General features: G+C 23.5%; 2 protein-coding genes across 5 annotated transcripts; both read right to left on the minus strand.

Moving 5' to 3' along the window:
• Positions 1-7,425: 7,425 nt before the first annotated feature.
• On the minus strand, positions 7,426-20,710 carry LOC145840703 (protocadherin gamma-A3-like). Of its 2 annotated transcripts, none has more exons than XM_082948030.1 (17): positions 20,599-20,710; positions 20,203-20,411; positions 19,863-20,049; positions 18,023-18,118; positions 17,681-17,817; positions 17,306-17,496; positions 17,052-17,206; positions 15,568-15,829; positions 14,486-14,663; positions 13,596-13,733; positions 12,745-12,918; positions 11,218-11,400; positions 10,660-10,875; positions 10,225-10,373; positions 9,917-9,998; positions 9,576-9,663; positions 7,426-8,373 (listed from the first exon to the last, which is right to left on the minus strand). In XM_082948030.1, the coding sequence occupies exons 1-17, from the start codon at positions 20,693-20,695 to the stop codon at positions 7,721-7,723; spliced, it is 3,195 nt and encodes a 1,064-aa protein (XP_082804156.1). In that variant the 5' UTR covers positions 20,696-20,710; the 3' UTR covers positions 7,426-7,720. The 2 variants fall into 2 exon arrangements, with proteins under 2 accessions (XP_082804156.1, XP_082804155.1); XM_082948029.1 differs by having other exon boundaries at positions 9,917-10,001.
• A 12,377-nt stretch (positions 20,711-33,087) lies between these two features.
• On the minus strand, positions 33,088-49,096 carry LOC145840319 (protein patched homolog 1-like). 3 transcript variants are annotated; one of them, XM_082947537.1, is made up of 25 exons: positions 48,904-49,096; positions 48,515-48,707; positions 46,655-46,877; positions 45,797-45,887; positions 45,201-45,292; positions 44,996-45,128; positions 44,847-44,939; positions 44,232-44,344; positions 43,607-43,745; positions 43,376-43,534; positions 43,149-43,304; positions 42,643-42,741; positions 42,317-42,442; positions 42,063-42,181; positions 40,551-40,593; positions 39,600-39,791; positions 39,368-39,542; positions 39,024-39,158; positions 38,723-38,836; positions 37,332-37,505; positions 35,766-35,998; positions 35,366-35,529; positions 34,877-34,993; positions 33,999-34,137; positions 33,088-33,720 (listed from the first exon to the last, which is right to left on the minus strand). In XM_082947537.1, the coding sequence occupies exons 1-25, from the start codon at positions 49,054-49,056 to the stop codon at positions 33,706-33,708; spliced, it is 3,390 nt and encodes a 1,129-aa protein (XP_082803663.1). In that variant the 5' UTR covers positions 49,057-49,096; the 3' UTR covers positions 33,088-33,705. The 3 variants fall into 3 exon arrangements, with proteins under 3 accessions (XP_082803663.1, XP_082803662.1, XP_082803664.1); XM_082947536.1 differs by having other exon boundaries at positions 37,332-37,542; positions 38,655-38,836; XM_082947538.1 differs by lacking the exons at positions 33,088-33,720; positions 33,999-34,137; positions 34,877-34,993; positions 35,366-35,529; positions 35,766-35,998 and having other exon boundaries at positions 37,352-37,505; positions 38,655-38,836.
• Positions 49,097-72,089: the final 22,993 nt, after the last annotated feature.

Raw genomic sequence — 72,089 nt, forward strand, 5'->3', positions numbered from 1 at the left:
TGATACTAAGTATATTTGCTTATCTGTTTTAATGTCTACAACTTTTTTTTTCATTTTTAAATGACTTTAGTACTAAAAATCGTAATTTTATTTACTGTACTTAAATTAAATTTTATACTTAGTCTTTCTATGCTGTAATCTTTATTTAATTGTTCTTGAATACGTGTGTAAAGAAATATTTAAAATATATTAAAGTTTAAAAGTTTTTAAAAAAGAACGTGTAAAGTTATTTTTACATGAAGAAAAACTAAACTACTAAAATTTTTGTTAAACTTTTTACTTGTTAACACTACATTAGCCTTAAAATTAACAAAATAGGTAAAACTTCGAATCTGCTACCATATTATAGTAAATGTAGTTTATTAGAATTTCTCTAAATATATTCTATAGTACAGGTTGTAATAACTTTTTTAGTTTTCCTAGGTAACCAAAAAGAAAGTACGTCATTAAGTTTTTTTGAAAAATTAGAAATACAAAGCATTAGTACAACTATTATTCTAATAATTTTAATTTTGTATAACTTTAATTAATTTTCAAGCTTAAAAATGTATTTTATCAATTAATAAAAAAAGAACATTTTAACAATCTGAGAGTACTTAAACATGTATACTTATATTCAAATATTGTCATTACAGTAAAAAAAAATAATGTTGTTGTCAATGTAAAAAAATTGATAATTCAAGTGTAATAAACAAAAAAGCTAAAACAATCGTTAAAAGAAAACGAGATGTTTTTTTCTGGCGTCTAGAACTTTTGGCGCATGTTCAATTAACAAATGCGTAAGTTTATTTAACAACTGTGGTGAATTTTCAAACAAACAAACATTTTCAATCAGTATTTTACTAACATACTTCAACTGTTACAATCGATTAAGTATTTTTTTTATATCTTATCCAAAACAATTACATACTTTTTATGGTTTAAACTTTCTTAAATTTTATACTGAAAACTTTTATTCAAAAACGTATAAATGTTTAGCACTAACAAAAACTACTTTCGCCTTTTTTTTTCTCGTGACCTTTTGATTTGGAAATGAAACGTTTTTCTTCTTTCGCTGTTTCCGAACTCATTCCGACTTTTTTTTCGATCGATTTGAAATTTTTGTTTCCATATTAAAGTATTATATGTTAAATTATTGCTACCTATATAACTAATGATGCACTTATTTTCATAAAGAAGTGTTTTAAAATCTGACGATGTTGTTTTTTAAATTTTATACTAAAAAAGAATTTTGGCATTTTAAATACTCACAAAATAAGTCGGAATAGTAAGCAACGTTTAATTTTTAATTTTCTCTTGAAAGATCAAAAACTTGAGCAAAAAATGTATACTGCATTGTTGTAAACTTTCATGTAGTATGAAAACTCATACCATGAAAAGTTACATATAAATGAAATTACTAACAAAAATACACTTTTTATTTCGTACACAACATAATTTGCTTAAAAAGCTTAAAATATTTTGTACTAGGACCTGGTGCACAAATAACTTTTGTTATTGAGTCGAACACTACAGATACCTATTAACGTCTTGTCCAGAACAGATATGTTTTTATTTTTCATTTTACAGTATTTTGTTTCAAATCTAAAAATAAAAAGGTAAAATAATCTAAATTCGTCTTTACTTTTATAAAACCTGCTTTTTTATAACAAATACCTTAAAAATAAACCAAGTACAAACACTACAGTTTATAGAATTCTGTTAACCTTTTAATTAAGAAATCGATCTATTTGATCGAAATTATTTTTATTTTAGTCATTATGTAAAAGTGTTACACGTAGATACAGAATCTGGCTTGTCTTAAGTTGTAAATAAAGTTAGTAGTTAATAGCTGAAAACAATATATAACAGCAGAAAATTTGTAACATTACTTGATATTTAACTTTTATCGAGTTCTAGTAACGTACTGTGAAAAATTTATAATTGTAAAAGTTTTTGTTTTATACCAAAGGATTTTTTGTATATTCAAACCTTCATTAAAATATTTTAGAATATATATGTTTAATAGTTTCAGAAGAATATCAAAGATATTCAAAATAAATTATAACGTATATATTTTTTTAAATAAACTTAATACAAGGTTATAGTTTTTGTTTTGTATTTACTCAAATATTCTTGTGTTTTAGTTTTCCTCATTTTTCTTTTCATATTAAAAATTTACGAATAGTTAGCTTAAAATTTTCTTGTTCAAAACGTTACTGAATTTTTCGGTCAATTGTATACAGTTTTTTAGCAATACATGTAGATGTAATTTATTTAGCTCATATATTATTTAGATTGTTGTTAAGTTTTCTTTCTATTTTCAAACAATTACTTATGTATTACATTTCCCTACATCCTAAGTTAATGATTTATTTAACGTATAAAGTATTTTTAGTGTAATAATAACGCTACAACATATTTGATATACTTTTACTAATTTCGTAATCGTAAACTTTGTTTTAATATTACTTATTAAAAAACAAAAACTATTTTTTTAGTTTTCAAACTGCTAGTATGTTTACAAACTGTATCAAATTAAAATTTGACGGATATTTTTTTTTTTAAAGTTAATTTAGTGGGTATTTTTACTTAATAACCTACAACAAAATTTTTAGTAAGTTCTAAAACTAATAAAAAACAGTGTTTATTTTACTAGTTACTCTAAAAGTTTTATTTTTGAAGTATAATATCAAACAAAAAATCAAAATAAAATTGTTATCTTTTAATTGTCTTTAACCTTTAAATATATTTGGAATGTAGATAGTTAAAAATATAACACAAGACTGCAAATTTTATAAATTAGAAACTATTGTAACTTTTTTAAAGCAAAATTTATAGTTAGATAAAATAAGCAAATGAGAATGCTTTAACTACAGCTGCAAATAAGTAAAGTAATTTTTGAAAGATAAAAGTTTTTTTTTTTCAAAATAAAAAAGTTCTATGATTACAGCTTTTTTATTATACAATTAATGTTAGCTGCGTTTTAAATGTGATATATTTATTATTAACGACATTTTTAGAAGTTTTTATTTATTTATGATTAATAAGTTATTGCTCAGACTGCATTTATTTCACCTATTAATGACAAATTTCTTAGTTGAATTTCACTAAAACATTACGTTGAAAATAAAAAAAAGCTAACCATTTTAATTTTATTAGACTTTTGTTATTCGTAAAAAATGATTAGAGTTTTAAGACAAAGAAACATAACCAGGATTCAATAAAAAAATAAATAAATTAGTTCTAGTTTTTAGTTTGAAGTTTTAGGTTAGTTCTTCCAAGTAAAACTGACATGTTTATTGATTTGTTCAATATGAATGCATCAGTTGAGATATTAACGATTAATTATATTATGTATGTACTTTTAAAAAAGTACTTAACTTGTTTCTAGAAACTTTTTAATTAAAATTTTTGATACGAATTTTTGCAAAAAATGTAGTTGTATAAGTTTATGAATAGATATTAAATCAAAGTACATAAAAAAAATATATATATAAACATTCAGAAAAACAATTCTTACTTTCATCGCATAAAGTTACAAAAACTAGACAAATATTTGGCGGTTTTAATTGTTAAGTACAGCATAAATGAACTTAAAGTATAAATATTGTAAATAAGATAATACGTAATTGAAGTTATATGTTCATACTAATTATGTTTTAAACATTGTATTACTATTTATAGCAATAACTTAAGTTTTACAAAAATTAAGACATATAAAAACTCTATTATATATAAGTTTTTTTTTGGATTTAAAAACATAAATTATAAATTAAAACACAAAGAAAATATTTAGTTTAAATCCATTATTTTTTCAAACTTCTTATACACCTTACTAGTCTCCTGTTTTTTAAATTGATAGTGTTTAAAAAAAATATTGACAATAGTATAACTAAAATAATTTTATATTTACCTAAAGTTTTTAAGGCTAATCAAGTTACTATACTAATAGTGTGGTCTTTTGTTTTGAGATTACATAAAATTCGTTTTAATGTTTTTAATGTAAATTATAAAACTATCAGACTGTCCTTTTCAACTTTTATAAAATTTATCATGAAGCATGTTTTAACGTTTTTTTTTTCATAAAACTTTTTATAGATCTACTTAATATATATATATATATATATATATTTATTTATTTAATTATATAAAAACTATAATTCATACAGCTGTTTCACACATTGAAATGTAAAATTTCATGTGATCTTCAGTGAGTTGTAGTTTATTATAATAGTGACTACACTATTATAATATATATAATCACTATTATAATAAACTACAACTCACTGAAGATCACATGAAATTTTACATTTCAATGTGTGAAACAGCTGTATGAATTATAGTTTTTATATAATTAAATAAATAAATATTAAGCTCCAATTTGATTTGTCGAGCACTATCGATCAGAACTTTGTATAAAACCTTTAATATATATATATATATATATATATGCATATATATGTATATATATATAAGCTGCTAGTACCTTAATAATACATGTGTTTGAGGTTTAAAAATGTTAGCAAAAGTTAAAGTTAATATTTCTTTTATAACCATATATTTACAATCTAAAGTAATATATTTATAATTTTTATAACTTATTTTTTAGAATAAGTAGTTATAAGTTAAAACTAGGATGCTGTTGTTGTTGGTCGTGTGGTGAAGCTCATTATTTATTGTTGATGGCGCGAACATCTCAACTTTGTTGATGATCGCAGAAATAAATATAACTTCAAACATAAAAGGCACTTATTTAAAATAATTCAACTGATCATGTTTAAAAAACTCTGACTAACTTAAATGGTTTAAACTGATAGTATTTAAGTTAACTTGTATGTTGTTTTTCTTGTATAAAACTATCTAAAAAATATTACTAAAATTAGTACTAGCATACAGTTAATAGAATGTATAGCAAATTGAATTTTTTCTCTTTGTATTTTTTTTAGTTTAAATACATAAAAATAAAACATAACTAAACAAAATAAGTTTTTTTATGAAGATAATTTGAAAAAGTAATTTATCTAACACTAAAATCATATTTTTTTAGAAATAAAAACTATACAGTAATAAGACTAGTATATTATCAAGTACAATGCATTGCACTGTATAAAAAGCATTGATTGACATCTGGCTTTATTTTGGCTTATCAAATGTTTAAATAAAGCAGGGCAAAAATGAAAGTACTTTTAACAATAAAAATTTTCAACAATGCAATTTGAGCCGGCGCGTCGAATCAGTTCTCTACATTAGATTTTTTATAAGTTGAACTAAACTTTTGCTAAAACTTTTCTATTTTAGACTTTAAAACTTTTAATATTTAGATTAACCTTCATACACAGAATTGATCAAGAAACTAATTTTTATCATATTATGTTATGTTTTCTTTTTGTACTTTTTGTTATATAAGATAATTTGAAAATAAAACAATTCTGTAAACTTTTATAACTAGTTGAAAAAAAATCAGCCATTCAATATTTTCTCAACTAAGCAACTGGTTTGAGATTTTTATTAATTAGTAAATGAACCAAAAACTTGTTATATTTTAAGCACTAAGCAGCTATGTATTATAATTGAAAGCAATCTTTATTAACTTTAATATAAAACTAAATTTAAAACGTAGTATTTATATTTTAAAACATTCACAACTAAAAATTTTCAGAAAAACAGTTTTTTGTTTTTCTGTTTCAAAGATTTTTCTAAAATAACTTTTCAAAATGTCTACAGTATTACAAAAACCGTAAAAGTAGATTTTGTCAATTTAATAAAACTATACCTAATTGAACTTAATATACTAACATGTTAAATCATATAAAACACAATAATTATTAAAACATCACGTTATAAATACACAAATTTCATATAATTTTAGATATATTACAAAATATTTGTTTAAAAACATTAAAAGTAAGCTTATTGATATTGATTTTATCTCTACGCTGCTCTAATATTAGCTTAAAACTTAAACATAAAAAATATAATGTTCAGTAAAGTTTAGCTTTTTTGAAAAAGTTTTATATGTGAAGTATGTTTATTATAATGATAATTAGAAAGTTAATTCAAGTACGTTTTATGATTCTATTGAAATACACTTTTTTATTTATTGAATGAAAAATACTTATATTCTAATAATTTTTTATTTGTAATTAAAAACCTAAATATTATATACTAGTTTTGTTTCATTTATTAAAACAATTAAGTAGTAGATTTTAAACACCCAGAAAAAATTAAGCTTTTGAATAAATAAATTATATAATATTCATTTGTGTCTCTTTCGTGTCTACTTTTAAAATACATTTTTTTAAATAATAAATATCAAAGCAGATGTAAACACCAACTCCAGATTTGTTTTAACAAATTTGACAAAAAAAAGTTATTTACAATTTAATCTCTAAGCATTAAGTTGCGATTTATTACAATTAAAATCATTTGCAGTAGATGTAGTTATCAATGCATATTAGCTTACACTTCTTTTAGAAGAATAAAAATTACTTTTAATTTAAAAATGCTGAAATATTTTTGTATAAATGTCAATTGCAAACAGTTTAATTTTTTTATCTAAACTTAAGATACTATTTTGTAAAATGACAAGCTGACAAAAAACTTATTATGTTATGGTTAATTTATATTTTTCGTAGATAATATTTAAATAATTTTATTAGTTAACTGTTAACTTTTTTGAGAGCAATTTTTTTTAATAGATACAATAATCGTAAAATTATGTGTAATTTATTGTTTCTAGACGATTTATATTTAAAAAAATAACTAAGTAATTTGTGAATAAAAACAACTCTAATTTAAATTTTAGAATTCATTAATTCTTTTGTTTCATTTTATATAAACTCATATTTTGTTTATCAGTGGTTATATATGAAATTAAGTGTTGAAAATTAAACAAAATTTTAAACAAAACAAAAACTTCAAACAAATAGTTTAACATTTTACGTAAGTTACACTTTTGTGTTCAGGTATTAAATCTTTAGTATGCAAATTATATGTACTGTTTGTAGCTTAAAAAAACATAAACGAGAATTAGAACCTATATAAATACATGTAATTGATATAAAATGGTTTCAAATTGACTCAAATTTTTTTTTTTACTTTAATTAATTTCTTTCTTTAAAAATCTTGAAACAAAAATAGCCTAAGAATAAAAATATATCCACGATATTATTAAAATAAAAACGCTTGCAATATTTTTCCAAGAAAAATTATATTTTATGTTTTTTCTTGTTTCTTTACATTTTTAATATAAAACGATTTTAAAATTCAAATATCAGGTACTAAAGAGTTGGAATTTTCAAGAAACAATAAACAGGAACTTGTGTGAAGAACTAAAGTAATTAGTACTAAATACAAAATTGTTTCTTTTTATTGTGAAAGAAAAGATCAATATATTAATTTCTTAAAGAAAACTTATAATGTTTTAAATTGTTCAATAAAGTTTTTTGTTTAAAATTTCAAATTTTAAGTCGAAGTGTTATTAATGTTAAAAAATAGTCAAAAAAACAATAACTAAAGCTTTTAAGTACTAATGACTGCAAATTATCTTCTAAAACTTAAAAAAAAAAAAAATTTTTGTTTATAAATAGTTTGTGATCAACTATCTTAAATGGAAAACAAAATGTTAAAAATATTTTTAAAGGTCATTTAAAATATACCTAAAGCACAAAGTAAAACGATGACAGAAATTTATATTTGATTTTATAAGAAGGCTCATAACAACAACATACAGTTATAGTCATATAAAAGATTTTTTATAGTTTTTTGTTTTTAGTGTTTGTTGAATTTGCATAATTGCATCCATCGACGAACTACGGCAAACGTTTTTGTAACCTTTTTGTACTACTTCAGTTTTTATCTCACTGTTGTGTGAGTGTTTCGGAGAACCAACAGCTGATGTTGCGTACAATTTTGAATGAAAAGGTACTTCGGTTTTTCCGTAATGAAACTGATGATTACTTATTGGTAATGCGCTGCTCGGTCTTTGTTGGTGCTGAATCGGAGAAGTCATTACTAAAGGTCTTTGGTGACGGAAATTATCCATTAAGTACATATCAACACCACTGCTTTGCATTGCTTTAAAAGGGGTAGCTATGTTTGAATAGATAGACGTGAGTGTAGATTGCTGTGGGTGTTGGTAGTAGCAACGTTGTACAGGTAAAGGTGCGTTGTAAGCAAAGTAATGGTCATCTTGAAGCGGATACAAATCTACGTAGTGAGATTCGTCAGCGTAAAACTCTTTTGGCTTTTCAAATTGGTCTGTAAAGTGATCAAGGTTCATCCAACAGCCATCGTGGTGTCCTTGTATAAGACAGGTTTCATTGCATTTAGGTCCCAGCTTTTCTTGATCTTTGCTTTTTTTAGAAAGTGTGTTATTTTCAACTTTGTTGCCTGTTGATATGATTTTGGTTAAAGTCAGGGTTATAAAGAGTTATAAGGAAGAAAAGAATGTCACTTTTTGATAGTTTTTTAGATTGATAGATTTTGAGCTTATACGAAGTTAAAATTTAATTGATGTGATAATCACTTTAAATTAGATATACTTAAAGCTTAGTTGAATGAACATCTGAAAAATATATTTCTAAAACAAGTTAATATATTTCTACGTGAGTAACATTCAGTTAACTGATCTAACAATTATCAAGCTAAACCTTTAACATAGTTTTAAATTAGGTTTTCAACAGCTATTTAAAAAAAATATTGAATGTAATATTTTCATAGTGTGACTGAATAAGTTTTTTATCGTCTCTAAAACTGTTTTAATCACATAAAGTAGAATAAATTATTAGTATATAGTAAAAAGTTATAAAATTTAACAATTGATTATAATCGAATCATTTACTAATCGAACTTAATAATTTTGAAGTTAAGAAAAACTGAAAAAATTATATGTTTCTTAATTGGTTAAAATAAGTTAAAAAACTTTTCTTTTTTCAATGAATAAATTTATATGGTACTATTTTTATAGGTAGTATATTTTTTCGATACACCATACATACGTAAAGATTTGTCATTAAACACTTTACTTTTTAAATATTCGCATAATAAATAAAAAAAGATGTACTAATTTTAAATGAAAGTAGTTTACTTAAAAACAGTCACGCACACAAAGGAAAACAGTCTTAAGTTTTAAACTTTTGTGTATGTTTGACCCTTGCTTTTTTCAATGCATTTTTAAAATTTCTGTCACAGCTTGACACATTTTAAGTCATGACATGTTGACAAAAGTTTTTGTGAAAAAACATATGCCACGTAGCATGTGTTAGTTGTATTAATTATATGAAAAACAAAATAGCAAGTTGCTATCAAGTTCTTGTTTTTATTAAGTTTAATTTCCGTTTGAAAACACTAGTTCTATTTAACTTTTAAAGAGTAGTCCTTAATTTATTTACTTTAAAAAGTGTAGTATAAATTTAAAACTATCGGTGTGGTATCATAAGTAATTACTTTCATCGAAACTTTGTTATTTCAAGTTGTTTCTTTCAAATAGTTGTTATTTCAACAAAAATTACGAATACAGTTTAATGACTTCATGAAAAATACAGTGTTAATGAACAAATGATTACTAATTTAAATATAAAAGGGTTGTAAACTTTTTAGACTTGAAACAACTTCTAAGTTTGTTGAAGTTGCATCTGGTGAGCTGTCTCCTCTCCCACTGTCAGAACATCCATGCTTTTTCTTTTAAAAGATAAATTTAATAATTGATTTTTCTTTATCAGGAAAACTTAATCATAATATATTTTTTATTCAAAAACAATTTTGATGCTTAGATATGATTAACTATATTAGATTGAGTTTTATTAATAATTGTTTTACAAAGTATACAATAGTTTTAACTGATAAAATAAGAAAATATTCAAAACTTTTTAAAACTTAAACTAGTAAAACTATGAGATGTTGTTATTATGGTTAACTAAATAAAACATTTAACTTTTTGTAATTCTTGTTGCTTTAAAGTATTTGACTGTTTTGAGCTCAACGTTTCAGCACAAACTTCGTATAGTGTATCGTACCTGCTAATTTTTATTATTTTTTTAGTAAGAAATAAGTATCACATTAAAAAAAATCAATCTTTAAATTTAGGTTAGAAAAATTGTAAATGTAACTTTTTAAAAACAGTTCTACAAGTATTAGACCTCAAAAAAGCTTTGTTTTACAAAATAGAAAGTTTTGTTTTATATGTTAAAGCAATGCTCTAGTGATATATTTAACTTTTTGAAACTTTCAAAAATAATGAACCTTGAGTTGTGCAAAGCTTTGTAGTTTTCAATGTCACTAGAATTAAAATCTATTTGTACATCGCTTTTACTTATTGAGTTTTCATCAACATCTATAAGCTCACAGTTTTCGTGGCCTTTCTTTTTTGTACTTTGTGAGCAGCTTTTGTTCTATAAAACACACAAGTAATAACCAAAAGGTATACCATTCTTATTTTTACAAACCTTTATAAGAAATATAAATAGTAATTTATGGCAAAAAAATCAAATTATCAATATAGCATGATATACCATATACTAAAGTTTTGATTACGTTATTTAGCCAAATATTTCTATGATTACTAATTTAAACTTTGATTTTAATTCTTTGATTAAATGTTTATCTTAATAATTAAAGTTATGTACAATCTTAAAAGATTTTGACTTTAGTATTTATAACAAATAAAAAATTGTTAACCTGTTTGTTTTTGTAGTAAAAGTATCCGAAAACTACGCAAACAATACTAAGAAAAACAGCTGATGAAGTTAAAAGAATGGTTACAAAGTTTAATGATGTTGCTTGATAATTTATTTTGCCCTGATCGAGTTTTTGCTGAGTTGGAATATCTACATCTATAAGTTTGATATAAAATGTGCGAGTTGAAAAATTCGGTACGTACCCTTGATCAGAAGCCTAAATAGAAATAAATAACTAAAATAAACTTTTTAAATCTTTGTTTTAAAATTGTTAGTTTTATTCTATACTTTTCACTTTAAGTAATAACAAAAAAATTTAAACCAAGTTTAAATAAACACAATTATTTTATTACAAAGATTTTCGTCCTAAATCAATGTTTCATTTCGTGAGAGATAACTAGTTATAATCAATTTCCTATTCAAGTAGTTTCTATTTGAATAAAAATTATATTGTTTTTGATTATATATAATAAAGTTATTTTTTATAATTCAATTCTTGGAAATAAACTATTATTTATAAAATAACAATTTAAATTTATACTAAGCAGTAAACGTTTACCTTAACGGTTATTTTATAAGTTCCTAATTTTTTATCGAGATTTTGATGTTCGAAATTGACGTTCATATTTCCGTTTGTTCGATCAATTTTAAACAAATCAAGTTCTGAACTGTTTGTTTTTTTGTTTGTGTCTAGGAACGAATATACTATTTTTCCGTTTAAAGAAACATCATCATCTTTCGCCTGTAAATTTCAGTTTAAGTTGCTTGTATTTAAGTGATAGTTAAAGTAATTAAAAAAGACACAGTATAACGATAGAAAACAATAGTTTTCTGTACCTGTTGCGTTGTAAATAATCGTGATAAACGAAATTAATCCAAAAAATGTTCTAAAACTATATATATATATATATTAAAATGAAATAATCGTAACTAAATTATTTCTACAGCAAAATTTGTTGAAACCAAAAATTTGAAACTAAGTAAGCGATCAAAAGACAAAGTAACTCATTTAACTTTATGTTTGAAAGATTTAATTAATAAAAGAAGTATATAAAATCGAATAACAGTAACACAAACAAACTTCAAATATTAAGCATTTAGTTTAAAATAGTAAGTGATCATTTTAAAAATTATAAATTACCTTTAACACAAATAATTTTTTATGTTAGTAGTAAAATCAAAAAACAGTTTTAAAACAAGATGTTGTATTGTTCTTTACTATTTCTTTTAATACTTATAAAGTTTTTAAAATGTAACAAGTACACTCGAAACGATTGTCTTTTGAAAGGGTTTGTACTGTACATTATTTTTCTCAACAGTAAGATGTTTTTTCGAACTTTATAAAACCACTGTATTGTTGATTTTTCCTCATAAAACTTGTAATTTGTTTATATTATTTTTTTCACAAAGTTGAAACTTTAAAAAGAAAAAATATAGCTGTTTGTTTATAAAAAGGAAAAAATAAATATTAAAATTTAGTTTTATAGTATAAAGTGGTTTTAAAGTTCCATTCATGTTTTAAAGTATTTTATATATAAGTATATGTACTAATACTGTGATACCAATTAAAAACTACTAGAAACTAAAACAAAATCTAGTTTAATTACTTACTTTTGATAAATTTTTACTAAATAGATTAACTTTTAAAATGAACAAACTAACAATTTCTATTTATACATAAATAGTTATCAATTTATAACTATTTTAGTATAAATCAAGGTTTTCTAAAGAGGCTATTTTGAAATTACAGAGAGTAATAAAATTTTATTTTTGGGTTTACTATTTTATTTACTTTTTTTTTTCAATGTATTATCCTGAATTGAGATTTAAATCAAGGTTTTTCAAAGTGGCCAAAGAGGAAATAACTAATAAAGGGTGAAAAAATAAATGAGTATTTAATTAAGAAAGGGAGTGATGTCTAACAAAAGCTGGTATTAACTTTTTTTGAAAATTCTGGTATAAAGTATACTTATGAGCTACTTAAAAAACAACTTACTCTTAATTTTATGTTCATAAACTTTTTGTTTTCATATCAGTTACTGATTTTTTAAATTTTAAAGTTGATAGAATTTTTATACTTTCTTACCGTGATTGTGCAAAAAACTTCATCGTTTAAGATTGTAGCATAAACTAAGTCGTTATCATTTTTTGGATAGTTTATTACCGGAGTATTATCATTTACGTCATCAATATTAATTATGAGTTCAACTGAAGTTTCTAACTGGCGATTCAATCCATTATCTTTTGCTATAACTACTAGCTGAAAAGTTATATAATAAAATAAATTGACAGAAATTCCTAAAAACTACTAAATAAAATTTGTTTTAGTAGAAAATTTAAAGTTAAATATTTTCAACTAAGACGTTATTTACAACATATATAAAAACAAGTTATACAGTAATCTTCCTTTATTCTACTAACATATGTTTCTGTGTGTCAACGAATCAACACACTTCAACTGGGTTGTTAATGGGAAAGATAACTATTTACATTATAATTATTTGATGTGTAATAAATTTGAATCTAGAGTAAACATATCTAAACGTTTTTATACTGAGTTGTAAGCACCAAAGAATCAAAAATGACTTATTTCATAATTCTATAAATTCATGTTTCTCAACAATTTTTTGTTGTATATTTTAAATAGATTCAACTTGATAACATAGAATTAAATTAGTCATAACTTAAATTTATGTATAAAGTCATCCTTTCAATCAGATAAATGTCTTAAAAGTCATAATATAACACTAATATACGGTTTAAAAATTTACTAACTTAAATTTATAAAGTTTTCGCCTACTTGTTTATAATTTTTTCAATACATTAGTTTTAAATATAAACAGGTAATAACTATATTGTAATACAAAAATATTAACTTCAAAGATTAAACAAAATAATTTGGTAAAAAACTATTATTTAAATATAACTTAATAAAACCTTATATTGTTGTATTGCTTCTCGGTTCAAAACTCGATTCACACAAACCTCTCCTGTATGTGAGTCTATACTAAAATCTCCGTTTCCGTTAGCAATATAGTATGTGACTTGACCATTTTGAGACGGAAAAATTTTATCCTGCATGTAAAAAAAGTATTAAGTTTATAAGCATAACTGTTATACGTCTATCTAAAGTATTTCGAATAAGTAAAAGTTAATAAATATTAAATTTCTTTAACTACTAGCAAATTTGTGCAGCTAAACACTGTTACTTTAAAAAATAAATAAAAAATATTAGTACATATATAATTCTTTAAAAAGTATATTTTTATTACTGTGTATTTTATTAGCTTAAATTTTTAATCTTTAAATTTTTTGGAGGTGTTCTAACATTTTGGTTTATTTATATTTAAAACCGAATTTGAAAGTGCAGGACTTGTTTCTCTGTAAGTTTTATTGTTTTTTTAATATTAACTATTCTAAACGTTAGAATAATACCAGCTTATGTGAGTTCAATTTTTAAAAAAAATTTCAAATATGATTGAAAGCAAACAAAAACTTAATCTTGTTTGTTAAAGTAGCAATCAACTTGTAGTATACAGATTTAAAACTGTTTTTTATATCTTTCAACTATATCACATACTAAGTTTTTAGTAAAAAATCAATCTTTATCATTTTTTTTATAAAGGACAACTAAACTAAAAGCGGTGCCTAACTTTTGAAACTTTAATGAAGTAATTTTTTTAGTCAAATACTTTTTATGTATAAATTAGTATGTGCAGCTCATATGCAAAAAAAAAATTCATAGTATGTTGTTCTAAAATTAAAAAACAACAAAACTATTTAAAAGTATACACCATGTATATTACATTATGTAAACTCTAACTAACATTTTTTGTCATAAAAGAAGGTTGATACTTGCTGTCAAAGTCTACTGCCTTTAGATGAAAAAAACACATGTTTTTTGTAGAGTTTTCAAGCAAATGGATATTAAAAGAGGCTTGAGTGAAAGATGGTGAGTTATCATTTACATCTAGCAGCAGAAACTGAATAAATTTGTCACCGCATCTAAAAATTAATATTTTATTCAGTATAGCTGTAGAAAATTTATTTAATTAAAAATATTTTAGAAAATCTACATCAGTTATCAAAAAAAATTATAGTTTTGAAAAATTAGTTTAACAAAAGCTATAATGTTAAAAAGTTATTTTAAAACAACTGTTTTTGTAGGCAAATAATTTATCTGTAAACTAAAACAGTTATTTTGACTTTCCGTCTTGCTTTTTTGAATCTTTAGAATTGTCGCCTTATCAAACTATATCTGATACAAATTTATTTCTTAATTTTGTACATACGTTCTTTTTTGCTTAATTTTTCTTTAAACTGTTACTTTAAACTAGTGGTTATAAAAACTGTGAAATATTTGTTTAAACTTTCAACACTATTTAAAAATTTGTAAATTACTTCAGTAGTAAAGTTCAAAAATGGTTTAACTTTTATTTAAAAGGTTAAAAAATAATATAAATTCATATTCTTTGTAAAGTTTTTTTTATAAAAGCAAATAAGAAAATAAAATTCATAGTTCATGTGTTGAACCTTTTACACTGATATAATTAGCAGGCTTAGTTAACTTCAAAAAACTTATTAATAATTTAATTTTTTTTTAAACATATTTCAAACTACAAAGGACAAACAAAAGCGCTATTGCATTTTGCATTGAGTCAAGGCTATTTTAAATTTTAATATTTAATCCATTCTAAAGTTTTTGAAGCAGTAATTTTTGCTTTTGCATGTATAAACTATTCAATGTTATTTTCTAACAGCGTGTAATAGCACGACAAATATAAAACTTTTTGTTTGCAACTTTTCAAAACTCTCTCATCTGTATTGTTTTATAAAAATTTAATAAATAGTTTTAAAATTTTTACATGACCTTTAAAGTTTTAAATTATTCAACAAGCTATTTACTCACTTTGAGTTGTAACCTCCGTCACAAACTTGAAAAGTCATGTTATGTTCTGGTCTTGTTTCACGATCTAATGGTGATTTTAGCTTTAGTTTACCATGGAGCATATTAATAGTGGTTGAAGGCATTAGTTCAATTGTTACAATGTCGTCCAGACTATTGTTAAACAAAACTTCAATACTCATTTTTGCGTTGCGACCTATATCGGGGTCTCTGGCATTAATCGTACCAATATAAGAACCAACTTTGAAATCTTCAGGTAAGTAAACTGGAACATAAGTATTTTATAAATTAAATATAGTAAAATAAATTTTTCAAGTACATCACAACAAAACTTAGAACATTGTAAGCATTCGAAGGTTTTATTATTAGTAGAAAGTCCCAACATTACTTGAAGCAACCTCATACAATTTTTCAAAATCAATTTTTTTTTTTAATGTGCGCTCAAATAGTAAAGCTGACATAACTTTAAAAAAAATAATTTAAGCATTTAAAAAAAAGTATTTTTAATATGACTAAATATTTTTAAGTAAATGTCCGTACTAAATTATCGTTTATTAATTCTACAAAACCTAATCTAAAATCAGTAATGAAATCGAAAGAAAATAAAAGACCAGTTTAAGTAAAAAAAATCGCAGTAAAACTAAGTAGATGATATAAATAATAAAATTGATTATAAATGAAAATAATGTGGTGCCGTTAATCGACTAACTAAAAAAAAACAAAACCACTGTATTCATTTTTATTTATACAGAAGATTTTTAGTACTAATTTTTTAGAAAAATGTGCTAAAAAATTATTAATCGTCTAACAAAATAGTATTTTGTCACGAACGCTGCTTTACTGCACTGCATTTTTCTTCTACTTTCTATCTATTTTAAATAATACTTGATGTCTGTTTATGTATGCTGTTAATATTTTTAGTTTATGTGTTCATTAAGTTGTTTAACTTTTTCAATGGGTCCTTTTTGCTTATTTTCATAACATTATTACTATAAAATTGTCTAATTATTATATAAGCTACGCGGAAACATAATTATTTACATGTACAAAGTTTTGGTAGTAGTGCTTTCTTCAAGATAAGCTAGAAACTTAAATTGTTGTGTCCTTCATACAAAGTAAAGTTGATAAAAAAAACTATTTAAGACTGTGTTAAATAAGTTTTTTTAGAAGTACTTTAATTTATATTAAAACAATAAACAAGAGATAATATAGTGTTTATTAAGTAATAGTTTTAAATATAAATTTAACTATAAACTTTTAATATAAATGCTTAAAGTAACTTAATTTTGCACATATTGCGATTCAAAGAAGTATTATGTTATTTTATTAAAATCAAAACTGTATATTTTTTTTATTAAGTATAAGACATGTGGATTCGAAGATACGAAACAGGTGACTGTACTCAATTCTGGTCCAATACAGCCACCTGGTTCGTATCTTAAGTCCTACAGTACTACTGGTCGTGAAAATTTTATAAAAACACCTACTTTTGTTTCCCTGTTTTATAACTCCTTTACCAATTACATCTATTTTCAACTTAGGCTCAAAATTGTTCACATCTTTTATAAGTATTGTTAATTTTGCGTAACTTTTTTTGCTTTTTTCCGTTTTACCATCTGCTGCTTCAATTCTTATCACTGTACTAAAAGTATATTTGATTTAAAAAAATGAAGTATTTTGTTTTTACACTTTCTTCTGAAAGTTTTGTAGTATTAAAACACCAAAAAAAAAATTATCATACCCGTTATCTATTCTTGAAATTATTTTTCGATTGATAAATAATTTTCCAGTATTAGAGTCAACTCTTAATAAATCATTGTTTGAAACTTTATAATGTATTTTGTTGAACGGCGGTGAGTCAAAATCTACTGCATGCACCTGAAAAACTTCTTTTCCTATTTCATCATTTTCTTCTATGTTTATCTTGTATTCCTAAATTAAAACACTTTGGTAATGTTTTTTTCTAAATATGTAGTGTAAAATTCAAGTTATTTTGAAATATGATAAAAAAAGTTACTTGCAAAATTTTCATAAAATTTATTATGTGTAACTCAAAAATAACATAGACTATAAAAATAATTTAAATGTAGGCCTAGTTCATTAATTGAAGATTTACCTTTTTATCAAAAATTGGTTCATGATCATTGACATTTGATATCATAAACTTTACAGTTGTATCTGGAGATCTCAAACCTGGGAATCCTTTATCAAAAACTCTTATTTTGCTGTAATGCACTGCATTCTTTTCAAAATCTATTTTAAATTAATAAACCGAACTTTAATAAATAAAAACACATTGCTTATTTAAAAAAAAAAATTGATTGTTTTATGTAATACGTATCTGTAAAAAAAAAGGTTAAACTTTGGTTACTTGTTTTTGAATATTAACATATCTAAGGACAATAAATCTTTAAATTTTCTAAAAAGCTTAGCCATATAGTTTGTATTTTATACTTACCTAAAGGTTTTTTCAATTGTAAGAACGGTACTTCACTATTTGTTACTATTTTGAAAAATTTATCATTCATTTCATAGTAAACTAAACCATTGTCACCTGTTAGATGAAAACATCAGCTGTTTAATCTTAAGTAGCTAAAACCAGTTTTTGTAAACAATTTTAAGGCTTTTTTTCTTAATTTTCTATTCTTTTATTTACGATATTTTATTTGATGAGCAGCTGTTAGGTTAAGCATTATTACAGTTAGAAAAACGATATTGCACTTGCTGTCACTGTTAAAAATTAGTTTACTTTAAACAACTAGCCAACTTTGTAAAAACTTCTAAAAACTATTTCCAACAGCCTTTGGTAATAAAATTCTTGTTCAAGGTGAAAATGTTTGACCAAAGCTGTCGTTAGAGTAGTAAAGGTAACTTAACACACTTCTCTTTAACTCAAGTGTATTTACCCTATTATAAGTGTGTTTTACTCATGCAAATAATAAATTATTTTACTTCAAAAAGTATACTGTTATGCTATATAAAAACACAATAAGCTATCGTTTAAAAAAATATGAAAAGCTTATTACTGCGAGCCTTAAGAGCTACTAAAAATAAAAGTTAAAAAAGAGTTTTTGAAAAAAACAATAGAGTAGGGAAAATTGAGGCACTAAATAAAGTCTTTAGAAATAAAATTATTCAAGTCTTAGTTAATTAAGCTTCATTCAAGTAGTAAAACCTTTTGATAATACAAAATATATCTATTTTACAATACAAGGTCTTTTTATATATTTGTTTTAAATATGCTTAAAACTTTAGTTTATAATTTATTAAATAGTTAGTAGTTTTTGTTGATATCACGTTTTAATTAATGTTAATAAATTAGTATAGTAAAAATCATGAGGTTTGTGAAATGGTAAAATCTTTAATTTTTTAAGATTGAAAACCATGTTTTAAAGTTTTAGCTTGGTAAAACTTATTCTGAAATCGATATTTTGACAAGCTTGTACGGCTAAGATCGACACTCATTTGCAAGTAATTAGAGATTCTTGATTTAAAGCTGTCTACTTTTCCAGTCGACAAAGTTTAATTGCTATCAATGGAAATTATAGTACTTTAAGTTAATTTAACTATAAATGATTCTTAAAATTATTGTAGTAAAATGTATAGTCTTGTTGTTTAGTTTTATAAAAAAATTAATATTTTATTATCTGTTAAAAAGTATAATAATACTTGTTATATAAAAAAAACAGTCTTTTTAATTTCATTTTAACTTTGTTATTGATTTTGACACGCTTTGTAAAAGTATATGTTTTTTTCCGATAGTTTAAATAGTTGTTTTTTTTTTTCATTTGTTTATAAGCCTTCTTGTTTAATTTTTGCTTTTGTACTAGCTTTCTGTAGACTTTAACACTAAAAAAGTAGAGTAAACTTATTTCATAAAAAAAGTACGAGAAATAATTATTCTTTATAAACAAGCTTTAAGTACATACTACCAAATATTTTCATAAGTTTATACTATTTTGTTTTAGATATATAAATATAATATTCTGTCTACTAGAACATAGTTACTGCATAATAAATTTGTAAATGTTCAAACTTTTGATTTCCTCGTTTTAAAGTAAAAGTCAAAAGTTTAAATACTTTATAGAATCTGTATAATTAAAAAAAAATATATATAAGTCTTTAATTTTTTTCAAAAATCAGTTGTAACTTTAAACAAAATCAATAAAAACCAAACTGTTTTATTGTAAATTTTATTTATGTTTGTAGTTAAGTTAATCTTTGTGAAAATTTTAGTTTAATAAATTTATTATTTCCATATTTAACCAAAGCTGCATAAGTTAAAACAAAGTACTAACCTAAATCATCATCGGTAGCAACAAGTGTTTCAATAGGAAGTTTTGAGCCAACGAGTAAAGATTCGGATACGTTATAGTTAAGCTGACACTTGTTATGTTTTCGCAAACAGTATGAGAATTTTGGCGTATTGTCGTTTATATCTTTGATAGTTATATCTAAAACAAAGTTTTTTTCCCCAGCAAATGCCTGTTTAAAAATTCTATACATTTATCGCTACTAATAGTTACTTTTGTTGAACTGACGTTATTTTAAAGCTAAATTACAGTACAATATAAAGTTAATTTATTTTTAGAGTTTGTGATGAAAGTATTTGGACACACTCTTAAAAAAAAAACTAACAACAATTACAACTCTGCACACATCGGATTTACCACACAGCTGTTCACGGTCAATTCGTTTGGCTACTGTTAAATGGCATTTATTTTTGCTTTTAAATAAATCAACATCTTCACCAATTGAGTTTTCCTCCATTTTGAATAAAGTCTGCTCCATTATAGTACATGTCTCATTTGCTCCAAATTTTTCTTCTAGATCCATGACTAATGTTCCTAAATAAAATGTTTTTTTCAACTAAAAACGAACTTCTGCTTTGTTTTAAGTTTTCTGATAAAACAAAATATATAATAGCACCGTCAAACTCAATTTTAGTAGTAAAGTTGCTAATACTTTAATGGAATTTAATTGGAATAAAGTAGTTTCTACTGTTCCGTTCTATTAACAAAAACTAAATCTAACCGACTGAATTTTCTTCTTTCATGAAATGTTTTAACTGATAAGTTTCAGCATTAGATTCAAAAATCCATAAAATAGTAAGCAAAAGTATAGGCTTCATAAAAACTTTTCTATACAACCTATGTTGTAATAATGTTTTAATTTTTATTTGATTATAGAACATTAAAAGTATAAATTTACGCTAGAAGTGAATCGCTATAAACTTAAAAAAAAAGATTTAACTCAGTTTTAAGCAACCAAATAATATAGGATTATCTAATTGCTAGAAATAAAAGGCTTCCCATAGGAATACCCTTTTGTTGCTAATAGGTATCTAAATTAATTTCATATACATTATTCAAGTTACTAAAACATTATACTATTAAGTTTTAATATAAAAATGTATGTATAATTTTTAAATAGTTTAGGAAAATATTTTGCTTGTAAAAACGCTTTTTTAAGCAAAAATAATTTCTTATAAACTTTATTTTTTGCAAAAAGAAATAGCACTAATAAAAAGTATGTGCAACTTTATAGTACATACATAAACTTAAAACTCTTTCATTTTTTAGTTGCTAATATTTGTTTTTATTAAATGATATTATTATTATTGTTATTATTATATTGCTTATTGTGCAATGTTGGACTCAAGCACCAAAACCTGAGCCACTTAAACAGGACACTCAGTAAGAAAAATGTAAATAAAAAAATTTACATTCAACAAAAAATAAATATATCAAACATAGTTAAGACATAAAAACTCATTAACAAGTTTAAACTTATTTTTTTGAAATAAAATGCAACAACTTGAGCTTACAATTTTTTTTTACAAAAATAATAAAATTAAATAAATATTCTTTTAAGGAGGAGGCGTAAGGAAATAAAACTAGTTAATATTACAAATAGAAAAATTAAGAAATCGGTAGTTAATTTGATGAAATAAAAATTAAAAAAAAAAATTATTTGTTTTTCTGTATTGTTTTTTTAGAAAGTTACTGAAGTAATATATCAATATTTTTCTTAAAAGTCTTGAAAAATGCATTAGTATAATTTTAATCTAAATTTCAATTTAGTAAACTCAAAATACTTGCAACTATAGCGTTTTTTTTTTAAACTTTAAAAAGCATAAATTTTAAATGCACTACTTTAAATTTTTATTAATTAAAACTTGTTAAACTAAGGAAATAAATTTTTAAATGATAAAAAAGTATCAAACAAAACTTCTATGTCTCTTGAATTACACCTAAGCTTGAAAAACGTAATTTTAAATGAAACTTTTTTACTGCTAAGTAATATATTAAAAGCTTAATTTACTAAATAAAAATTGTAATAATATTTTTAATCGTATGAAACTTAAAAACAAATTATAACGTTCACTCGAGATGTTTACTACCAACTACGATATCTTAAAAAACTACGCCGCCTTAGATTGTGACATGCATATTTACTGCAAAAACAAAAAAACTTTAAGGTTTTTAAATACAATACAAATAAGTAAACAAACATAAACATCTTTATGCCAAAAGCTTTACTTAAATGACTTTTTTTATCTCTTAACTGTATGGATGGCTAAACATGTAAGTAACACATTTAATAGCCAAAAAAAAAACAAGACTTGAGCTATCCAAGCAAGCTGAAACTGACAAGTTTTGTGATAAGAATTGATAAAAGAATCAAACTCTTAAAACCTGTAAAATTAAAATAAACAATACTTTTTGATAGTACATATATTGTATTTTTTTTAAAGTATTTTAGTTTATGATATAAACAACACATCATATTTAAGTAAAAATAAACTGATTTTTTGCACGTTTTAAAAATAATAAATTTATAAAATACAAAAAATAAAATAATCCTTTATATCAAGTTTTGACTATGTTTTTTAAGGATTAAATTTCATTAATAATTTCAGAAATAACAAAAAAATACAAGACTAAACTTAGAGATTTAAGACGAACTTTTATACAAGTATTTAAATTCAAAAGTTTATAAACATAGCTTCTATATTTATACATCGTAAACTTTATCAGAACAATTTAAATTAATTAAATTAGATTTTTTATAATGCTAATTTGAAAAATAAGAATATTCGAAAGTCGAAAAAGTATACTACCCTAGTTTAAAATTATATAAAACTGTGTAAAAACCTGCCCTAAAAACAAAACAGTTATGAATGATACTCAAACTATTAAAATAAAAAGTAAAATAAGACCTTAAAACTTTTGAAAGACCTTTAATATCAAAACCTAAAATCATTATTTGAGTCAGATGATACATTTACCATCAATAAAGCTAGTTTGTTCTACGACGGACGAACAATTTTTTTGAAGAGAAGTGGATAAAGAAAGAACAGCAAAGTTTTATTCGTCCGTAACGACAGCGTCTCGTGTTTCTGCTAGTAGTATTTGCTAAATGAATCTCACAAAGCTGCTTACTAATGACTGTTTCTGTACTTTTGGTGAACAATTGTCTTGTATGATCTTGTTTTAGGCTCGACTCAAAATAAACAAACTTTTAATGTTTAGTTTTAATTAGTTATTGCTTAAAGAAAAAAAAAACTTTTCCACCCAAATTTTGAGCTTTTTAATCGTTACTTATTATACCTTTCTATTAAAACAAAGTTTATACTTTTGATGAAATTTATGTTCCTGACAAAACGTAGTTTATTTACAAGATGCTTATAAACTTTTTGCTTTAAAACAAACAGCTAATTAGACTAGTAAACTTTTAAGATTCTCTTTTATAACTTAAACACTAACTCTATGAAATAAATAAAAACTACTTAATTACACTTCCAAATAAAACATAATTTGACTTAAATGATAACTTTAAAAGTTTAGGTAATAAAAGTTTTAACTTTAGGTTTATTTTACCAGAAGTATTTTCATTATGTAGTAAAATAACTTATAATAAGTTTAAGCAATACTGTAACAAAATAAAAATAAAATCAACATTTAACAACAACGTTAAGTTACATTTTAAAATTGTTGTACTTTTTTTAGTATCTCAAAAACTCTTTGAGTAAAAAAAGTATATAAACTTGCTTATAAAATAGTTAAAAAATTATTAGCGATTATTTTAATAATTTAGCAAACAAAAGTCTATTTATTAAGTTTTTTAACAGGAATTTATGTTTTTGTTTCTCTAGACTAAAAGCATGGCTATTAAAAGAAAAAAGTCAGTTTTGTTTTTAATTATTTCAAAGGATGTTTTTTTAGTTTAATTATTGACTAAATTGTACCTTGAAAGGTAACAACAGTATCTTTATTGTCTATGCCAAAATGATGATAAATATTTATACATTAATTTAAAAACTTTTTAAAGTATTTTTTAGTTTCATGTTTTAAGTTACAATATTATTGTTTTGCTATTAATACAAACTTATACTTTTAAATTATATTCAGAATAGAGTAGAGTCCAAAAAAAAATTCATAACTATGTTTAAAAACTTTTAGGGTAATTAATCCAACTGGTTTTAAATTTATTATAACATAGACAAACTAGTCCATATCAAATTGTTGTATAGAAAAAAAAAGCTATAAAAGTTTTTTTTTTTTTTGATGATGTATGTACTATATTACTTTGAAGTTCTAAAACGTAGCGATGAAAAACGAGCAAAACTGTTTTATGTTATGATAATTATCTAGGGTTTGGCTCGCTTTACCTAATGGTGATGTTTTGGCTCATTTGAAAAATAACATTACCTCGACAATTACAAACTATTATAACTTCATTACAATTATTGTTTCAGTCATACGATATGATCAAACAAAGCATAGTGTTTAAAATACGTTGTGAATATGTAAAATTACGTTTACAAAACACTTATTTTAACTAAAACAGTTAAGTTTTTGTTTGTCAACTAATAATTAAGAACAATGCAATTTCATTTGAATACTACAACATTATACCTTTTCAAGTATATTCGATAAAGAATTACTGCATAAAGCAGAAAGTCCGAAACACGTGTAGAGTAGTGTCTGTCTTATCTAATATATTTTTTTTCAAAGACTTAGTTAAATAAAAGTACTTAATTTTTATCTAGAATATTTTATGTTAACTATTTTTTTTATAATTTTTTTTTTTTAATTTAGTAATATTTATTCATTTTTAGTAAAGTAAACTTAAATACATTGTAAAGTACGCATAACTCCTAAAATTATATTTATTGATAACAATTTTTATAAACACAAGCAACATAATTAAAAAACATTGAAAAAATGCGAGTAGTTAATAATTTTAAATTTAAAAAAAAGTTGTTTTACTAAAGCTTATAAACTTCATAAAACTACTTAAATTTTAGTACTAAAGTTAACTAAAATACATTGTGTGAAAAAAATGCTCTTTAAAATTGTTATTGAAAATAAAGGAACTTTATATTACAGTTCAAAAAGATATCTGAAGAAGTTATAAAAGATTAATTTAGATACACGACAAATTATGATAATTGAAATTCCGACAATTCACATTCATATAAAAATTATTAAGAGGTCATATTTCTAATAATAACTTAAAGTTAAAAAAATTCTTAAGGTTTAATCCAGGGACTGGAAGACATTTAGTGATCGCGAGCCAATTTCAAGAACAAATATTTTCATGGGCCAAAGTTGTAGTATTAGTTCAAACGTGACCTATTCTTTAATCTTCAGTTAAAACCCAAAAATATCAAGTGTAAATTTTAAAAGTCCCAGATTCCAGAGTTTTTCGTGTAGGTTCAAGTAAAACCGAGATATTTTTACCCTTAAATACAAACCCTGGAGTATCTAGTGTAAGTTTAAACAACTGCTGGTTTAGCGGGTCAAATTTAAATGCTCGCGAGCTGCTCATCTACCCTTCGCTGGCCGCAGTTTGCCGACCCCTGGTCTAATCAAAAAGATTATGACTGTAAAAACAAGTTTGAGAAAATTATTAAAACATAAACTCATAGTTATTAAAAATAGTAATATTTTAGGAATTTTAAATTTTTTTTGAAATATCGAAAAGAAAACTCATATATAATTGATACTAGTAGTAGTTAATAAAATATACTTTCAAAAAATATGATTGAAAATTATTTAAAGTATAAAGTTTTCAAACTTTGAAAATTGAGATATCAGAACTTCATTCGTCATTCAGCCATGTATTCTAATTGACATAATGCTACTTTTTTATTAAAGTTTAGCCCTTTTTATTGTTTCGTTAATATAATAAAGCTCTATTAGCATTTTTTTATAAGAAATTAGAGCTAAAATTCTATTTCAAACTAAACAGTTAAACTATTTTAAAAATTTATTTAAAATAGTTTGAGCTATAGTTATTTTTTTTTTTGAGTTTGAGAACTTCTTTGAACTACTATTAAAACTACTATGAATTTAGTATAGTAATGGCTCGCTTGCAGTCTGAATCGACGACACGTGGCTTGCTCACAGCGTTTAGCATAATTAATTTCAGTGTCCATCAAAAGTTTAACGCACGTTTGAGCCAAGTTATACAAATATTTTTAAATATTTTGTCGATGTATCTAGTAGTTTATGAAACACTTGTTCTTTGGCTTTCGAACTAAGTATTATAGACTAATAATAGTAAAGCAAAGTTGTGAGAATGCAGAACAAAACTAAGCTTAACGTTTTTGTAGATCTTTCGCAGGGTTAGCTATGAGTGCATGATCATCAACAAAGAGTACATGTTGTACAATAACTTTTTTTGTTTATTTTATTTCCAGATGTGAAGAGTTGAATAGGCGTCCGTCAATCTTTCTATTCTACTCTTCACATCTGGAAATAAAATAAACAAAAAAGTCCGTCAATTCTACTTTTTGCCCATTGTCGAAAAGTAGAATGCATGCTTCAACAGAATAACAAAGAGTTATATACAAAACTTGGTGCAAGAACAAGACCTTGCTTCACTATACTTTTGATCATAAATGAATCAGATTTGTTACCATCATTTTTAACAATTGATTTATTTTTGTCGTGGAAAGATTTGTATAATGCTTAAAACGATTTTAACTTAAAGAAAAACTATCACAAACTATAAGTTTTAACTATACCATTAGTTTGACCATATAAAACATTCCCACCAAATCAAAATACTTAATTTAAACAAAAACTAGCTCAAGAGATAGTTAATATCAGAATTTGTTTTAACGAAACAAAACAAAGTTTTATATTTTAGTTATTAATAACTTTAAGGATCTATTTTTTTATTTACTAAACAGTTTTAAAATACTCTTGAACGTAGTAAATGTTTTTTGATTGCGTATGTTAAAACGTCAAAGTGAAAATTTATATAACTTTTTTTTTTATAAAATAATGCATCTTACTCAATTAATATTTTAGTATAGAAAATACATTTTCGAAAAATATTCATTTAAAAACAAAAGTTTATAAACAATTGTATTATAAAGACTTATTTTAGTTATATTTTCAAATACTCAAAATATATATAGTTTAAATAACTTCTTTGTTACAAAAAAAACACAATTTTTTTTAAATAATACTTTAAGTATTATAAATGATTATATACTTTTGTTTTTACTAAAGAAATAAGTACTTCTTAGTTAATTTACTTTTTAATGGATAAAATTATCAATTTGCCTTGTATATGTCGAACAGGTTTAATGTGTTTAATGATTTTAAAAGTATTAGTTTATCTAAAGAAAAATCAGATGATTACAAGCTATAAGTTTGTAAGAAAAATTTGATTGGCTTATTCCCTAGAGAAACACAGAACGACTTAATATATGTAATTTTCATAATGTCATACAAAACAAACCTATAATTTGATTCGTGTTATGCACCCTGCTGTGTTAACACTGTGAAGTAAGACTTATTGTTAACCAGCAGAAAAAAGTTAGCTTAAATTTTAAACAGTCTAATAAATAACATATTATCTAAAAAAAGTTACTATCTTCTTATTTTTTAAGTTTTTGAAATTTTTAATATAAGGTGTTTTTTGAAGGAACGTTAATTAAAGTTAATTTTATGATAAATATAAACTTTATAACTTTATACAGCAACCACAACATACTTTATGTTCTGTTATTATTAAATATTATATTAACAAAGAACAAAAAAGATATCAGTAAATTGTTTCAATAAAAACTTTCGTTGGATGTCAAATACAAAAATAGAAGCACACGTTGTGAGTTTTTTTTATCACCGTATTGTTTATTGGATGACAAAGAAAATAAGCGCTCAAAAGTTTTAGTCCAAAGACTTGGTGTACAAAATAAACCTTTCGGTTATCGAGTCACAACATGGATACAGTTTAATGTCTTGTCGAGGACAATATAGTTATAATGACTTCAACTTAATGATAATTTAAAACAGTTGATAGTTTAAGAATAGACAATAGAAATAATATAGAAACTTAAAGCAATTAAATTTAAAAAACTAGTTGGTAATTTAACAAACGCCTTAACTTAAAATTATATATGTATTAAATTCAGATAAGAGAGTTTGAAGCATACAGTAAAATAAAATAGAAATAAACAATTACAACCGCGTTTATTTATCATAACACTTTTAGAATTTACTTTGACTAATTTACTGTTTATTTTGTTTAAAATAATCTTCTTATTTTTTAAGAATTGTAGTTCTTTTAATTGTAAATTGTAGTTCTTTTAAAAATAGTTGCTGTATTAAATCTGCACGGAACAAACTAAAGTTTCCCAATTCTATGGAACGTTTTTTCATCGATAACTTTTTGTCAGTTTGCTACTTTATTTTAAATGAAAACAATTGTAAAGTTTATTCACTTTTACACAGTTTTTATTATTTAGATTTTATTGCTGCACGTAAATAAAGTTATAAAAATTAATACTTAAAAGTATTGACTCAGTTTTTAAAGCATATATTTTTATATAAATATATTTATTCTACACTAATGTATCAAAAAATTACATGTAATTTTATTTTAAGATTATTTATCTTTGTTACTTCTCACAAATAAGCTCAATAAAAACTCATTGATATGAGCTTAGTGCTTCTACAAACCAACTTTTGTTTTGAAACTGAACGTTTACATGCTACACAAAATAAGAATTTTTTGTTTTAACTTTTTTATTATGTTTTGTTTTATGTGTACTATTTTTAGTTTATTTTTATTTTCTTGTTACTTAGACACCATTACACAGCTTTCATTAATTAGGTTATATTTGTTAGCAATATTAACTTTATTAATATTTTATTGATAAAATATTTCTAAAACTATAAAAAATATGAACACCTCTTCTAATAAATTGGAAAAGTACAAATTTTTAGAAATTATTTTTTTAAAGAATAGCAATCTGTCGAGACAAGTAACACTTTATTTTAATATTTAGTTTTATTTCAATTGAATTACTCGTTTGCACATAATTACTACAGAAAAGTATGTTAAAACATTTAAAGCTACATGTCAATGTATTTTTCACAATGTTATTAAATCAATAACTTATTCATTAAAAATGTTTCAATTAGCTAAACAATAAGATTAGTAAGGTTCTTAATTACAGTTAAATTTCTAACCAAATAGTATGTGTTTCCTTTTTTAGTTATTATTTTGTATAAGGACACATTAGCTAAATTTGTATTTACAATAAAATTTACTATAATGATGACATTAATACAAAAGTACGTTGTTTATACTAAATTTAGTTATTTTTAGTTTTTGTAAAGTTTTTGTTTTTTCTTCTTGTTTTTTGCAAATCTACACATACATTTAAAGCATAAATTATTATTATTAATCCATTTTGTTTCTTAGAAGCCATTGTTTCAAAATTTATATAATAATATAAATGTTTAACATGTAAACAGCATACCCATAAATAAGTTTTCTTAAAATCTATGTGCTTTTACACAATCAAAGCTTTAAAATACTTTTTGCTCTGTTTCTTCAACTAATCCTTCTTTCTAAATAAAATGTTTCTACATATTTTTGATTAAACTGAACTATTTCAATATTTTTTTTATCTTTTCACTATTGAGTATTAAAAATTACAAAAACGTTATTTAACGTAGGGGTAGCCAGCCTACGGCCCACAAAACATAAATATCTGGTTTGCGACGTGTTTGTTTCTTAATAACAGCTTGTGCTCAACAAAACATGCTTTTTATTTGAATAACAGTACATAGTAGTTCTTACTAACCATTTTATTACCATTTTGCTTTTAAAGAGTTATTAGTTTGTGTAGTAGAAAGTTTCGTAAACACGCGTTCCTCGAAAACTAACTTTTAGTTTGATCTGCCCGTGAAATATATTTTTCTGCTAAATCTAGCCTGTCGACCAGAAAAAATACCCATTCTATTTTAGAGTCTTTACTTATCAGTTATGCTACGCCTTTGAAATAAAGATAAATGATGCAGTTTAACTTTATAATATGTGCTTTGCTTTACCTTGAAAGTCTGGAAGTTGTTTCTATCAAGAAATTTAATTGCTTAGTACACATACAATTACACTAAGTCTAATTATTGTACAGCAAAGCAACTATAGTTGATTCAAAGAACTTTTTAATCTAAAACGTTGAAGTTTATCACTAAGGTAGTTTTTAGACCTATCTTGCTATTTTTCAACTTTTAAAAATATTACTCAGAAGTTTAAATCAGACTTTTTATTTATTCTAATATTATTTTTTTTACGATTAATATTGTGTTAATTAAAATAGGACTATATTTAACCTACATCAACATTTTATCAGATAAATCCAAATCAACAAAAACTGTTGCAATCGCTATGTACGTTAGAAAACTTTTTACTGAATAAATCTATAAATACGGTCACCTCTCGCGAATCTATGCACCCATTTGGTTACGCACTCTCGTTTAGTTATGCATTTTCGAATAATACTCGAAAAATTCAAAAAGCTATAGTAAATAATTTTAAAAGCATAAGATAACATAGACTTTTAATAAAACTAAGATTTTTGCATTTTTAGTTTGTGACTTCTATAAGGAACTTATTGAACTAATGACTTTGCCCTTTACAACTTAGTTGTTTAACTCTATATTATACCTTTAAATCAAACATGGTACAATGTTAATTTTCTCTCAATGTTTATGGCATAAAGTTTCATTCAAACTCAATAAATCCATTAATCCTTTTCTACTACCATCCATAAAAGATTTAATTTCATGTGGGCAAGGAGCAATTTAGAAAAATAGACTTTGCATACACATAAAAAATTCATTTTCCTTTTATTTCAAAATTGTCTTTTTAAAGAAAAATAACCATTACAGCACTAAACTGTATTACATACATATGTGCAAATTAAATGAAAACTAGTTAAGTAAAAGTAGAAAAGTCTTAATATTGTATTTAATCAAATACATTATAAGAAAACAGCTAATATAATAGGTATATCTGCTACATTTTGTTTAGTTACGTTCTCTCGTTTAGTTACGCAATTTTTTTGTGGAAACAATGTGCGTAGATTTGCGAGAGGTGACTGTATACAAAGACATGCAGTAAAAAAGTATAAATAGGTAATAGGTCTAAAGTTTTTTATTTCAAACAGTAAACTTTTCTATTATCATTAATGCCAAAGGAATTAAGACAGTTTTTTAAAACTTAGTCTTAATTTTCAGTTTTTTTTATGAAGCTGCGAACTGTTCTTCACTGCATCTAAAAAACAAAAGTTACTTTTGACTCAAACTTTTTGAGATTTATTTTGAAAGTTTAATAAGTACCTTATAAAAGAGGCTAACTAAAACAGTAAAATAAGTAACATATCTATATTTCCTAAACCTTTTAAAAAACTATTTTTAAATTTTTTCAGACTAACCTTTATTAGGTAATAGACAATCTATTTAATAAATACTCTGACTTTGGTATAAGTAAATATGTTTTTATTTTAGTCAAAAAATGCTTACTTTTAACAATTTTTAAACAAGTAAAGTAGTCTGTAAGGAACATTTTTTTAAAACTTAAGATATTTAGCAAGTAAAATCTAAGAGGACAAAACTCTTTCAGTTATTTTTTTAATTTTAGATAAAAATAACAATGCAAAGTTTTTCACTATACGTTTGTTTTAGGAAACTTTTACAAAAAAGTTTATTTTATTTAAAAAGTTACGTAAAGTTCTACTACTTTACAAAAAACATCTTATAATTTGCACTTTAAGCTTTAAAATAAAGAAAAATTTTAAAATTTGTAAAAAAGTATATCCTTAGGTAAAGAAATTTAAATAACTAAGTATTCAATAATTAATTAATAAAATAATTTATAAAAACTCAAACGCTTAATTTTTTTATTAGCTTATAGTTAAGTGTAATGCCAATGCAGAATTAAGCTTAAGATTAAATAGGACATAAAATAAAATTAGTTTTAGGTGTTGGTCTCATAAATATTGGTAGAAACACTTTATTTATATAAATAAAGGTAATCTAGCAGTTTTTGGCTAAGTGATAATATAAAAGTGCAGTACACTGTTGTAATGAAAATAGGAGAAACTACTTTAGCGTTAAGCAACTTCTCTAGTCGACGAGCCAGATGTAACAGTTTTCTGTATATAACGGGTCCGATTTGTTAGACATAGATTTTACAGGCTGCTTTACTCTTTTAAGCTGATACTGTTGAGAATTTTGATGTATCTAACACTGTATTATAACAAAAAATCATGCAATTAGTACCATAGTATATTCACAACTTTATTCAAATCACTTTTTTGTTTAAAACGTTTTTGTTTGTTTGGTACAAGTTTATTTAACTAAAAATAAGTCGCGGGCAGGACAATTATGTCTTATCAGCGATATATCGTCTTGGACTACTTCGTTTAGTATGTATGCTTGATTTAAAAAATGTTTTTTAATAATAAAAAGACGGCGTCTTAAAAAAAAAACTAGATAAAAACTGAAAAGAACTAAAGAACTTATGGTAAAACTCCTTTTTGATAATAAGTAAGGGTTATGCAACTTTTTTTTAATAGTACGATCAATGTGTCAGCTAAATCTAACACTTTTTTTTGTTTTATCGTGTTTTTGCACGATAATGAAGTATAAAAATCATTATTAGGTGTCATTTTTTGAATTACCTTAAGATAAAACAATATTATGTTTTCTAAATGTATAAAAGCAACTTACTTAATTTCGCGAATCAGTATTTTTTTAGAACTAATTAATAAAGTTGAAATAATTTGGCTTTTAGTGCAGATTATATTTGTACGAAAGTTGCCTACTACTTAACTTTGGACTAAATTTAAATGAGTTTACGTTCAACTTCGAAGATTTAGAAACTTTTTCATGATCAACACTAGCAACAAAACATAAATAGTTAGAATTAAAAATAAAAATAAAAATTTTAAGTTAATTGAAAAATTTACTTCGACGTAAAAAAAAGATAGTAAACAAAAATCAAAGCAACAATGTGAATTTTATTTAATAATGACTTAAAAATGAAACAAATAAAGTTTTCCAAAACGCAATTTATTATTATAATATGATAACTTTTACACTGTTTTTTTTAGAACTAATGAGTAAAATAAAAAATTTGTATTAGCCAAAATAGTTATAAACAACTCACGACTACAATTAAAAAAAAACATCAATAAAAGTTGAACAACCGTGATTCATTATAAAAAGTTTTTTATACAACTTATCCTGGTACTAATGTAAAAACTTTTATAGTTTCATACATTAAACTGTTATAAAATATCAAACTAAGTAATAAAATTAAACATAACCCTTTAAAATATATACAGCATTTACCATGTTAGCAGTAAAAACCAATAAACTGATTCTGGATCTCAGGTTTTTTTTATTATTTTAGAAAAGCATTGTGAACATAAAACCTTCAAAAACGATTAGTGTTGAAAGTTTACAAAACTTCATAAAATACTTCCTTACAAGTTCCTTTCAAAAAAAAGCGTAAAATGATAAGCATTTTTCTGAACAAAAATAATAAGTTTTATTTATATAAATAAAATCAATTTTATAATGCATGCTTTTCAAACACTTACTATCTTTTCATATAAGTTAAAGTAAAATCTAAATAAAATTTCAATCTGCTTTTTAACGTATAAAGTTTTTTTTGACCAAATTTATCAAATTTATTTTTAGGTAAACATAATAAAGTTACAAAGGAAGCAAAAATTTAAAGAGTTTATTGTCATTCATTTTAATAGAATTTTCTTAGAAAAAAAGGAACTGAATTTATGGTCCCTTCAGTACTGTTTCATCAATTTTTCGTTTTCTGTAGAAGTTTTACGTAGACATTTAAATAGATATAGCAAACAACTAATTAACTGATTTTTTAGCTACAACTTTTTATAAGTTGTACTAATTTTAGTAAATATACAGTTATGTTTAAAGTACAAATAAATTAACAATATAATTAAACACTGCAAACCAATTATTTTTAAGTTATACAAAGAACTAATTTTAAAATACATATTTTTCAAAAGTTTTTTTTTAAGAAAATGCAAAATTTTTTTTTAGTTTTAACTAACCTCTTATTTACGACTTACTTACTTTTAATTGTAGTTTTGTTTTGATTTTTTTCAGATTAACTTCACATTTTGGCCCTATATAACTTAGAATAATTGGAAGCAAAATCAGTCCATTGAATAATCCAAGTATAATCAATACTAACAGTAATTGTAGAAAGTATCTGTTAGTTAAAACAAACTAAACAAATACTTTGAATAACATTTTAGTTTTATGAGTAACATATATTTGTTCTATTTTTCTCTGTATAACAACTTAACTTATTTTTTGCTGATAATCTAAAGCAAGTTTTTAAAACAAAACTAATTTGTTTTTCTATAATTAAACATAAAAAAAAAACTGTGCACTAACATTTCTAAACTAGCTTAAATTTTTTTAAATATTAACTTTTATCGGTTAATGAGACAAAAGACACAATTAATAATCATTTTACAACACTTATGTCTCTTGTTTTTTAATCTATTAACGTTTCTTTGTAAATCAGAAAAGTAATGAACAAGTTCAAATGTTATTAGATATTGCTCAATACTATAAAAATATTTTATTTGCTTTCAGTGAAACAGTTTGTATTATTTATAAGACTATTTAGCTTTTATTTTCGTTTTTTGTAAAAATAAGCAACGGTAAATATATATGTAACTTTAATGTTTTTGTAAAAACATTTAAGTTAACCTAAGTTTTTTAATCACTTTCTGTTCTAAAATTTTCATTTTTTGTTAAAAACGATACATTCAATTTATTTAATTTTGTTAGAAATGCTAAGTTTACAAATCTAAAATATAAGAAAATATATCGACTACGGTCTTTAAAAAAAATCCTCATTTGTAAAACTGAAATTTATTAACTAAAGATCTCATAAGATAGTATTAAAATTTTATAGCAATAAATAAAAGTAAAACTACTTGATTATAAATTCAAATTTAGCTGCTGCAAGCATTATTACGCCTAGTAAAGTAGAAATGCCACCGTCAAGTACAGGCCCAGTTGTGTGTTTCAGTGACTCTGTCACACGATAGTTTCTAGATATGTGTTGTTAATTTTAAATTATAGAAACTCATACTCTAAAATATTTTTGGTTGAAATATTATGTTATGTGTGAAGTAGTTGTAGTTTTTGTATGCTTATAAAGTATTTTTTTAAAAAAAGTGTTTTTTTATAAATAAACACAACATTTCTATTTTAATATCGCATTTAAATTTTTTTATGACAAATATTTAAATTTTACAGTCAAATTAGTATAAGAATATCACTTAGCTTTTAGTACTAGTAATTTAACTAAAATTAAACATTTATTAAACAAAAACATGTTCATTTGATACTAACTAAAACCATTTATCAGTATAAAATTCAAGGAACAATTAAGAGCATAAAATCATTACAACAACAAAAACTTTGTTCCGGTTGTAGTTAAAAATGCAAGAACGATATGGACAACAAATTCCAATCCAATCCCAACAGCAGCAATAATGCAAACAGCTGGTAAGGAACTAAGTTTAACACCAACCAGACCCATGTAACCGATCATTTCAGTTAAAATGATTAATAACATTAGTGTCTGTTTAAGTTAAATTTGTTTGTATAAACAAGTCTTTTTATAGTTCCAGCTTGGTTTTATAATACATATAGAAACATTTTGACTATAAAATATCTAACTTTAAAACTTTATATCGCTCTAGAATTTAAACTGGTTTATTATTTAAATATGTTTAAGTGATTTTGTACATATGGTTATAATATATTAAGATAAGAATTCTACAAATATAATATATAAATATACAATAAATTACTTACTACTAAAAATCCAACATATAAGTTCATCATTGTCAAAGAAAGAACTACAAAACTTGAGCTTAGAACTACTGCTATAGCGATAAAAAGCCAATAACGGAGATCAATATATTGCTGCCAAAATGAAAAGGGGTAGCCCATAGGGTAAGCACCAAAGTCTCCGGATTTTTCAAAATCTTCACAAATTTTTCTAGTTTCTTTGATGAGCGTCATATAATCTTCGTGAGTTTTTAGTCCTACAAAAATCAGTACCATATGTACTTTTTAACTTAGTTGTTTTTAAAATCCTTATTCGTTTTCTATTTATAAATTAAGGTTAGTGTTTCAATATATAACAAAATTTGTAAATCTTAGTACTTTTAGTAATTGGATATGTAAGTCTAACTTGTCATAAGCAAACACATTTGAGCTTTAGTAAATAAAAAAATTTATAAAGTTTATATAAAGACCAGGTGTACGAAAGAACCGAAAGTTCCTGGTGTACACCAGGTCTTTAGACAAAACTTTTCGAGCGCTTTTTGTTGTTGTTTAAATAAACAATTCTACAATTTTTCATTTTGTTTTAGTTTTTTGGTTTTAATTATACTAAAACTTGGTGTATTATCTTGTTATAAACAAAATATGTTTTAATAATTGGCTGTATTTTACAATTACTGTACAATTTAGCTTTATTCTGAGTGAGTTTTTTGATAAAAACTTATCAAAAGTGTCAAGTTAGTGATGCATCAATTTTAGTTTTGTTTCTTTGAATCTCAAAAGTCGAAAATTCGAAGTATGGAATTTCTTATAGAAAAAAAAATAATTTAGCCTATTCAAATAAATAAAAGTCGATAAACAAAACACAATATCTTCTAAAATTAACATTTTTTAATCTTTTTTGTTTCAGTTTTTGTTATGAATATTTTAAAACTATATATAATGATAAATTTTGATTATGTTGTTTTTTGTTAGTATTAAGTGTTTTTATCGCATTTATATATTTTTAGAAACGGTTGAAGATAAAATAAATTGTAGTTTATGTACTTTATATAAATAAAATTTGTCGTGTCTAAAATTTTGATGCATATATTTTGGTCTAAATTATTAATAACATTAATTTAGCTATAAAACTGTTTTTTAAAGTTTTTCTATATAATTTATTTAAAAAAAACTTCACTTCAGTTTTCACAAACAGCCCTGCAAAGTATGTGTATGCTTTTTAAATTTTTAACCTAAACTTTTTCAAAGTATTTAGTTAGTATCTATATAAGGCAGCGTTCTTAATTATTCAATTTTAGTTGAAACGTTATAATGTGTTTTTTGTGATTATTTAAAAAATTTGCTATGTGCTTTAAATTGTTCTAATGAAACGTGTTAAACGTTGAAATTTAGAAAACAGTCCGAAAATTAATTGTCTTTTTTATTATAAATAAGGTAGCGTTGTATATGTATTAGGCAAGAAACTATAGAGACTTATTTTAAGTTTAGTTTAGTTTTCTATACGTTACATTTACAAATGTTACCTTATATACATTTGAAGGTATTTTAAGCAAAGTTCTAAACAAGTTCTTCTTCTAACTTAAAACTAACTGCTGACAAAGTAAAGCAGTTTTGCAATAACTGGTTGTGAGGATGGAGTTATAACGTTATCTTCTTTATCCCAATCCGGCGGTACTGGCATGAAGTTTGCTTGTGATAATGCATATGAAATGGAATCAATATTTGACCAAGCTGTCAAATAGCAATAGAAAGCGTCTTCACGTACTGTACCAAAGTCATCAATTAAGCGAACTTTGTCAATCTAAACAGCAGAACTATATTTTTAAATAACAATATCGAACAAAAAAACTGTTAGGTAAGATTATTTAGAAGTTAGTATTTTATAGGTAGGCTGAATTTAAAACTTGTTAACTGTGATTCTAAAACTTCATAGTGTTAAACTTATGACAAACTTTGTTTAAGTTATACAAGAACATAAAACTTCAACAAAGATCTGTACCATGCAATGCTCTACAGTTACCAGCCTCGTTTTTTTTTTCTTTATAAGTTATCTATTTAAAAAGAATATAAATTAAGCTTTACATATACTTTTGAAACTTTTTTTATATGATCTTATTTATACTAACGTTTCTCAAAATTCTTTTAAAGTGTTTTATTAATAGTAATAACTTTAAAATAAACTATTATTCCCCAGAAACGACTTCTACTAAAAAGGAGCTAATAGTCAGAGTTTATTACTTAACACTATTTTTCATGCGCTCAGGCGATGACATTATTTATTATCATTGCCTAAGCACATAAAACACAGTGTTAAGTAATAAAATCTGAATTTAAAATTGTCTCATTAATGTTGAGTGTTTTATTATTAAAATATTTTTTGATGTCTTGAGTGTTAAAGGTTGTTCATAAAAAGCTATTAGTATTTATTAGAATTAAGTATAACCTTGTTTTGGTTTTCAGTTTATCAAAAAAGTTTTTTTTGTAAACTGTTATTAGATAAAAGTGTATGAACAAAAAAAGATTACTAAGTCTGTCTAACTTTAGGTTAAGTTTTTACTTTTAACTTAGTAAGGTTCTTTGCATTTGTCTTATATCTTCGTAATTTTGAACAGGGTTTAATAAAAGATTTTATGCAGGTACTTGCTCTGCTAAATTTGTTTTTCTTATAATGTTAAAATTAAAATGAAATGAAGACAAAAACTTGTCATACTTTAAAAAGTACAACTTTTACAGCACAAATTTTTACTCTATGAAAGTTTTCATTGTGCAAAATTTTATTTGAAAATACTGTAACTAAATTATTTAATTATTAGTGAACACTCTATGTAAATTTTTTTTCTAATTTTTCTGCTATAAAATTTTAAATATTATGATTAGTTCGTACACTTTAGATCAAGTGTTGAAAAAAATAACCTTTAAACATGAACTGTTTTTATTAATACATCCAATTCGTTCATAATCAAGCGGGTTTGAGGGTAAACCTGTTTGAATAAGCAGCTTCCAGGCTAGTTTTGTATTTTCGTGAGCCTCAAGAGAATAAGCTGTTTTGTTTACTTTTCCTTCTAACCAATCTTCATCAAACTTTATTTGTAGTTCTGATTTAAAATTTTTACCTTGTATGGCAGCCAAAAATTTTACACAGTTTAACTTTAAAGTTAGAAAGTTTAGAACTTTGATTAGCTAAAATAAACAATAAAAAAAACTTTTTTTTTAATTATGATAAAGCAATTAAATAAAGTAGTTTTGTTTAGCTTTTATTTTTGAGGATTACTTAAAACAAACTTTGAAGCCATTCTACAAAATAATTTAACCACATCTTTTTGAAGCTACCATCTGTTTCCTTTACAAAATATGGAGACTTGTTAAGTTCCCTATGCAAGCTCAGAATTCGATTTTGCTGTTTTGAGTAATCAAATTCTGTTTATTAATGTTTGTAAAGTTTTTTTTCTAAGAATTTTTCTAATTTCAAAGTGAAAAAAAATATGCTATAAATCTTTAATTTTACAAATATGTTTGTTAAATTCAATTTCAATATAATCTTTTTAAATATTTATAAACAAATCAAAATTTAATTTCTAAAATATAAATTTGATATGATATTTTATCAATATTTGAAATTAAAATACCTTTAGTGATAATCTCTATTGGATAAAAAGTAAAATAGTCAAACTGAGCTCTAATAGCATCATATTCTATAGTGTCTCGGGGAACTACATCCGATATATCTAACCCATCTTTCAAAAGTGTAGCTCCATATATAGAAAAACCAATAGCTATCGCAGTAATAAATAAAACTGGTGCCTTTGAAAAAAATATATTTTAGATTCTTTATAGACTTTGTTGTTTTTTAAAACTTACCTGAAACACAGAGTTATGTATTAGAGGAGCATAAAACTTTTCGATGTAGTTTGAAGTGTCTAACATTTTCGTTACTTTAACATATTGCATTTTTAGTCTTTTTGAAAACTTTTGCTGTTTTTCTAGATTACCGTTAAGTACTTCGCAATTTTTTGTTTCATTTACTCCACCATTCTTACACTCAGTAACTTCCTTAAAATATTTTCAAAATTTAGTCTAGTTCGCAGTACGTTTAATTAAAAAGATCTAACTTGAATTTTATTTAATAAGTACAAAATAATGGTAGGTTTGCCGTACTAAAACTTTTTTTGTTTAGTAAAGATTTTAAATTCATCACTACAGTTTTATTTATATTGAAATATAATCTACATTGAAGTTTTTAATTCTTAAAATTTAAGACAAAAATATTACTTTGATAAACTATCATCGATTAACCTGTCCAGGATTTTTTTAAGTGTATTTCAACAATGGTAATACTTATGTCTTATATATTTAGCGATAAAAAAAAGGTTCAAAGTAACTTTTTTTTAATTTATCTGTACTAAAAAAGGAGCTTTTTTATGAGATAAAATACAAATATTTAAGTAAAATTAGGTGTTTTAACAGGTAAAAATAACAATGTTGAAAAATAAAAATAAACAACTAATAAACTGTTCAAATAGTCTGTAAAATACTGTTTAGGAATTGTTAATTTTTTTGACCATGTAGTTTGTTCAACCTTTACATATTGATATAATGCAGTTGAACAATTGTATAAAAAAATTCCTTTAGAAAAGTGTATGAAATTCATTTTTACTTATCAAGTTCTAGAATTACTAAAAATATAAAAATATTTTTTTTATGAAACATATTAAAAATACTTAATTAAAAATATTAAAAATAACAATTTAAGTATCATTAACTTACTTTATAGGAAATTTGTTATAAAGTTTTAAATAGTGTCAAACTTACATAGGCTTCGTTTTGAGTACCGCTTCTACTTTTTGTTGATTTTCTAGTTGAAAAGTCTTATTTAATATTTATTTAATTTTTTTGAAAATTTTTATTATATTTATTTTTTTTTTTTTTGACTACTTAACTATTTGGCTAACAAAGTAAAACTTATTTCATAGTTTAAATCTTTTTGAAGATATTTTATCCAATGAGTTAAAAATATTATGTATTACATAATGTTAGGATAAAAATGTTTTTTAATGATGTAATTTTATAAGTAACAGTACGATTACATAACATGCAATATGGTGTACGACTGAATAACCGAAAGGTTATTTCGTAAACCGGGTACTTGGACCAAACTTTTTGAGCGCTTTTTTATCGTTTAATAAATAATACTAAAACAAGACCCTAGGCCAAAGTTTTTTTTTATTGGCTGAACTTATTCTACTTTTTTTACAGCATTTATGTTTTTGTTTTGTAAGATAAGTGATTCTGAACGAAATATCGTTTTATGTTTTGTATTCTTCAGTTTTATGTTTTTACTCTTCTTATATATCTTATATCAATAAAATTTAAAATTCTTAATGTTAAATCAATCTTTTTGTTTCTTTATTTTTTAATACAAAACAGACGAAGTAAATAGTTTGTGTATAGCTCAATAATTGAAAGGTCTATCTATTCACCACTTCCTTTCGAACGTTGATTTTTTACCGTGTTCAACAAAATAATATTAATTACTTAGTTTTTAAGTCTGAATCATATTCTTGTTTATACCATAAATGTAACTAAACAACTATTTAGTTTATAGCTTATAAACTCAGCGAAAGAACTTTCTTTTATTTTCTATGTAATATATTCGGGACATGTATTAAAGCCCAAACAAAAAGAACAAAATCTCTACAGACTTTGAATTTTATTTACTTGTATTAGTAAAGCTTGTTTTAGTTTACAATTTAGCTTATTTTAAACTGTTACTACTTTTGTGGTCTGTTAAACTAGTTAACATTAGTATTAGACTTTTAAATCAAGTTAACTTATTTTCTTTATTATTATTATATATTATTTATTATTATAGATATTTTATTAATATACTTTTTCAACACTAAAAAACAAAAAAGTATAAGTCTAAAAAGAGCTGATTTCTACTAAAACTGACTAAATGTAATGTTTAATAAGTAATTTAAGTATTTTAGTTGCTCATACTATTATGATAAAGATTTAGATATTTTAAGAATTTTTTTGTCTAGTACAAATTATTTTCAAACTAATTGTCTAAATATAGAATGCCAGGTTTTATAAAAATCATTAGTTGAAATGATATAGACACAAAATTAGAAGTATCTAAAGGTTACAAAAATAAGTTTTTTTGTGTTTTTATTATTTAGTTTTTGTAAAATAAATAATTTCAAACCATTTTTATAATCAAAACCTACTTTTGTGCCATTTTTTAATCGCTTTTTAAATTTTTGTTAAGAAAAGAACAAACGGAACAGTTAAGTTAGTTAAGAAAATAATTAAATGGTAAACCTTTCAAAACAACAAAATAGATCTAGCTTCTTATTAACTCTGCGTTGTAAATCCAAGGACAGCATTGCAGGAAAAGCTACTAACACAACCACTAAATTGAAAAGTGTGACCAACGCAGCCTGTTAACACATAATATTAATTATAATACAATTTCATAAATGTAACTAAGGGTAACTTTATACAGTAAGAAAGTTTAGCTACGACATAAAGTAGACTTTAAAAAAGTACAATTTCTTATTTGTCTTATAACTAACCTGTTTACTAAAGTCTTTTAAGGCAGGCATTGGGATAATAATAGCTGAAAGAAAAGCAGATAAAATAGAAATTGAAGTTAGTAGAACACTTACACCAACTCGTTTTAGACACTCTGCAGTCCTTTTCTATGAAAATATTAATACCTAGGTTTGTTATTATAGGAATTTTTCAAAATTTATTAGTTAACACTTTAAAAAACAAAATTTAATAGAAAATTATTATAAGTTGTTAAATGTTACTTCGATCAAAAGTATTTACTATTACTTAAAGAAAAGCTACAAACATGGTATAATAATTCTACTTGTACATTAATTCAATTAAATACCTCTATGGGAATATATTGGAGATTAGACACATGCGCAAAATGGCATGCAAGTAAAAACATGTCATCAACACCTAGACCCAACATCAAAAAAGGTAAAACCTGTTTATAACTACAATAAGAATTTATAATTTAAGTATAACTTCTGGCAATAAACATAATTGATACTAGGTAGGTTTTCTAAACTTAAATTATGTTTTACAGAGAGAATGATTTCTTTCAGATAAAAAAGCAAAATTTAATATAACACAAAAAAGTTTCAAATATATAGTTACAAATAAATTTTATATTTACTTTTAGTTTTTTTTCTAATCTTGCTTATCTTATTTGTATTCTGACTACTTCTTGTATTTAAAGTGGTTAAAGTTGTTTTTCCAGTGGTAGGTTTTTTATAAGGATGAAAGTTATTTTTTACAAGGCTTAAATAAAGTTTGATAAACCTTTGATAGTAACAACCTTTATTATTTTTATAGATTTATCTCTTTCATTTTAACATAAAATAAACTAACTTGAAGAGATGCAGGGTTGAACTTTATTCCAATTTTACACGCAACCCCAAGACCGCTCGAAACACTGAGCAAAATCAAAAACACTCCCGCCAAAGAGACACCACCAAGTGATAAAGCGTGTGACTTATTTCTCATCGTTAAAAAAGCGTAAATTGCCTAAAAGAAATCAAATATTATGAATGATTATTTTTAAAAAGTAAAACTCTTCGCGAATTTTTAAAACTTGCCATTAAGGCATACCCTCCGACTAGAACAGATATACCAGCAGTTGAATATTTGAGCAAAACATCGACAAAAGAAGCTTCGTTCATGCCGTAAAAGTTATATGTAGAGTTAGTGATAAGACTTTTACCTAAACTGTTGTTGTTTAATCCTTCATTCATTCTCTGAAAACATTGTTGTTTTTATTTTTGTTATGTTGTCCTAGTTTTTTGTAAGAAAAGATAATAAATTCTTGCCTTAGCAAACTTTCGTCTCCAAGCTAGTGCTACTTCGTTTGCTTTTGCAGGGCTCCAACCGTTTATTTTAAGTTCTTTATGTTTTAAATAAATCTGTCTTGATCCATCAATTTGGAAAATTGTCTGTGCAGCTTGGCTTCTGTATATAAAAAGGTTTAAAAAATATAAGTTTATTTTAAGTATTTTACTATGTTCTAAATATAAAATTATAAACGGCTCTATAATAGTTTCTAAAAGAATAATAAAACATAGTTTTTATAAGTCAGAACTTTTTTTAAAAAGATAGTTTTTAACGAATAGTTGAGATGTAATTTTTTATTACCAGAACTTTCCACGTTTACCTAACTTTAGATTATCTCTTTATAAGCTAATTATTGTATTGTTTTATTATTTTTTAATGTAAAACTGGCTAACTATTTTATAAAACAAACTTATTCAAAACATAAGATACTTAAAAGATACTTATGAAGATGTTTTGTGATAATAATTAAAGCGTATTTTAGAAAATTAGTTGTTGTAATATTAAACATCGGTTTAATTTTATTTTTAATAATCGTTACAACAAATAAATTATTACCACAATTTTTTTATAAATTAAACTAATATTAAAATAAAGTTAAATAACCTTACACCTAGTTTTTTGCTAACTGGACTGATTATAACATCTCTTGGCCATTTTAATGCTTTTGAAGCAAATCCAGCGCATCCCTCTTTGAGTATTTCTTTAATCGGTGGATCCTTTTAAAAGTTTACTTCTAGTAATTTATTAGTTTTTAGTAAAAAAAAAATTTTGAAAAAGTAAAGTTAGAAAACACTAAAAAGTTAATCAGAATGATTTCGACCAACCTGATGTAGTTATAAATGTTTTAAATAGTAAAGTTATAAATGACTATATTATTTGCTCCCAAAAACATGTTTTATTCATTGACAATAAACTTTTAAACAATTTTTATTGTATGATTTTTCTACTAGTTTTGATAAATGCGAAGTATTAGAATTTGAACCAGTTTGTTTATTTCATGAAGTAAGACTATCGTTTATTTACAGTAAACTTTTTCAAATATTAAATCTTTAACTTAATAGTTACACCTTTTTTAATGCTTAGGTATTTAATTATTTTTTGACACATGGTAATTCAATTTGTTCTATGATACATAGTAAACAGCTTAAATACAAAAACTAAAACTTTTTAATCTAATTCGAATCAAAATAGACCTTATCAAGTTTATACTTTACATACTTTTTTACTTTCGTAGTTAGGCGCAGTTACTGGGCATTCAGGATCATAAGGATTCAAACAATATCTATTTTGATAGCCATGAACTATTCCTGCCTGGTAAGTTTTTTATTTAATTTAAATATAAAATGAAAATTTAATTTATTCACTACTTCATAAAACAGGCTTCTATAAGGTTTCAAAAAAGGAGCAGCTATATCTCCAAAAGACTTTGAGTTTATAAAATAGTCAAGAATATCTTCAACTGGTTTCATGTTTTTCCAAGTAAGAACTTTTCCTGTTGACCTATGTAACATAAATTATAAAAACTGTTTAAGTATTGAGCTGACAACTATAATACTTAGGATTTTTTATTACCTAAAGGGTTGTGCTGGTCCTATAAGTTTTGAACCTTCCCAAAAGCAATCAAGAGGTGTAATGACTATACAAGGAACAATATCTAGAAATTGCTGTAATGTGAAACTTTTATTTATATTTTGTCAAAACTAAAGCAAACATTTAAAAAGTTAATATTATCTATACTCTTTAGTGATCAAATAACAATATCTAATATTTTTTTAGCATAGGTTAACTATCTTAAATCTTTTTAATACTGTACCCTTTTAATTTTTTTTCTTAAACTTTAGATGCTATATTATAAATAAAGTATATTTATAACGTTGCCGAATTGTTTAAAGTTTTTATAGAAATAAAATAAATTTTTTGTACCTTTGTTTGTTGACTATTAAAATATTAAATTTGCTAAATTAAACTTTTTTTTGTAAATTGCTGCTATATTAAAAAAGGTATAATAGATAACGTATAAAACATAAAGGTATTAACGGTTCTTGAAAACTTTTTTTAAATTAATATAAAACCTTATTAATGATTACTAAATTAGTTGTAGTTATTTAATATAAAGTTTTTATTTGTGTATTTTTATCATTAAACTTAAATCAAATATTTAAACTAACATCTATTATCGAGTCAAACCAAGGGTTTAATCCTCGTCCACTTGTGATGTTGAACGGCGGTTTTAAACACAAGTCTAAAAATGTCCATGATCTATTTTCATAAGTTTTATTTACAAATTAAATTCGCTTTTTTTTAATTTTGATTGTTAAGTCATTCGGATTATAAAAATTAAAACTAGTTTTTTTTCAGTTTTTGTTTAGTTTTATATTTTTAATACAGCTTAGTTTACATTTTTATTTTTATTGGAAAATTAATTGTTTAAAAATCTTTAAATTTTTAGATCATAATAAAGTCTGTTTCTGTACTTTACTTAATAAAAATTAGCATAGTTAAAAGTTTAATATTTAGATTAACATATTTTACTAAAATAAGCCTTGTTTAATAGTCTAAGTATTCTTTTTTTTTCATGTACTTTTTTTAGTTAAATATTATTTTAATCTCTAGACAAAAACTAGTTTCATAAGTGTTTTAGATATTAAATTTAGTATAGTTTTACAAATTCGTAAGTTTTATTATGATGACATTAACAAAAAAAAAATTTCAAGGGTTAAAATTACTCCTAGAACTTTGCATACCTAACCGTTTCAAACTTGCTTATTCTAAAACTATCACTTATCAAAATTCTTAAAAAAACCGTCACTTGTAAAAGAATGTTTTATGTTATACAATGATATGGTTATCAAAACCCTAAATTTTACATAAAAATAAGTAACAAGCATACATATATTAAGTTTTTAAGTTTCTATACTATGAATTAGTAACTAATTCTTTTTTTACAAACTGCTAACTATAACATTAAAAAACAATAAGAGAAAAGTACTAATTTTTTAACTAAATTTATATTTTGTTATGCTTACCGTCCAAGCATGAATACTGTGGTATTTACAGCTTTCAATGCCATATGCAAATGTTGTCTTAAAGCTTTTATGTTTTCAATATCCTTATTGGTAGTTTGCACCAAAAACTCTATAGAACTAGGAGTCCCCCAGCCACCATCACTCTCTATTTCTTGCACAGTTTTTTCTGGTACATGGTATGATGTAGCATAGTATTCTTGTTCCTTTTTAAGGACACTTCCATCTTTCAGAAGAAAAAAGTTATATAACTAAGATTATATATAATGAAACGCATTTAGATAATTTTCTTTAAATTGGTATGAATCAATCAAGTAACGACTATGTTTAAATTTTAATACGATTTTGTTTAATTTTTGCTAATGAAAAATATAAAAAAGCAAAAAATAAAATTTTATAAAACAAATAGCTAGAAATCAAGTAACTAATATTTAAATATAAAAAAAGTAAAAATTAATTTAAGAAACAGTACCTAAAAATAAAAATTATCGGTTTTTTTATTAACTTTACTGATAATGTAAACTCATTTTAGTTATTTAAAACTGAGTTTTAAGCAGTTTAAGTAAGTAAAACATTAAAACTATTCGGTAATAACTCTAAAGTTTGACGTTCAGATTAACAAGGATTAAATTTATATGAATGTAAAATACTGATTTACAAATACTGTTTTACCGGTTATATAAAATATGTATAAAACTGTTTATACTTATTTTGTGCATTATATAAAACAGCTGCAAGTTTTAGTTAACTGCTATAGTTGCTTTTGAAGAGAATAATATTTAAATGTTTATTATAATTTTTAATATAAAAAAAAGGTTAAAAAAATAAGTTTCTGTACACAAATATAGCATTAACAAAAACTTAAATTTTTAGTGTATTAAAAGAGTATAACAAATATTGTTTATCTGAAAACATAAAATATTGTTAAAACTTGTTAATGAAAACAATGTACAATGTAAATTATAAACAATCTTAGAAAAATTATTTAACCAAAATATTTTTTTGTAATCCAGATCCTAGAACCAATTATTTTCAGCGCTTTGTTTAAGTCGTTAAATGAACAATATATAAATATATCTTAATGTTGTTTACAAGAGTTTTTAAATATTAAAAGCTTAAAGCAGAAAATTAAAAATTCTATTGAAACTATTATTTTACAAAATTTATTCTAACAAAAATATTTTTGTTCTGAAGTTTTTTAAATCAATTTATATGCTTAGGAAATAACTTTCTAAACAAGACGCTTTTAAATGTATTCTTATTTCAACATATAATATAAACAATTATAGTTAGCTAAACTAGGTACACAGAAATGCATTTTTAAAAGCAATCTATACTAATGTAAAACTTACCTAGTTTAAATAAAATAAACTAATAATTTTATGTTTCTGTATTTTGGTTAGAACTAAAAGTGTTTTTGTTTTTGATTAAAACTTTATTACAAACTGTAAGTAAAGAATAATTTAATTTATATACATCAATTTGAAAGATGATCAAAGGTTGTTAAAAATGTAAGTACCTAACTCTAAAAATAACCAAATATAAAGTATTTAATTTTAAACATTAAAACATAACTCCGTAGTTCTTTTAAAATACTGTTTAGCTATGTCTAAAATAATAGATAAAATTTGAAGATAGATTAGGATTGAATAATAGTCGCATAAGCTATAAAAACGTTCTAAAAATATATTAGAAATTAAGTTGCTTATTAAAACATATTTTTAGAAAGTTATATAAAAATATTACCTCACTAATCTAAAAATATAGACAAAGTTTCACATTTGAAATGACATAAAGTAGATTATGATAAATTCGAGTTTACAATGTAAGTTCATATCAATTAGTTTTATACTTTTATATTACCTTCAACCCAAAGTTTTTCAATATCAGTTTCAATTTCAGCATATGACAAACAATAAGTACATCCAGCAAGCAATATTGCGAATGATACCAGTATTTGAATGGAAAAATTATTAGCAAAAACTCCAACTCTATATAAAACAAACTGAACTGAAGCTCTAAGTTTTAATGCAGCCATGTTTCCTTCACCTTCTTTCTGATAATTTGAAAATTTATATTTTTAAATACAATGTAATATTTATGATTAAAAGAGTTAATACTAAAATTAAGTTTAACATTTATATATTTTTTAAAATTAATCTAACATTTTCTCTAAATACAAGCGACAAAAAACAAAGCAATAGTTTAGTATTAACAACAATTTAAACAACTGCTGTTATAATTAAACTTACATTTTCTATTTTTTTAATTGCAATCTTTGCATTACACCAACTAGGTCTAGTTTTTATCTCATCTTCTAATGTAAAAAGTTCACTATCAGTTTTTGATTTAAATATAGACTCTTCTTTAATTTTTTTGTCTATTTCTTTGTTCTTAGTTTTCATTTTTGGTTTGTTGAAAAAATTAAGATATAGTTTTTAAACAAGTTCTATAAGATTAATACTATTTGTTTAAATTTTTATTACAACTAAACAAGTATTAATAAATGTTACAAGTAAGTTAAAATCATAACTTACGTATTTCTAAAAGGAAATCACGAAGTTAGCATTTGCTTATTTTAGATTAATAATAAATAAAACAATGTTATAAAAAGCATGTTCGTGATACATATATGTTTATTACTGTTTTAAGCCTTCTAAAATCTTATCTACATACATAACTTATCTACTTTAATGAAAATTGATGCATAATCAAACCTTTTTTTGAAAAAAGTATGAACTCTTAAAGTAAAATTTAAAAAGCTTAACCATTCAAATAAAACCAGGTGTTTTTAGTAATACAAGTTTTATATAACATTTTTGAATACAAATAAACACATTTCAATTTTTATAAGCTGAACCAGTTGCTATTTGTTTAAACACTTAAGTTTTTTAAAATCCTTTTTGATTAAAAATTTCTTTTTTGAGATAAATACTCAAAATATTTGTTACATAAAACACTATAGTTTGTATAAAATATAGTTTTCTATTTTTATAATAAAAATCTAACCAAAAAAAAAATTAAAAACTTATAAAAAAATATATTTAGTTATATTACTTGTTTTTTAAAGCAACACTTCTATCTCAATAGTACGTACTCATCAGATAGTTTGTAACAGAAAATTGCGTACTAAACAGAAAGAGTACCGTACACAAAAAACATAAGATAAAAGGACTTCAGGTTTTTTTTTATAAGATTTAAACAATGTAAAAGAGAGTTGATTCCTAAAATGTTTTTTGTTTGATTACATCTACACTGATAAATGTTTTAAACAATAAAAACAAAAAGTCTAGTTTTATAGCTTAGTATGAATACAAAACTGATGATTTAATTTTACATTACCTTAAAATTAAAATGTAATAGCAATACATATGCGTTTTAAATATCAATTTCAAATTATTGAGCAATGTTAAAATTATCATCCTTTGAAATATAAAAAACGATATTGTATAAAAGAATGCGTTGCTTAAAGTATCTTTTTACAAAATAAGAAATGTAACTTGCTAAATAAATATCATTTTAATAGACAAGTTCAGTGTTTGTTGAGTCCGAGTATTTTTAGTTAACAGTTTTTTTTTCAAACTATATAGAGTTGTTGCTAATTTTTTTATAACATATTACAATTATTTTTTTGCTTAAATCGTAAGAAAGGTTCTTCGTTCACCAGGTCCTAGGACCAAATGTTTTAGCGTCTTTTTTTGTCCTTTAATAAACTATAAGATATCAAGAAAAATGAAAGTTATATAAAAGTTAGTCGATGTTACCGCTACCACTTAAACTTAGCCAAACTAAGGTAAACTAAGTACTTTAAATAAACATGTTTAGTAATGATCAGTTTGTATTGACAACAAGTACTTAGTCTGCCTTAGTTTGACTAAGTTCAAGTGGTAGCGATAACAGAGATTATTTTTATAAACTCAACTATTTCAATTTATTGTTGTTAAATATGTATCTGTTAGTAAATTTAAATTGGTAATAAGTATTGGTTAAAAATTGATAGTTGTGTAATTGTTATCAAAAATAATTAAAGATAGATTTTATTTATAATACTTATGTAAAGACTTATAAAATTCGTCACTAGAAAACTTTAAGTAGTTACTCTAATACTTATAGTATTTTTTGATAAAGCAAGGCTGAAGAACTTTGAATCTTGTTATTTCTTTTGGAGAGAATTGTACTAAAAATACAATCAAGTTAACACTTTTAGTTATGTTAAGAGAAGTTATTGAAAATAAGTGTTATACTTTCAGGTAGGGTGGGAAAATAATCCGGCCCGCAGATAGAAGTAAGGCCTATGAAGTATTTTTTAGCTTGAAAACTTATTTTTATCTTGTGCAATCATATAAAAATGACCTTTTCAATAACAAAATTAATTTTTGTTGTACAAAATTGCTTGCTAAGACTTATTTTTAAGAATTCCGGCCGAGAAAGAATTTTTCTGGTAATTCTGCCCAACGACTAAAAAAGTTGCCTACCATGGCTTTAATGTGTTCATTGGCGCTATATTAGGAATTTTTATAACTTTAATTTCTTTTCTATAAACTTTTTGTAATATTTTTCAAAGTAATAACGAACAAAACTTCTAAAAATTTTATATCATTATATCTTTCTTAGTATTAAGAGTTTTTAGCGACAAATTGAAACTTATCATTTACAACATACTGTTTAAGAATGTAATTTATTTAAACTTACTAATAAAATAACTATTAAACTTTTCCTTTTGTTTTAAGCTTACAACTTAATTCTTAAAAATGTAACAGCATTACTTAGGTTTCATTAATAACTTTGAATAAACAAAACACGAAATAAGTGTTCGTAGTTATTTTCTGATTATGTTAATAAAAACTAGTAAAACAAATTGAAAAAGAAAAAAAGTAAAAGCTTAAGAGATTTTAATTAAATTTTAAGTAAAAAATAAGCAACTTTTTAAAACACAATGATTATAACACAAAGGCTGGTAGTTAAGCTGTATATTTAAGTTTTTCTTTTATAGTAAAACTTTATAATAATTATAATTGTTTTCTGTTTTTATTCTAATACTCACAAAACAATATTTCTGTCAAGCATAAACATTCTATAATCTAAATTTTAACATTAAGCCAGCATAACTACAAAAAAATTTTCAGTATATAGATTAATACTGTAGAAAGCCTAGAGGCATTTCTAGTATATGCATTAAATATATATAGAATGTTTTCATACAACAACAACTTTCGTAACTGTTTTAATTAAAGCTTTTAGTTTTTAAATAAATTTTAGAATAAAAGTTTAATAGTACTATCATTAGCTTGTGCAACTATTACATAGTTGTGGCTTAAAACACAAATTGACGAAGTTGTTTTTATTTACTTGGATAGAATTTTTTTAATCAATTTACACCTATGATTTTTATAAAACAAAAACTTTTGTCATTACCGTTAAATATATTTAATATCTTAACTTACTACTTTTTTCATCAAAGTAATAGTTTATTTAAGACGATAAAAAATTGAAACCCTAAAAAATTGGTCAAGGGCTTAGTAAGTAGAAAAAATCTTTCCATCATCGAGCTACATACCACAAATTTTTAGTAAAATTTTAAATTAAAGTTCTATTGAAAGAGTTTTTTTACCTGAAAAAACCGACTAAGTTTCGTCAACATAGTTACTTAATTAAACCAAAAACATTTTCTTTTGATATATTCGAGATTATTTATTGTAATAAAGTTCTGCTAAAAAATATCGCATATTTACATATCATTATTAAATTAACAGAATCTAGGTTTCAATATATTTTTTTTTATCAAGACTTGTATTTCATTTTAAAAAATTTCACTGAGTCTATATTGTTTCTAGAAAAACCAAAAGACAAGCAAAGATTCGAGCTACAATTAAATTACATTATGCTAACAAATATCAGAAATTTAACAAAAATTTCGAAGTAGCATACTCAATTACTTTTACAGATTTAAAAAAAATCATACGAATATGGACTTTTGAGAAAGCAAATCGATAAAATATTTACAAGAATGCTTGTTTATTTTCATTCAATACGAAAAACCTTGTACAAAAACTTTTTTAAATAATACTTACTAAGCAATAGAGTTTTTAAAGTTAAAACTTTCTAATACAATTTTTCTCTTTCAGTACATGTTTTTTAAGTTAAATATGCGATTAAACGGGATATGCAAACTTAAAATAAACTACATCACAAGGAAGACTACTATACCTAAAAAATTGGAGTATTTTTAACATAAATTCTAAAAAGTATTAAGATATTTAAATTATTTGTTTGCTTTTTAAACAGGTTTATGGATCGAACAATCATAATATAACGTAATACTTCATACTGATTTTTTTTTTAAAGAATAATATACCGTTTGTTAATAATTAAATGTTGTTTTGAGTATAGATTTTATGAATTTTTTTTCTTTTATTAAAATTTAAAAAGTTGGTATAAGAAAGGTAAAAGTGTAATATTTTAACATATTCAGTTCATAGATATGTTAGGCATTATTAGTTAAAAACAACCTAGAGCTATTTTGAATCATTTTAGCAACACACTAGTATTCAAACATAAAACAACATACAAACGAGGATTTTTAATGTTAAAACCTCTGCACACCAGTGTACTTGAATTTTTTTTATTGCTATAAACAAGAAATATTATCGTTCTAACTCATACTAGTTAACGTATACATTATATTTTAAAATATATTGACACAATTTCTAGCTTATCAGGATAGTAAGCTGTGGACTAATACCTATAATATTTAAAACACCAAGGTTACATTTATAAGTTTCAGATTGAACTGAGTAAGATTTTATAAAAATCTATCAAATAATACCTTTTAGAGAAACATTATCAGAATATTATTTCTCTAGTTTTGTCAGAGTGCCTATAGTTACTTTATCTTTAATATTTGTCATTATCTGATCACACTAATTAAGTTTAGATAACATTAGTCCTGTCTCAATTTTTGTAATTTTTGTTATGTTAGATTGTTAATAAAGCATTTAGTTAATATCTAAGCTTAAAATATTGTTGTGTAAATTACTATTTTTTTCTAAGTTAATACTTTAAAGTTGATTTCTATTTATCATTTAAATTTTATTCTTTATCATCTAATTTTTTTTAGCCAAGTGTTATGTCTCTTTCAATGTATGTTTTTCTTTTATTGAAGAATAGCTATTTAAGTTTTTAAAGCTATTATAAACAGATAAACTATATAAGTCGTGTGTAACTCGATGACTAAGAGGTCTTTACACCATACTCTTCGATCATATTTGATAGCACTTTATAGACAACTACAAATTTTGATATTTAAACACTTTTAAACAGAGCTTAATATGTAATATAATATAAAAACAACAAAACTTTTAAGTAGTTTTGGTTAAAGTTAATATACTGGTCTAAACTGATATCTTTTGTAATCAAGTTCTTTGTTTATGAACCACTGTATTAATAAAAAAATATCAAAATTGCTTTTAAATGTTTAATTAACTTATACATCAAATTTTATCAGGTTTTAACTAAAATAGTCATGTTGAAACTTTTTCTACAAGTATAAAATGAAGATGTTCGAAAATGTTATCCTATGAGTTATTAAATAAGTATACATTAACAGTAAACCCTAAGAATAAAAACTTTGCAAATAAAAATAAAAGAAAATTAGTGGGGGTTATAGTTGCTACCCTAATAACTGTCTTGTGTTTTTTTTTTGTATATTTATTATTATTGTTGTAAGTTTATTGTCATACGAAGGACCCAGTCATCAAAACCTAGGCCACTTATACAGAAAGACATACAACAAAAAGACAAAAATAAACCAAAATTGTACATTAAAAATGAAAAAAAGACTGAGTTTAAATAATTAAAGTTTGAAATCAACATAAAAACACAAAAATTATAACAAAAAATTTATAATTCCGGTGCTTCCGAAAAGAGAACAACAATATCCTACTCCAACTTCACCTGAACAAATGGTTTCACTCCAAAACTGGTTTCACTTTCATTCGAACAACTGGCTTCACATTATTTGAACAACTGGTTCAGCCTTCATTTGAGTAACTGGTTTAACTTTTATCCATACAACTTGTTTCATTTTTTTTCGTATAACTAGAACCGCTTTTATCTGAACAACGTGTTTGACTTTTGTTAGGAGAGCCTGCTTCATATTTACTTTCAAATCTTTATTACTCAGATAACTCAGCGTTTGTTGGACTTTGGTAGTAGCTGATAAATGTTGAGAACACTGACTATAAACAAAACTTAAAAACCCAAGGCCCCAAGCACTTTAACAGGCAAATTAACTATGTATTAAGGAACAGGTAGGTATACAATAAACTTTATACTAGAAACTTGTACTTTTCTTAAGTTAATATCTTTAAAAAAAACTGTACGCTTTATCGTTATTTTATGATTAATTTGTCTAGAAATTATTTTTGTTTTATTTACTGTTATAGTTACTGTTATTTACGTATTCAATAATAATTTTGACACTTTCTCCTAGTCAAATTTACAAATTTGTACCCTAAATTAAACTCTAATACTAAACCAGCTACAATGCATTTTATAAAATATAAGAAAATAATTAATTTTAACAATAAAAAAATACCTTTTATGTTTTTAAGTTAAACATATTCATTTATTAAGCTTCTTAAAAAGATTAAAAGTGTAACTTATGTTTTAATAAAAACTTTTAGTAAAAGTTGTATAAAATTGTGTACTTTTTACTATATAGTATCAATAAAAGTTCTCAACTTAAATATAAGGAGAATGTTCAATTAAAATGTTTAAACTTTATTAACAATACAATGTTTCACTCGCTTGAACCTAATCAAACGATATCATCAGTTGAATAAAATCTGTAAAAAATTTTATATAAACATGCAAAAGACATTAGGCTAAACTTGAAATAAAAATCTAATAACACTATGACTTTCCTAAATTGATTGGTTTAATCTATAAGTTTTATTTGATTTTTTGTTTTAGTTTTTTATTTCAAGTTTAGCCTAATGTCTTCTTGCATGTTTATATAAAAAATTTTACAGATTTTATTCAACTGATGATCTCGTTTGATTAGCTTCAAGCGAGTAAAACATTGTATTGTTAATAAAATTTATAATTTTGAATTGAAAGCTGTATAAAACAACAAAAGCTTAATTTTAATAATAAAAAGTATTTCATATAACTTTATTTAGTGTCAACTATTTTTTGCTTTATCATTTATTTTTCGTTAAAGCATCAACTTACTTTTTTTTACTTTATTGTAAATGTTGATAGCTAACGATTCTAGGAATTTTTTTTTACTTTTAAATATAACTGTTGAACAATTATTTTTAAGTTTTATAGAAGCATACATTAGTCTGATTTGTAATTCAAAGTTTAACTTTAAAACTGTACAGTGGTAGATTTTAATAACTTATAATATCACAACTTTCTTATTTTTGAATTATGTTATAGTAAGTTATATTCTCATGCGCGGAAAATTGATAGAACGTTAATATATTTGATATAACATAAATATTGGAAATTAAAAAATTTAAAATATAAATAAGTATTATATAAAAAAAACGTTAGGGTTAGGGTAAATTTTTTAATAAAAAAATATTAAGAAAATATTATGAATAACATTTTAAACTAAAAAAAACTTTGATTTATAGTAGCTAATAATAATACAATTTAATTTAACAATATGGTTCGTTTTTAATATGCAAGTAACATTTTTTGTACTGTCGCATAATAACTAACTCCTAAAATTCTATCCAAAAAAAATATTTACATACTGTAAAAAGCATTTTCTTTAAATTCAAGTACTTTTAATACAGCTATGAAATTTCGTAAAATCATACAAATAAATAAAATTTGAATGAAAAAAATAGTTTTGTACGCACATAAAAACTATCTATACACATGAGTATGACATTAGCTTGAACAGCAGTTTTTCAATTATTGTAGGTTATTTTCGTAGTTTTTTGGTTTTTTTATCTTTTCTAAGATCATTTTAGAATTAAAAGCAATTAATTTTAAGCTTTAAAGCCGCAAAATATCCAATATTGTACTAAGAAAAATTAAGCAAACAACTTCAGACAGCTGGTAAACCAACAAGTATAATACACAAATTTATAGTGAAGAGCAAGCTTATTTTGTAATCTTTATAAAACTTAGCTTAAAGTAAAATTATCAAATAAAAAATCAAGATTGGTTTTTAAAACACCTTAGTTTAACCTAAAAAAGTACTCAAGTAACTGACATTAAACGTTTTAACTATTTTTTTAAAGTTTTTTATTAGAAGCTTTCAAAAAATATGTCGATATGAAATGTAAGTTAAAGGATTTTAAATATATAACTTATAAACTAAAACTAAATGAATATTTACGGACAGGACATATACAAGTTAAACATACAAAAAAAATTAAACACATTAAAACGTTTTTTAATTATGACTAAGAAATTATAGTTAAAGTTATAGATATGAAAATTTTTAATTAACTATTGTACATAAATGTTTCGTATTAAAGCTTTGCATTAAGTTTTAAGCATCCCGGACTAACCGGTTATTATATGTGTGTCCTGTTTAAGTGGCTCAGGTTTTGATGCCTGAGTCCAACATTGCACAATAAACAATATAATAATAATAATAATAATAATAACATACTACAGTAATTTTAACATACCATAGTTTTTAAAATATTATATAATATAGTGTTATGTTATTTAACAGATTTTCAAAAACAGTAGTACTTAAGCAAATTGCACAGTAATGCTACTTTATACATACTTTTTTTGTATATTTAGAATTTCAAGGTATTCTTCTTTTACAATATATAGTTTATAAAATCTTTGATGTTCTTATTGTTAAGAACTATAATAGGCATAGATAAATTGTATTTTATAACAATAACAATTTTATACTATTTGTTTTTCTTGCGCGGCAAAGTTATAAATTTTGAGAGAGTAAAAAGCTGTTTTAGTTTGTGGTTCGCCGAAAGAAACAATTTAGACGGATTTTCTAGTTTATGACAAATATATCTCGTATATTGTAGCAATGCATTAGCCAGCAATACTAAAAGTTGATAGAGTACTTGGTTAGGATGCTTTTAGAATATTAAATTCAGCTGATAGTAGTAGGTTAAAAGTTTAATGCAAAAATATTATTTGCTTAAGTTTAACTTACTACAAAAACTTGTTTTTGTAATTACAAACTAAAACAGTTGTTAAAAAATAGTATGAATAGTAGGTAACTTTCTAAATATCAAAAACTAGTTACACTTTTTACGTAACTGAATAGATAAATTGATAAAATTAAAAATCTTTATTATTTTTAGGTTATATTGTTTTACATTTTTTAACTTACTTTTTTTTGTTAGTGCAATAAGTTCATTTAAAATTTATTTACTGTGAACTTTTATCTTTGAAAATTTTCATGCAATTTAGTTATTGTTTTTTCTTTTGAATTTAGTTTACAGAAAATTTTAAGTAAAAAAGTTTAATTAATCAAAATTAAAAAAATAATTGTTTAACTCAAATTTTAATTCTTTTTGTTTTTTCTAATCTCTTATTTATAAATTCTAAAATATTATATATTTAAATCTTAATTTGTATATTTATCTACTACTTTTTCAATAAAATAATTATCAGTTTTAATTTTAGCACTATTTTATAAACTTTAAATTGATTTTTAACGGCAAAATTAGATTTTTAATTTACAACAACTTTGTTTTTTTAATGTTTTGTTGTCAAGTATTTTGCTGATTTTATGTTTTGCAAAATTTAGGAATTAAAGCTTCATAAAGTTAATAAATTCTAGTATGAAACATAACTTATCTTTTTTTTTACCTTTTATAAAGTTTTGTTTTGATTTATTTATGGAAAGTTGTAGTAACGGTTAAAGAGCTAGCGGTAATTAACAATTTATCATTATTTTAAACTTTTTTCTTATGAAAATTTAAATAGCAAAGTAGTGTTACTAGATCATTAAAAAAAAAAGACAAACTAAAAACTATAAAAAAATATATTGTAAATTTTCAAGTAGTTTGTTTATGTTTATTTACAAAAACTGCTTACTTGTTTAAATTTTGAATATAAGTTATTTAACGCTTGATGCAGAAAAAATATTATCGATAAGTCTTGTAAAAAAAATAAGTTAATGAGTAAGAGTCGTTTAAGAATTTCAAGATGCAAATGGTTACAAAATACAACAAAAAAAATCTATGATAATAAATCGATAAAAAAGTTATATCAAGAAAGAGACACCGTATAAGAACTAATCTTAAATTTAAATTTACAATAAATTTCTAAAGTTAACGTGCCTAACCTCAGTCGATCGAAATCTTAAAACAATGTATAATAAAGGATTAGCTTCATTTAAGACTAGTAACGTAATCTGAAAATTTTAGCTATATTTGTGTAATAAGCATTCATTATAGCTTTTTCAGTGTCATTTAGTATATAATCGATTTTTTTTATGTATTGCAAAATTATTGCAAAATAATATTTTGCAATACATAAAAAGTATCATATTTTCTGAAAAGTAAATATCTTTATTCGTTGCTAAATGTATTAAAACTAAAACTAAAATTATATTTTAGGCATGGTATTTATAAACTAACAACTAAATTTTAAAGCTTTTATTTAATACAAAATTTAATCTGCAAAGTTTAATTTTCAAAACTACAAAAGTAAGATAACAAATAAAGCAAGTTAAGCATTTTTAACAAAACAAAAATGTAGTAAACTAAAGGGTTATACTAAGTTCCTTTATAAATTTAAGATTTAAGAGGTTTGTTTATCATAGTAGGTTAATAAGTAAAAAACTACTATTTCGTCTTGGTTTATATGACTAGATTTTAAAAATACTAAACTCTATAAAAAAATCAACAATTGAAAATTTAAAGTTATTCGTTTGCTAATACAGATCCTAGCGAAACAAGTTCAATAGAATATATAATAATAACAAATTTAAGTAGTACTCTTTCTTTATTAAATTAACAAATTTTTCTGTGTGTAAACAAACTAACACACTTCAATGAAGCTATGAAAGTTCTACAACTTTTATATTTCAAACAAAACAACATATATTTTTATATTTAAGGTTTTAAAAAAAACATTAAAATGAACCAATATTGTTTTCTAAACAATTTTGTTTCGCAAAACTATATTTTAGTAAAATTAAAGATTTAGCAGACTCTTTATAAACAAAAGTAAAAACTCCTTTTTCGTTAAAGTTTTTAAAATTTTTTGTTTTAAAACTATAATTATTTACATCAAATGTATAGGAAACAGCTTTTAAGGTTAAATGAAAAGTATTACTTAATTTAAATAAAAAGTGTACATACTTTCTTATGTGTTCAATTCTTTTGTTTAGTTTATTTTTTTATTTCTATTTTTGAAGATTAATTTTTTCTAAGTATTGTTTTTATTAACTTTCAAATAATGTTTTTTTTGTTAAAGTTTTTTAAGCTATTTTAAACTATTTAATGCAACTTTTTCTAGTCTCGAATTTTTGTTTCAGGTATCAAACCAGTATTTTTTGTGCCTCATCATTACACGTCAATTTAAATTTTTCTGTAACTCAAAATGACGCTATCAATTATAGTTTTTATTTTGTGTGCTTTCATCAAAATCAGTTTTATCAGTTAGTGCTAAAAAATATTTTTAAGGGTATAAAAAATTAACTAAAATTTTGCATTGCAAAAAAGTCTCTATTGTATAATATTGAAATACTTAGATTACTTACAGCTTTGGTTTTAAAAATATTACTCAGTTTTCATTTTTACAATTTAAAATTTGAGTGATTAATAAAACATAATCTTTTTTTATTTTCTTTGTGAATTTGTTTAATATAAATTAATTATTATGTAAGATAACTATACAAAAATTTTGAAAACATATTTTTTATGTTAAATGTACAGACTCCACAAATTTAATTACAAGAAAAATCCAGTGGTGTGACAATACAAGAAGCTGTCAAATTACATGCCCCTTAGGCTTTAAAATGTCATCGCAAAGAAAATGCTACATCTGTTTTTGTAGGAAATCAGGAATATTCGCTAAAGATATCATTATAAAAGGTAAACTTTTAACAAGCGATTACATGAATTTTTTCATATGAAGCGTTAGATAAAGTAGAAACAAAGTATTGTAATAAACTTCGTATAAAAGTTTTAAATTGTAATTAATTCTTGAAGTTAAGAAAAAATACAATAAAATCTTGTTTCATTTTGTAGTTTTGAATTGTTTTGTTTTACTTGGAAAAATAATATTAAAAAATGTTATTGTCATCTTTCATTATACATCTGATAAAATATACTCTAGTTTTTACATTTTCAACATAAATTGCAATTTTTAGTGTCATAACAATTTTAACATACATAATTTAACCGATTTATTGTTTAAGCAGAGAAATCTTCAATTAAGAAACAATTCCTAACTAAAAACGTTTTTAATTTGCAGTTTTGTTACTTAATACTTTTTTGTAAAAAAAATATTCCTAATTTTTTTTTATTCAGAAAGTGAATATGATGATTTTTTTTCGAGATATGAAATATCAAACTTTAAAAGCAAACGTATAAAACGTGCTACAAACAAAAGAGGTAAAAGAACTTGGGTTAAAAGATCTGGTGATGAATATGTGTATGTGCCTTACACAATAAGCGAAAAGCTCTGTACGTTATTATTTACTATAAGAAAAACAAAATAAACTTTAGTATCTTTTGATTACTAAAAGCTTGGTTTATATAGTGCTTTAGTAAACATTATTTCTTATGTAACTGAAATCTTTAAATTATATTTCATTTCAAATGTTTTTAAGTTTATTTTAGCTTTCACTTTTCGTATTGTAATTTTAACATTGTACTTTATTAAATAACGTAAATACCACATGTTTACCTTAACAACAAATATTTATGCTTTATATTATATAAGGAACAAATTTGGAAAATAATTATGTTTACAATTTCATTTAGCATTAGAAATACTTGTATATATATACAATTTCTTACAGAAATGATCGATGCTTAAAAGTTCCCTAATTCATAATTGTCGTACTCACTACTTAAACTTTTTGATTTCATAATTTTAAAACTAGAATTAATCTATTTTCCTGCACATGTTTTTAAAGTGTTCTAAAGTTATAGACTGTAGCAAAAAGTTTTGAAACTAAAAAGCGTACAACCAAAATTAGATATAAAACCAGTTAAGTAGTTTAATAGCTTACATTAAAAGTAATACTACCTCTTCTTATTTGGAAACTTTCTAGAATTTTTTATTAGAAATAATTTTTATAAGAAAAGTTTTATTTTACAAAGCAAGTTTAAAAAATAAAAACAGTTTCTAAACGTTTGTCCTAAGTTTATCTCTTAACTTTAATTAAATCTAAATTCTAATATTACTATTTCACTTCAGCAAAACCATTGAAGAAGTCAATTTATAAAGCAATACAGGACTACAAAAACAGAACTTGTATTAGGTTTATTCCAAAATCGAACGAAAAAGACTTCATTGAATTCAAACAAGCATCTAAATATATGTGCGCTTCGAGCCTTGGAAAAGTTGGCAAAAGACAAAGAGTTTGTTTAAATCGAATATCAGCTAGGTTTATAAAAATCAAATAAAAGCATATAAGCTGGTAAAGTTTAAATATAACTGATAAATTTTGTTTTAATTATAAATGTAATAGTAATATACCACAAAGACTTAATAAATAATAATTAAAATTTAATTATACATTACAACAAGTATTGTTGTTATATTTTTTATATTATAACAACAAAAGTTATTTAATTTAAGTATCTATTTCCATTACAAAAAAGTCTTTACTTGTTTTAGTGTTAACATCATTCTTCAGAATAAATAAGAGATGAAAAATACTTCTATTTATTAAATTATATTTTTGAAAAACTTTGCAAGATTTTAAATTTAAAAAAACAATATTTATATCCTATTTAATCAATATCTTTTAATTTATTTTGACAAAAACTGTTTTGTTGGGTATTAATTGTAACCTGATAACGTTTACATACGTAATTATTAATTTCTACCAGATTTAAAAAATTAAAAGCCAAAAAAGATGACTACTAATCTTTGTTTGATAATTAAGTTTTATTAATAATATAATTTTGTTTTAATAACTAAGAATTTCTTAATACATAACGGTTTTAGTAGCATTTAACTTTTAATTTTCAATAATTGCATTTGAAAAGCATTGTTTTGTTACATTTAATATATTTTTCTAGTATCCGATGCTTTAATTTTTTTAAAGTTTTGATAGTGATAAAATCTGTTTATCATATACTTTTTTATTCCATATGCTTTTATTCTAACACAAAACATTTAAAAACTAAATATTTGTACATAATTCAAACGTTTTTTAAGATCTCTTGTAACCAAAAACTAAGATAATGTTAATATCTCAATGTTTTTAAAATAGTAAACTTTTTCTTATTCAAATATTTATAAACTAAATCTAATTGATCAAAAACTAAACACACATATTGTTTTCCTAATTAAATAAAAATGTTAAAGTATCTCAGTCAAAAAAAACATAATTCTTCTTTATACGTAATAATAAAGCTATACCACACCATTTGACTATCAACAATAATCCATGATGGACGTAAGGTGCAGTCTAGTGCTTATCGAATGAAATAGAAAACATCTCAGCTTTGCTAAAGATAGCTGAAGTTTCGCTATAAGTAAAAAAAACAACAGTATTAGTTTTTACTAAGCTAAAGTATGAATTAAGAAGTAGCTTTAAAAGTATTTAAATCTTAGAAAAATATAAAAATGTTTTTTATAGGTCTTGATATATTATAACTTAAACATATTGAGACAAAAAAAAAGGATCTTGGTTTTTCGTTTATAACTAAATAAAACTTATAAGAGTTTATCTGTAAACACTGAACTTATTTTTTTCAAATTTGTTATAATAAAAAACAATTTCAGGTTTTTTACGGATAAAGTTTGTATCTTTTTAGATTAAATTTATCAACTTCGTATTGATGGTTTTTTGATTAATTGTCTTTTTAAATACAGATTAATGACCTTTAATTAAATTTTTTTAAACAGAAATGTGTAACAACCAATTTTTTCACTTATGCTTTTTTTATATTTAATGTGTGTCTTAGCAAATAGTTTTTTGCTGAATGTAAGTCAATAAAACTAAAACAAAATACCATTTAAATATAATTTAGCTTTTTATCATTTATTTTCTAACGAAGAAACTACTAACATCAGTTTTTTAAGACTTCCTTTGACTTTTAAGACATCCTTTGACTAACATAAATGTTATGTTTAAAAACTGTTACTAAAAAATTAAATAAATTAGTTAAAATTTAAAACTAAATTATACAGAAATAATATTTAACTTGTTTAATGTCTTAAACAGATATTGCTGGGAAAATTTTGTCAAAACCACGGAACAATCATCCACGAAATGATGCATGCTTTAGCAGTTGACCATGAGCAAACAAGGCCAGACAGAAATCGTCATATTAAAATAAATTGGAAAAATGTTTCTCAAAGTAAGATTAATTTGTTTACAATAGCTTTTTTTAAGTTTAAAATCTTTTTTTTGATTATCTTTTCTCAAATCTTAAATGAAGTAGTCGATACAGATTTCAAGAAGGGGTCTTAAAAGCTTTTATTAAACTAAATCAAAATAAATTAAAGCTCTTCTAATTTTACACTATTATTAAGTATAAATAACGTCAGTTGATACGATGATGGTTGAAATGAAACATTTTTTTTCATAAACTGTTCAAAATATTGTTCATCAAAGTGAACAAAAGTTAAACATAACATTTAAAATTATTGTAAAACTTTTAAAACGTTAACAAAAGAAAAGTAAATTAGTATTCGGTTTTGTGACAGATTCTTATTATAAATTTTGTTTTATTTTTATAGCATTTGTGACATACCTGATGTTGTGAGTAACGTTTCTGTTTTTGGAAAAAAAAGTACCAAACACAAATTTAAATATACAGTTTTTTCTTATTTATCGACTAACTGGCTTCAATCTTATAACATTCAACCATTATAATTTTTAATGCCGTTGTTGCAAATGAACCACACAGTTTAAATCAAAAAAATCTCTTAATACTTTTTTTTTAATCAGCTAGCCTTAAACTTACAATATCATTACTGTGAGTTGTAAAGAAGGATCACAAGCAGACTTTGATTTTTTCAAATATTTTTTTGTAAAAAAAAACAACATCAACAGAAATTTAATAATTATTTCTTAAGGACAAAACGATAAAAGTTTCATTTACTGAATATAAGTCTTACGGGTTTAAATTTTGAAATATTTTGAAAAATTAGTTTAAAATACATTATAATTTTTCTTTTGTCCTTTATATTTCAGTACCTCAACAAACAGTCCTATTTTGTTTAAATTAAAAATTTTATATAGTTCTTAGTTCAATTTAGATATATTTTTATAAATATTTTTTTAGATAGATAGTCATTAAATCCATTAAAATTTTGACTGTTACAATAATTTAACACAAATTATATTTTGAAATTTTCAGTGACTTTGAGTTTCGTTAATGTTTTGATGATACTTGGCTTAAATTCCAGTTTTAGATAGTTTTTAATTTCATTTAGATAATTTTATGGGTTAAAACATTATTAAGTTTTTAATTTTTATTTAAGAAGCTGTTGATTCAGTTTTTATTTTGACTCATAATTTTAATTAAATTCAATTTGTTTCAAAATTAGTACTAATTTTACCTAAGTGTACACTGGTGAGCTTGAATTTTCGAATATGTAACATTTTACTTTGTTGTTTAATTTTCATGCAGGAATAAGTTTTTAAATAACATTATAGATAAGCAACAATGTTATATGTATTTTACTATTTCGGGATACTTAAAAAGGTCGCAATTTTTTGCCACCGAAACCTGGTTGTAAACAGAATATTTAATTTCCACATCTTTATTTAGTACCGCAACAAACAAAATAAAAACTTAGACTTTTTATAACTTTAGTTTAATACTTTTTTTCTACTAACTTCTTTACAGAAACAGCTTAAAGTATATTTATCTTAACTTCATTAACCATTTTATTTGATATAAATTTTAAGTAAATAGTTCAAACAATTGTTTAACAAAAAAAATATTCTACTGTCTTTTTTAAGAAACTTGGAGCTTATTTCAAACTACCACGTTAATAACAGGAGTGATGTTTGCAAAGAGAAAACGACACTTATGGGCTGCATACGGTACTCCATATGACATTTTGTCTGTAATGCAATACGGTTCTTTTGATGGAAGTAAAAATGGAAAACCAACAATCTTGACACGGTCAGTTTTTTAGTTACTTAACACACACGTATAAAATCATTTGTAATTCAATTTGTTTTTGGTTTATTATATTTCTTTTTGTATAAAACTTGAATAAAATGTATGATCACGTACAAACAAATAACACTCTTTTTTTTTGTAACAGCTTAATATATTTCCCTACTTGTCGTCCAAAACATACAGTAGAAACTAAACATATAAATATAAACACTTTTTTACTAAAAACAACAAAGCTTGAAACTAATTGAATGGTCAATGAGAGTGATAAATAATCTATGTAAAGCAATTTTGAAATTAATCATTAATACATTTAAAAGAAACAAAATGGTTAATTTGGCTAAGTAAAGTCACTTTATAACCAAATTCTTATTTTTTTACACAATTCTGTTTTTTTTTATGTTAAAATAACTTCTAATTCAGACGAAAGCAATCACAAACGCTGTCAAAATATCCTCTAAAGCTGAACACTTAGTAATTAATAAATATTTTGTAAAAAATTGTCAGGTATCTAGATTAAAAATTATTAATCATTGCAATAATGTGTTTGCCCTTGTTAAGTTAAAAGCTACTTTAATATTTTAAAAGTAATTGTGTAAACAAAAAAAAAATTGCATATAAAGTGAATTTATTTAGTTAAGTAAACTATTTGATTTAAATACTCTACTTTCAGCCGATATCGTCAACCAATGGTTTAAAACTGTTACATTTTGAACTTTATAAACCTATTATTTCTATCAGACCAAAAACTATGCGTTTTGTTAAACAAAATATAGTTTTTGAAATACTATCATTTGTTTAAACTTAGAGAAAAATTTTAATTTTAATTAACCAATTGCTTATACTGTTACGAACTTCTTTGCCAAACACAATTATTTATAATTCCTTTTCAACTGTTTACTAACTCGTTTTCACAGAAAAAATCTTATAAATGATGTTCCATTAAATCTAGATGTTTTTAAACTTCATGGTTTTTTACTTTTATTTCTCAAAACCAGACGCTGATTTTTTAAGTTTGAGAAACTATATTTAATCGAAAGGTTTGATTATCAAAAATTTAAAAGAAGTTGTTTGAACTTTGATAAAATAAAAGACGTAATGATGTGGTCGATAAAATAGTTTATTTAAGTTTTAAAAAGTACTTAAAAGCACGGTTGTTAAAATTTTCTAACCAAAAAGCTCTGAATAATCGATAAAGTTTGTTTGTTTTGATTAAAATGTCTTGCTGAAGTAATTGTGAGGCAATTTTCTAATAAAAGACAATCAACAATGTTCTAAAGCTAGTAGTAGTTAATTAAAAAGTGAATAAAAATTATGTTATTTGAAACTTATTTTTATTATTGTTCTTCAACATGTAAGTTCTAACATGCAATAAGTAAACTTTAGTACTAGAATTTTTTTTACAGGAACTAAGTCAAGATACTTTAAAAAAATGTTATCATAATTTATTTTAAAACATTAATTTCTCAGATACAGTTTAATTTAGTATACCCATTTTTACAGCAACAATGAAGAAATTAAACGTAGCGACGAGTTTTCTTTGATGGACCTTATTCAGCTGAACAAGATGTATAGATGCTCAAGTTAGAGAGTTGTGTATTCAAAATTTCACCTTAATAAGATACAATCATTCAACAATATATCACTCTAAAGCTTTTTTCTAACGAATTAGAACATTTTTAAAAACTTGATCACATTAAATGTAAAGTCACAAAGGTTAATTTACACTTTCTTGTCTCGTCTCAAACTTCTTTCTTTGTAAGTAAGTTTTACTGTAAAAGATATATCAAATGTTTCAACGGTAAAACACTTGTAGAATTAAAAATTTAAATTTAAACCTAATAAGTAAAGGTGCTTAAGTAAAACAAAGGATACGAGTTTGCACATATAAAAATTATTAAGACCTAATGTTTTTGAATTAAAGAAGTAGCTAAGTAGTTATATATTCTGTATTTTTATTTTTGTTAAAATTTTTAAATATTCAGTATGCATCAATTACTCTAAACATAAAACAGTAGTTCAATCTCTTATTTTAAAATGAAAATTAACAACAAAAAACAAAACTAAGAACGGTTAAACTTATTTTTAACTAAAAAGAAAACTTCAGTAGCTTTTAAAAAACTCCTCCTTTACAAACAGTTACAACTATACTGTTAAACTAAAAATGAATTTCAGCCGAAAAATTTTATGTGTTTAAAAATTTTTAAACAGCCTAATCAAAATATGATAATCTAAACTCTTACCAGTAGTTTGAGAAGCTTTGATAATATGCTTGTGCTTAAAGTAGATAAATTAAATACCACTTCATTGCAAGACACAAAACGATTTCCATTATAAACATTATTTAAAGATTAAGCGCTTTCATAGTTCACAAACTCCCTTGTCAAAAATACTAAACACTCGAAAGTTTTCTAAACATTATATAATAGATCTTAAGTAAATCATATGTAAAAACAAAACTAATCAAAACAACAAGTAATCAACAAAAAAGATTTTTTATAAATAAAACAAAATGGATTATTTAAATTTATTAACAGTTATTCTAGATCCTTTACTTAGTTGCATTTTTTACAAATGGTTTAGTTTCACTCTATTTATATTATGTTTAGTTAACTTGTGAGTGTTTATTGTTTTTGACAAGGGACTTTGTGAATTCCGAAAGCGCTTAAACTTTTAATAAAGTTTATAATGGAAAAAGTTTTGTGTCTTGCAATAAAGTGGTATCTAATTACATTAAAAGGTCTATCTATATATGAGATAAATTAAAGCTATTATTTTCTAATTCGAAATAGTCTGTACTAATATATTTTATGTCATTGTAAAACACTTTAGCTATAAATCTTGGAGCGGAAAACTGCGGCCCTCAAAGCAAAAATCTGCGGCCCGCAAGGTATTTTCAGCTCAAAAAATACTTTTTTGAAACAATAATAAAATAAGTTTTTGTGATAAAAGCTTACAACTAGCACTTTAATCAACTAAATACTCTTACTGGTTATCTATCATTGCTTATTTTATCACTTTTTTGGTTAAAACAGAAGTTTTATATTAGGTTTATTATACACAAATTTTATTAATATGTACTTGTTTTTTTAATAATTTTCATAAAAAAATTTAACTATTTTTAAAAGAAAGTACTTTAAACATTAAATACTTTTTTTATTATCATGTTAACAAAGAGTTTTCTCTCAAGTTAAATAAATTTTATTTTTTAGTTTCTACGAAATAGTTTTTCATCTATTAAATGTCAATATAAAACGAGCTGTAAAAACAATTTACCAGTCCCAAATACCATTTAGGTATTTTGATAAAGTTTATCAGCTTTCTTTTTGATATTTGTAAACAACAGTTTACTTTTTACTAGACTTTTGTTAAAGGTAGTTTGTTTTTACTTTATCAAATTTATCAATTTTTCTATGTCTCACAAAGTTATGTAATATTTTATGTTTAAACCATTATAACAACAACACTTTATTACTAAATTAAGTTAAAAAAATATTTGAGTACTAAAAAATTAAAACAAAAACAGCATTTAGTCCCAAGTAATATTTTTTCAAATCTTTTTTAAGTTTACCTAATTGTAAATTATTTATTCTTTTTCTTTTTATTAGAATTTTATTGCGACTACTACACTAAAATTACCAGCATAGTTTCAATTATTTAAGCTTTCAAAAGTCTAATAGATATATCTGTTTAACTTACATTGTCGTAAGTCTAGCCCATAGGTCGGAAAACTGCGGCAGGCGGGCCAAATGCGGCCCTCAAAGCAACAGTATGCGGCCTTCGAAGCACTCTAAGCCAAAACCATACTTTTTTAACACCATAAAAAAGACAACATGAATTATAACAATTAATTCAAAGTAACTGCGGCCCTCGAAGACATTTTTCTAAACAGTGCAGCCCGCGAGCAATTTTTTGCTAAGAAATTATAAATTAAAAAACAATAATATTCTTTTATGTATCAATTAACTTAGTAAATTATTTATTTGTTTTGATGATTTAATAAAACCACTGCTAAACTTTTTTTTATTTGTAGAGAACTATACAGAAAAAGCAATTGAAGAAAAGAAAGACCAATGTGTAGACTTGCGAAGGTATAATTATTAACATTTTTCATGTTTTAAACAGTACTTTTTATATAGTTACAAGCACAAAAGTACATTTTAGATCATGTATTCGGATCGCAAAAGAAGGAAAATGTAGAATGTTAGAATTTGAAGAATTTGTTGAAAAGAATTGTAGAGAATCTTGCAAGTTTTGTTAACCATCTTACAAATAAAAATCATTAAGTTGGAGTGTTTCTACGTGATATAATTTGCAATAGCGTTATAACAGACTTTTTTAATACTAAATTGCTGACTAATTAATATTATTTTACCTTCAGCTTAATTAATATTTATTAAACGTATAATTAATCCTATCAAGTTTTATAATATTTTGGTAGTATTTTTAGTACTGATTTTTAAAAAGTAAAGCGTACTAGATAAATTTAAAACTGTATAGCTTTAAAGAAACTTTTTTTTTGATTTACACCAAATACTCTAGAATATAAACATGGCATAAGTAAAATACTTAAAAAAGATAACATGTGTTTATAGATTTTATAGTTTATTGTTTCTATTCTAAAACTTGTATTATTAAATAAGTATTATTAAACATGTAACCGACATAACTATACACAAATGATATAACTAATAGTTTGATTTAAAAATTAAAAGCTTAATAAAGTTCGTTTTTTGCATTCTTTTAACAAATAAGTTTTAGTTTATTTGTTTTACAAGTTCAATACAAATTACTTTTCTGCACTTTTATTAGATTGTGTTAAATATATAAGTTATGATTAGTAACATGCAACTGTGATATAAAATAAATTTTATCCACCTTAAAAACTTTATCTAAGAATAAAAACAAAAAAAAATTTTTTTATATAATAACTAACAAAATATTACCTACATAAAATAAATACGTAAACTCGATCAAAATTAAATATCAATGCTATAAAACGGTCTCAAATGAATAAATGATATTATAAGCAAACTAGATTTACTTAATTAAACATAAAGTTATGAACATACCACTTGGATTATCAGACCACAAGCTTTCGGTAGGCTGAGAGCTAAGTTTCCTTATGTATTTAATTTCAAAAGTCAGAGGTTCAACAAAATAGAAAACATAAGTCTCAGTCTACCGAGAGCTTTTTTCTGATGATCCAAGTGGTATGATCAAAATTTGATGTTAATTTGAGCTTGTCTCACGGCACATAAGGTTTAGGGTTCGACTCTGATAAATTTCGCCGACGTTTGTTTTAGTAAGTTAAGATATAGATCATTTTAACTTTAACGAACTACATAAGTTAATTTTTTATATGGTATGCAATATACTTAAAATCTTTTAAAAATATAATTTCTGATTAGAGAAGTTTGTGGTACTGGTAGGTATTGTGTAATTTAGAATTTAATAACATTTATTTTATTTCATTATTAATTTGTAATAGTTTTTTTTTTAACGTTCAATTAAATTATAAAAAATTTAGAGCTGTGCCTTTTTGGCTTAAATATAATTAGTAAGATGAATGACAATTAAATTTATTGTATAAAAATTATTAAATACTTTCGAATTAGAAAATTTTTAAACTATAATTTTTTTTCTTTTTAGTTTACCTTTTTTTTAATATTTGTTTGTTTAGCTTAAAACCTACTGATTGTTAAAAAGTGTTTTAAAGTTTATGTCGGTACTGTCTAATCTTTACTATTTAGTCAAATTTATAAAAATGTTCTTTCTATATTATAAACATTTATTAATAGTTATAACTATTTTATTATCAAAGTTTATTGCACTCAACTTTTTTATAACTTAATTTATTATATTATTTCTTTATTGAAAGACTTGTTTGTTTACAAGTAAATTTATGTTTCTGGTTTCAGGCACAAAGTTCTAATTTAGTTAGTTTTATATTTATATACCATTTGCAACTTAATATCGATAGATTATTCATTTTGATTTATATTTTATTACAAAAAGCTTTTCAAAACTATACGAGTTTCATTCTCTAGTGATAAATTTTAAATGAAATTTGATTTTTTTTTTGTGAGTGAACAGCTTAAAAAATAACTTTAAATTATGACGTATGAATCATTTGTTTATAAACTATATTCATAGTT

The sequence above is a fragment of the Thalia democratica genome, chromosome 7 (assembly GCF_965202585.1).
Source record: "Thalia democratica chromosome 7, ktThaDemo2.hap1.1, whole genome shotgun sequence".
In the NCBI taxonomy this organism is placed as follows: Eukaryota; Metazoa; Chordata; class Thaliacea; order Salpida; family Salpidae; genus Thalia; species Thalia democratica.

What these genes read in the sequence shown, in the direction of transcription:
- LOC145840703 (XM_082948029.1), bottom strand. Translation starts at nt 20,695, where the DNA reads ATGAAGCCTATACTTTTGCTTACTATTTTATGGATTTTTGAATCTAAT. An exon ending in TTTACTACAAAAACAAACAG is followed by an intron (nt 10,374 to 10,659) that starts GTTAACAATTTT and finishes TGTGTTTTATAG; the next exon opens with AACAAAAGCTGCTCACAAAG. An exon ending in AGCAACAAGAATTACAAAAA is followed by an intron (nt 9,664 to 9,916) that starts GTTAAATGTTTT and finishes ATCTTTTAAAAG; the next exon opens with AAAAAGCATGGATGTTCTGA.
- LOC145840319 (XM_082947536.1), bottom strand. Translation starts at nt 49,056, where the DNA reads ATGAAAACTAAGAACAAAGAAATAGACAAAAAAATTAAAGAAGAGTCT. An exon ending in TCCAATATATTCCCATAGAG is followed by an intron (nt 42,443 to 42,642) that starts GTATTTAATTGA and finishes ATATTTTCATAG; the next exon opens with AAAAGGACTGCAGAGTGTCT. An exon ending in GTACTCAAAACGAAGCCTAT is followed by an intron (nt 39,792 to 40,550) that starts GTAAGTTTGACA and finishes AAATATTTTAAG; the next exon opens with GAAGTTACTGAGTGTAAGAA.